Source organism: Myotis nattereri, assembly GCF_964212035.1.
Source record: "Myotis nattereri genome assembly, chromosome: 16".
NCBI lineage: Eukaryota > Metazoa > Chordata > Mammalia > Chiroptera > Vespertilionidae > Myotis > Myotis nattereri.
In genome coordinates, this window is record NC_138091.1 from 54318238 (window position 1) to 54387437 (window position 69200).

The 69200-nt window shown below is 58.5% G+C and overlaps 1 protein-coding gene across 4 annotated transcripts; it reads left to right on the top strand.

Annotated features, from left to right (window-relative positions):
* Window positions 1-6289: 6289 nt before the first annotated feature.
* On the top strand, window positions 6290-47097 carry SEC14L1 (SEC14 like lipid binding 1). Of its 4 annotated transcripts, none has more exons than XM_081109199.1 (18): window positions 6290-6468; window positions 7615-7714; window positions 8775-8867; window positions 23242-23391; window positions 23504-23635; window positions 24401-24529; window positions 25577-25811; window positions 26940-27049; window positions 27614-27803; window positions 29361-29449; window positions 30322-30392; window positions 31095-31266; window positions 31568-31702; window positions 33563-33697; window positions 35354-35605; window positions 37379-37557; window positions 37798-37899; window positions 46921-47097. In XM_081109199.1, exons 3-18 carry the CDS (start codon window positions 8805-8807, stop codon window positions 47003-47005), a joined length of 2229 nt encoding a protein of 742 aa, XP_080965325.1. In that variant the 5' UTR covers window positions 6290-6468; window positions 7615-7714; window positions 8775-8804; the 3' UTR covers window positions 47006-47097. The 4 variants fall into 4 exon arrangements, 3 of the variants coding, with proteins under 3 accessions (XP_080965325.1, XP_080965326.1, XP_080965327.1); XM_081109200.1 differs by lacking the exon at window positions 46921-47097 and adding an exon at window positions 39461-39932; XM_081109201.1 differs by lacking the exon at window positions 46921-47097 and adding an exon at window positions 39461-39932 and having other exon boundaries at window positions 6375-6468; window positions 23537-23635.
* Window positions 47098-69200: the final 22103 nt, after the last annotated feature.

A 69200-nucleotide genomic window follows, 5' to 3' on the forward strand; every position in this document is an offset into this window, starting at 1 on the left:
CCATGAACAGATAACGTGGAGATGAAAAGAAAACCATTCTGACAAAGGAAAGCTGGGGGGGAGATTTAAAGTCGCCTCGGGCGGCTGGCCTGGGAGATTCACACACACTACTGCACACTCACACACACTACTGCGCACTCACACTCACACACACACTACTGCACTCACACACTACTGCACACTCACACACACTACTGCGCACTCACACTCACACACACACTACTGCACTCACACACTACTGCACACTCACACACACTACTGCACTCACACACTACTGCACACTCACACACACTACTGCACTCACACACTACTGCACACTCACACACACTACTGCACACTCAACACACACTACTGCACACTCACACACACACTCACACACACTACTGCACACACACTCACATACCGCACACACACACACTACTGCACTCACACACACTACTGCACACGCACTCACAGACTACTGCACACTCACACACACTACTGCACACTCACACACAATACTGCACACTCACACACACCACTACACACACTCACATACTACTGCGCACACACAATACTGCACACTCACACACACCACTACACACACTCACACACAATACTGCACACTCACACTACTGCACTCACACACACTACTGCACACGCACTCACAGACTACTGCACACTCACACACACTACTGCACACTCACACACAATACTGCACACTCACACACTACTGCACACACTCACATACTACTGCACACACACAATACTGCACACTCACACACACCACTACACACACTCACACACAATACTGCACACACACTACTGCACTCACACACACTACTGCACACGCACTCACAGACTACTGCACACTCACACACACTACTACACACACTCACACACTACTACACACACTCACACACTACTACACACACACAATGCTGCACACTCACACTACTGCACTCACACTACTGCACACTTACACACACTACTGTGCACTCACACTCACACACACACTACTGCACACTCACACACACTACTGTGCACTCACACACACACTACTGCACACTTACACACACTACTGTGCACTCACACTCACACACACTACTGCACACTTACACACACTACTGTGCACTCACTCACACACACACTACTGTACACTTACACACACTACTGCAACTCAAACTCACACTTACACTACTACACACTTACACTACTGCGCACACACATACTACTGCACACTCACACACTAATGCACAGTCACACACACTACCGCACACTTACACACACTACTGCACACTCACACACACTACTGTGCACTCACACTCACACACACTACTGCACTCATATACACTACTGCACACTCACACTACTGTACACTCACACACTACTGCACACTTACACACACTACTGCACACACACATACTACTGCACACACACACTACTGCACACACATGCTACTGCACACTCACACACTACTGCACACACACATACTACTGCACAGTCACACACACTACTGCACAGTCACACACACTGCTGCACACTCACACACACTGCTGCACACTTACATTACTGCACTCACACACACTACTGCACACATACACACACTACTGCACTCATACACACTACTGCACTCATACACACTACTGCACTCATACACACTACTGCACACTCACACTACTGCACACTTACACACACTACTGCACACACACATACTACTGCACACTCACACACTACTGCACACTTACACACACTACTGCGCGCGCGCACACTTCTGCACACTTACACACACTACTGCGCGCGCACTGCTGCACTCATGCACACACTATTGCACACTCACACAGACTACTGCACACACACTACTGCACTCACGCACACACTATTGCACACTCACACTACTGCGCGCACACTGCTGCACTCACGCACACACTATTGCACACTCACACACACTACTGCACACACACTACTGCACACTCACACTACTGCACACTCACACACTACTGCACACTCTCACACACTACTGCACACTTACACACACTACTGCACACACACTACTGCACTCACGCACACACTATTGCACACTCACACTATTGCACACTCACACTACTGCGCGCACACTGCTGCACTCACACACACACTATTGCACACTCACACACTACTGCACACTCACACTACTGCACACTCTCACACACTACTGCACACTTACACACACTACTGCGCGCACACTGCTGCACTCACGCACACACTATTGCACACTCTCACACACTACTGCACACTCACACTACTGCACACTCACACTACTGCGCGCACACTGCTGCACTCGCACACGCACACTACTGCACGCTCACACACATGCATATTACTGCACACACACTACTGCACATCACATACACTACTGAAACACACACTACTGCATACACAAACACACACACGCTGCATGCACACACACATGCACACGTATGCTAACACACACACACCAAGGAAGGGGCACCGGTGGGAGGACAATGTTTGTTCCTCCTCCTCTTCCCTCCTCCTTGCTGGCTGGAGGTAGAGGACACATTGGTAACAGCCAAGCAGCCAGACACAGGAGCCTCTGTCCCTGGCGAGGAGGTTGCGGGCTCCCTGCGGCCCCGCAGCCTAACCATCAGGCCTGAGCTCTAAGCCTCCTGTGTCAGCACGCCTTGCTGTTTACCCAGAAACTGCTGGGTCAGGAAGATCAGACTGTAAACCAATAAATAACTTCACTGTTTGCTGCAGGAAATCGTGAAAAATAATGTCTGGCTCATCTTGACAAACAACCCCCTTCTCAGGGTGACAGATCGCTCCCTTGGGCAAACAGCCCGTTTATCAAACAGCTGTTTTTACTCATCAAGACCCAAATATTCAAGGCTGCGTGCACCAGGCCTGCACTGCTGCATCCCCAACGCGGCTGCCCTGAGACCCCAGCCTTGAGAGACCCCACACCCCGAAAGGTCCACTTAACCTGCACCCGCAGTGCTCTCCCGCCTGCAGTGGCCAATCCCCTGAGCTTGGGGTCATTGGCAGGTGTTTCTGCTGGTCTCTTGGGGGAGTTGACATTGATCATGGAGGCACCACCCCAGTCCTGGACTTCATCCCCGCGAGAGGGACATACATCTCCGTCTTGTCAGGACACCTGTACTTTGGGGTTTTGGTCAATGGCGGCCAAAGGTGACCCAGTCCACTGTCCATTCCCCTCCGTGCCGTACCACCCGGTGTGACGCCCTGCGCAGTATGGTGCGCAGGAGTTTCTTGTGGATTTTGGACACCTGTCCGATAAAACTATTTTAGAAACAGACACACCATCACGTATACCTCTAAACAAGTGTTTCTTTCAAATTATCCACCTTGCCACGCTGTTCATGTATCTCAATGATACGGCTATTGCTTGAGACACTTTCAAACCCTCTTTTTGTAATCACATCTTGATTTCCCGTCCTCAGTGGTGACAAACCATCTATTTTTGTGAAAAACGTTTTATTATGGGTAATTTCAAACATATGCAAAAGTGGGCAGCACGATATAACGCACAATTGCCGGGGTCCAACCCCAGCAGGTCCAGGGGTCCCCAAAGGTGTGGACGGAGTCGGCGAAGAAGGAATGACACGGAGGCAGCATTCAGTTGATCAGCAGCCTAGCCAGGATCTCCAGCCAAGTTCTGGTCTGGATCTCCAGCGAAGTTCTGTTTAGGATCTCCAGCCAGGTTCTGTGTCCATGTTCTCTTGCTAGGTTCTCCAGCCAGGTTCTCCAGATTCTCCAGCCAGGTTCTGTAGCCATGTTCCCTCGCTAGGTTCTCCAGCCAGGTTCTGTCCAGGTTCTCCAGCCAAGTTCAGTCACCAGGTTCTAGTCAGGTTCTCTTGCCAATTTCTGTAGTCAGGTTCAGTCCAGGATCTTTTGCCATGTTCTCTCCAGCGAAGTTCTTCTGTCTGTAGGTTCTGTGTAGGTTCTGTCTGTGTAGGTTCTGTCTTCTTTCTGTCTCCTAAGTTCTGTGTCTTGCTGTCTTATTACATCTGTATTTATACCAGTTGATTTTAATCCTGTCAATCTCTATTACAAAGGTTAGGGCGTTTCTTATCTCCATTCCAGGGAGTAAAGATTATGTAGCTTAAGCATGATTGTTCATAGTTAAAGTGATTAATTACCCGCCTGGCACTTAGTTAAGGGATTTTATTCCCTCCCTAACTTCAGGGGAAAATCCCTACCTAGGGAAACAACCTTTCTAGGAGAGGCATCCCCTCCCTGACTTCAGGGAAAAATTCCTACCTGGGGAAACAACCTTTCTCGGAGAGGTGACCTTGGTTAAAACACACAGCGCTAAGGGGAGCAAACATATTAAGAACAGTATGCTATATATGCCAGGTCCCTTGAAACAGCAAGGATGGACCGGCTCCCGGCACACAATGACCAATTTAGGACAAATCTTACTCCTAGGCCCTTACTCCTTTCCTTTTCCATTTGGATTACTTTGAAGCTAACCCTAGAGATCACATTTTTTCACTCAGAAACATTTCAGTTCATCCAAAAGGTAAGGCTTCTTGAAAAAATATTAGCCCACCTAAAATATTAGTAGTAATTCCTTAATATTATATGATCAAATAGCATTTAAAATTTCCTAATGCATAATTTTTGTACTATTTTATTTGTTAAAATCAAGGTAGGAATAAAGTTCACATATTGGTTGATGTCTCGGGTCTGTTTTTCTTTAACATTTTTGATTGAAGTAAATGTAGAAAAAAGACATATGAACCTTAAGTGTATGGCTTAATGAATTTCCCAATCTCTGTTACTCTCCCTTTGGAATTTACTTGGTCAAGAACATGTTTGTCCTGTAGTTTTCCACGGCCCTTCTTGGCTGGTGGCCCATGGTTTCGTTTGGCATGTTCCTTGATCTCTCTTCCCTGTAAATTGCTGGTTACATCCAGAGGCTTATCAGATCAGCTCCACTTTGGGCAAGACCATCGGTAGGTGCTACTGTTGACTCCTAGCAGTGGGCTCATGGTTCCCCGGATGTCTCTTTCTGACAGCATCTTTTAAAAAAATATATTGTATTGATTTTTTACAGAGAGGAAGGGAGAGGGATAGAGAGTTAGAAATATCAATGAGAGAGAAACATCGATCAGCTGCCTCCTGCACACTCCCTACTGGGGATGTACCTGCAACCAAGGTACATGCCCTTGACCGGAATCGAACCTGGGACCCTTCAGTTCACAGGCCGACGCTCTATCCACTGAGCCACACCGGTCAGGGCCTGACAGCATCTTTTGAAGGTGGATGCGATGTTACCAACAGGCCAAAGCCAGGCCAAGCTGGCCGGTGAGCAGTGTGAGTGATCAAGCTGGAAAATGGTGGTTTGAGTTGAAAAGGTGTGATTAAGCCATGACTGACTTTCTTGTGAGGTTGGTGAACTGTCCCCGAAGGAAATTCCAAAACAGTCCCCAAAACATCCTGTGCGGTAGCAGCAGCAAATGTACAGCCACCAGGGTGACTAACGAGAACGGAACAACAGTGACATTGATGGAGAAATTGCACGTTGGTTATAGAACCAGCTTTGCTGTGGGGGCGGGCATCCGCGGTCCCTCTCTAGTCATTCGCTCCTCTCCAGGCCCCCACATGTCACACCATGTACCACACTTGTGCTGTGCAGTGGGAGCCGGGACCGCGCCTCTCCTGCTGAAATGCAGCCCTCAGCTCCCCGCAGGGCAGATCCTGGCTCTCGCCTCCGTCGCACCCCACAGCCCGGACGTGGTGACGGGTGGCTGCTGGGTCCCACCCAGCCCCTCCCCAGCCCTGGCGTTTGCTTCATCGGCGAGAATGTGGGCAGGGCACTGCCGGGGAAGCCTGCCGCTGCTGAGCCGTCCACAAAAAATGAGGAAGCTCGAGGGGACCGCAGCTCCGGCCGGCCGTCTGGGGGCAGGGGCTCGGAGCAGACGGGCGAGCCCGAGGCCCCAGCTTTTTGGAAACAGTGCAGACTTCCCTGTTCCGATTCAGCGGAACTGCTCTCGGCAAGTGCCCGCCACCCGCTTGGCGTTTCGCCCTGCCCCGCCCCTCACCCTGGTCCCGCCCCCATGACGTAAACTGGGCGGAGTCAGCGTCCTTCGGCGAGACCAGCCGAACTGCGGAGCCGACCCCGCTCGGAGCTCCTCCCACGCTCGCCGGCCCGGAGTTGGCGCCTGCGCACTCGGCCCGGCCGCGCTAGTCCCCACCCCCTCCCTAGCAACCGCGGCTACGCCCGCCTCCCCCGCCTCGGCCGCGTCCGCGCACGCGCGCCGCTTCCGGCCGCTCGGCCCCGCCCGCCCCGTCACCCGTAACAACCACTGGAGCCGCGCCACGCCCCGCCCGCTCCCGCCCACCACCCCCGGAACCGGTGGCCGAGCTCCGGCCGCTGGCAGTGGAGCAGCGACGGCGCCGCGGAGCCGCGGGGATGAGCGCCTCCCGCCGCCCCGCGTCCTGGGCCCGGCCCTTCTGACAGAGGTAGGCGCGCGTCGCCGCGGCGGGTCCGAGAGCGCCCCCCGCGCGGCCCCTCCGGGCGGCCGCCTCCGGGCCCGGCCCGTCCTTGCCGGCCCCCACGGCTCCCCTCGGCTCCCCTCGGCCCGGGCCCTCGGCTCCTCTTAGCCCCCCTGTCCCCCTCGGCCCCGAGCCGGCCCTCCTCCCGTCCTTGGCCCGCTACCCCTCGGCCCTCGCCGCCGTTCCCGTACCCGTCGCTGCCTCCCCGCCCCCACCCCGCCAGCCTGCCCACTCGGACACCCCTCCTTGCGGGCAGCGCACCTCCCCGGTCGGCCGGGGCTGGGGGGCCCGCCGGAGCCGCCGCGCTGCACCCCCTGCCCGGTGACCCAGGGCCCGGCCGCCCTGCGAGCCTGCTCGGGACGGACTCCCTGGGTCTGACCCCCTGGGTCTGGCCATTGGCTAATTCTTAGGGACCGATTGTCATGCAATAGAGGCTGCCCGGGCCTGGACGCCCTCGGCCGGGTAACTCCGATTCCCACGGAGGACGTTCCCCTGGACCGAGCATCCGACGCGGGGAACTGGCAGGAGCCTGTGAATTCGCAGGTTCCTCGGCGCGGCCCCTCGGGTCCCGCGGAGCAGTGCGTCCTGAGTGGGGGCACGGCGCCTCCACCGCGCACGCTGCCTTTTCCACGCACCCGCTCACCCCTTTTTACCCCCGACAGTCAGCCTCCTCCTTACCGGGAGGCACCCTGAACTCACTTCCCCTGTTACATTTAAGAAGATGATGGTTTCCCCCTGCTGTGCACCCACTAACTAGAACGGGGTCCCAGCATCGGAGAGAAACGACGCTTCCAGCCGAGCGTGGCTCTGAGTCTCATGATTGTAGAACTGGACGTCTTTCAAGGTTATCTCACCCGAAATCGCCTCTTACCGAGGCGCCCGGGTCGAGAGAGGTCACGTGACTGGCCCGAGGTCGCCCGCCGATCACCCCGAGCAGGTTTCAGGCTGTCGGTCCGGGAGTGCGTGCCCTTTCCCACCGTCACCGCCTCCCGGCGAGGGATGTGAGCGGAGGCCCCGGGAAGCCCGGACCTGCCTGGCGGTAGCGCTGCAGACAGCAGTCCCGCGCAGCCTGTCTTTGTGATTGTGTTGTGTTGTGCTGTTGTTCGCATCTAGACTTCGGGCTCCTGGAGGATAGTCCACGTCTACGCTTGAGGATCCTCTCCCCGCACTCGGCGCACAGCAACGCCCTTCATGATCGTCCTCTGCAGGGCAGGTGGGCTCTTGGGATGTATTTTTCTTTCTCACGTTGAAATGGGGGTGGGAAGGAGTACAGTGTGTTTTCAGAAAAACCCCTGGGGGCGGGGACTGGAGCGTGGATTTCTTGCCGCGGGAAGGAGGCACCAGCATTGAGTTGATTGCTTATCGATATGACAGCTGTTTGAGGCTGGACCCTTCAGAGGAGCCTGTGGCCAGAGTTCTGGGCGGTGCTGCCATTGGAAGACAGGTGTCTGAAATGGTGCTTGTGCGCTTCCAAAGTGGGGGTGGGCCAGTTTCCTTTGAAGCTAGCTTTTTTTTTTTTTTAAAGAATATATTTTTATTGATTTCAGAGAGAGGAAGAGAAGGATAAAAACCCCAGTGATGAAAAACAAAACAAAAACAAAAACAAAAAAACCCCAGTGATGAGAGAGAATCATTGATGGGCTGCCTCCTGCACGCCCCCTACTGGGGATGGAGCCCACAACCCAGGCATGTGCCCTGACCAGGAATCAAAGTGTGACCTCCTGGTTCATGAGTCCATGCCCAACCATTGAGCCACACTGGCCAGGCTGAAGCCAGCTTTTGAGGTGTATTCCATAATTTGAGATAACAGTGGTATTCCCCCCCCCCCAACTTTGTTCCCCACTTTTAAATTTCTCTGTGGCCCTGCACTTAATATCTTAGAATGCCACCATTTTTACTTGGCTTCTAGTAGAAGTTGTCTAGGAGAAAACGATTCAGGAGCTGTTTGTATTGTTATCAGAATAATCAGATAGTAACGTTTCACTGCTGGAAAGGACTCTAACCCAGGGCGGCCCTGGGAAAGGCCCAGCAAGGCGCCTACAGAACGAGGCCTTCGGGCCTCAGGCCAGGGCCGTTCCCCTCGTTCCACTGGGCTTCCCTCCCCCTCGCTCACTGTCCATTGCCTCCCCTGCCCTTGGTGTCACCTTGGATTTCTGTGTGCTTGGAGTTAGGACCTGTTGTGGTTCCTTCCTACCCTTAGAGTGGAGCGTGACGTACAAATCCAGGCTCAGTCTTCCCCCGTCCTGGCTATTTTTCACGTTTGTGTTTTGCAGGTGTGAGAAGGTTGCAGGTCCATTACAGTCATGGTGCAGAAATACCAGTCCCCCGTGAGGGTGTACAAACACCCCTTCGAGCTGATTATGGCTGTGAGTACTGCGCTTGTCCGTTTCCTCTTTGGTTTCTTATGTTTTTTTAAGTGTTTGGATTTGATGATCTATAAACGGATTTGTTGTTTGTCCCCATTGCTCCCTTTGTACTTTGTGTTTTATGCTTATGAACTGTATCTAGATTCTGTGAGATGTTTTTAAACTCGAAGTCTCTGGAAATCAAAATCTGCACGATTGTTTTTCAAACACGCCCCTCAGGGTAACGTCTGAGTCGGTTCTCCCTTTGAAAACACAGAAGTGGGATTCTGACCAAATGCTTCTTCCTCTGGGTTTTGCTCTGTTTTTTGTTTGTTAAAGTGGAACAAGGATTCGGAGAGGGTTTCCCCCTCCGCTGCCCGTTCGGAAGAGCGCTGTGGTCATGGGTGAATTCCTTTACCTGCAACCGAGCACCATACGATGGAGTTGAATCGACATGATTCTGATCCCTCTGCTGAATTAGTGTTTGCCCCTAGTATCAAGTTCATGAGTCACATTAGAATTCCAGCAGTGGGGTTACTAGTCTGTGACCTGCCTGGAGAGTGTGGCTGAAAAGAAGCATTCCGCTAGACGCAAAGCAGCGCAGACATTCCCAGAGCTTTCGGGCCGCTGCAGGTGTTCCCGCCCTCTGTTCAGTGTTGCTGTTAGGTCTAACGCGCACACAGGCAATGCTCTGGCCTGAACATGTGCCCTGAGGACGCTGTGAGCTTGAACCAAGGTCGGGAACCACAGCATACCAGCCCCCTGCTAAGCCCCACTGGGTCTCTCTCAGCCCCCCCCCCGCCCCCGCCCCCCCACTGCAAGCACGCGGCTGGATGTTCTCTTCCTGTTCTGTACACATCGAAAGTCAGGTGTTTAAGCCCCTGCTTCTGTTCTGCGTCCTCGGTGAGGTTTATCCAGACCAACCCAGTTCTGAAAACAAAACAAAAGTTCAAGCCCTCTGAAGGGGATAGTTTCGGGTTAGGGCGTGAGATACCGTTTACTCGGCGTGAGGTGGTCGCTGGCAGGTGTACAGTTGGATCAGTTTTGACAAGAGTGGCCACACCTCTGCCAGGATCAGACCCTTTGCACCGTTCGTTCCCCCAGGAAGTTCCCTTGGGCCCCTCTGCCAGGTGTGAGGCTTTTGTTTGTTTCTCTTCTGGTCTGATTTTAGCTCCCTATTGCCCTTAAGGGCCAGAGCTGTTCAGTGTTTATGGCAACAGCTTATTGAACCGCTTGCCTCCTGCTTGCATGGTCTGTGTGTTGGTTTAGCTTTTGGTTGTAAGAGCAAAGAACCCACCCCGGGAGCTCCAGGAGGAAGAGGAAAGGGGAAGGAGAAGGGGAGGGGAGGGGAGGGGGGGGAGGATTGTTAGGCTGGTGATAGGAATGGTGCGGAAATGCAGGAATTCGAGCTGGGAGGGGGTTCCTGCAGTGCTGGGGCCTCAGCAACCGTCTCCCTGGAACTTCACCCCGTGGTGGGCCTCTGTGCGCGGGAGCCTCTCCCCACCACCAGCTGCCGCTCTGCCCACTCGGCGTGCTCCCTCCCCTGGGTGTCAGCCCACGTGCTGTGTCAGCTGCTCCAACCCTGCGGCCCCCCTGCCGTGCTGTGGCCTTCCTTGCTGCCTTCTTCCAGTTTCTGAGGGGCCATTGCTTGTCATGCTTCCTAGTTGAGATGCTAGTGAGACTTGGCCTGGCCATCTTCCCCTGGACCGGGGCAGGGACAGAGTTCACTGGCTGCTTCTCACATCTTCGGTCCTGCAGGTCACCCTGCATTCTTCTGCAGACACTGTTTCCATTGGCCAGCCCCGTTCCAGCCCTCTGTGCGCTGGTGTAGCCTTCTGAACGCCTTCGCTGCTTCTTCAAGGTCCTCTGTGTCCTACCCTCTCTGTCCAACCTTATTTCTCATATTAAGCAAAGTTTGCAACACAGAACTTTGACGGTCTCTGTGCTGGTTTGCCGGTTTGCCACTCACAATGTCGTCTCCTGCCCTCCCCTCTCTTTTGATACTTCCTTCCTTGTCTTCAGTGTTTGCCTTTCCCCATCTGTCTCTGGGAACCTTTTTTTTCCCTTAATCTTCACCCAGTGATATTTTTTCTATTGATTTTCTAGAGAGAGTGGGAGGGGGGACGTGAGAGACACATCGATGATCAGTTGCCTCCTGCATGTGCTCCTGACTGGAATTGAACCCAAGACCCTTCCGTCTGCAGGCTGATGCTCCAACCACTGAGCAACTGGCCAGGGCAGCCTGGGAATCTTAGTCTTCCTGACCGCCCCCTTCCCTGCACCCTGAGAGGCCTCACGCTTCCCTCGGGCCTCAGTGTAGGCAGCGTTGTCCTTTCACTTGTTAGTGGAGCTTCTTTTTTTTCTCAGAGGTTCCTGGCTTTTTTTCTTACACCTTTATAAATTATGCAAAACCCTGTTGCCAGGTACCATAACAGTAGGTTAAGCAGTGTACTTCTATGGGTTGAATAACCAAAAAGACTCTTTGCCAGTGTACCGTTGATTAAATGGCCGCAAGAAAGCGTGCCTTGTTGCTCTTTTCATTCTCTTGTTTTATTTTTGTTTCATTATCTGGTGCAATTTTGAGTTGCCAACAGGGTATAACATATTTCATCCCCAATGGGACTGGGTCCCTTATTTATAGTTACTTTTTAACCACTTTGCCAGTCCTGATGTGTATGCAGGAAGCACCCAAGGAGTGTATTGGCAGGTCTGATGCGGAGGCTGCTGTGTAGCAGCTGCGGGAGGGCGTGGGGCAGCCTGGCCTGGGGCTGGGAGCCCGCCGTGCCGCTCAGGCAGCCAGTGCTTTGCGCGGAGTCGGTCAGAGGCCCGATGGGGATGTGGGCTGGTGGGGAGGCTCCCACTCAAGTTCACTGAAGAGGAGGTCCTGGTGGCCAATGTATCATTAGTCCTTCTTTCTTGGTTTTTAACCTGTATGAGAGTGAAGCAGACAGCTCTGTATATTTCTCCTGGAATCATTTTACATGTTGTAACAATGCATATGATGCGTTACAATCCCCGAGAGGTACATTGTGATGTTAGGGCTGCTGGCCTTTATTTTTTAGCAAGGTCTTTATGTGTATGTCATTAGCGCGGCATGGAAGGTGGGTGCTGTATGTGTCTTGAGATGTGCTAAGTCCCCCTCCACTCGGAAGCCTGCCCTCTGTACTTCGGAGCTCTCCCGCCGGGCTGGGCGGCAGGGCCCATAATGCCCAGTGAATCTCAGCTCCGGACGCCCGTTCTCACCGCCCATTCTCTCTTGGCTGCTGCCCCAGGCGCTCTAATTGGAAATCTGAACATGCCACTTGCTAGTTTAAAATTCCTAAGTGGCTGCACCTCACCTTCAAGAAGTTCAGGTTCTTGAGCGTGGTCCCCAGAGCCCTTCCCATCTGCCCCCTCCTTTCTCTATTGCTCATGGCGCATGTAGACCCCACGCCCGCTCCACACCTCGCTCTTGGGGTCCGGGCAGTGTCTGAAGGTCACCCGTACACCAGCCTGCGGGATCCCTTTCCCCTCTTGCTCTCCTGTCTGCCTGGCCGCTCAGGTGAACTGGCCGGTTCCCTTCTGGTTGGAGTCCCGCTCTGTGCGCCGCTGCTCCCTGTCACCGCGCTGCTCGCTGTGCCTTGCCCGGGCCGCTGGGCTTTCTGGCTTCCCCTGCGGCCAGGAGTCTTGATGGAGCAAATCCAACCATCTTGCTTTTTATCCTGAGCACATAGGACGCCCTCAGAAATGGATTTGAGTACCGACTAAGGGGTCCTCGGAATGTCCCCATGAAAACTAATTCCCATCCCCTCCCCAGCCCCTGGCGAACACCTCCCTTCTCTGCCTGGCCTCTGAATATGACGTGACTGCTCCCTCTGGGAGTGGCATCATATACAGTATTTGTCCTTGGTGACTTGCTCCCTTCACTCCGCACGGTGCCTTCAGTATGGGGTAGCGCGTGTCAGAATTCCTTCTTAAGGCTGAATAATTTATTTCACGCACAGACTGCATTTGTTTATTCATCCATCAGTGGACACTTGGGTTACTTCCACTTGGGGCCATTATGTTTATTGTACAGTTTTAACCTCTAGGTTTTAACTATAATGTCAACCAAAACTAATTGCGTACCTCTTTAGGTTTTTTATTTGTCTTTTATATTTGATAGATTCCAGATCTAAAAGGCAAGTTCCTGAGGAATTCACTCACTGTACCTTATTCCATGCAGTCTAAAGATATCTTTAATTTACATCTCATGATTGCCATGCTGTTAGTTTCTCAGCAAAGGAAGACCAGTGGCTAAGAGCAGGTAGAGGATGAGCTAGTGGTGACCGCTGGACGCAGAGGGTGGGCCCTGGGGCAGGGGACGGAGAAGCAGACGCTGCAGGGCCTGTGCGGCACAGCTCGTGCGTGAGGCGTGGAATCAATAGGACGTGATGGATGCCTTCCTGATGGGTGACACCAGCGCTGCTCGCAGCCCCCTGACGCGGCAGTTCTATTCTGGCTCACGAAGCCAGATCATATTTCCATCGCTCATCCCGTTCCTGTGTGTGGGCAAACACACGGCAGCTGCGAGGCTGGCAGCTGCGCTGCCCGGACACCACGTGCTCTCCTGAAGTTGCAGTTTATTTTTCACGCTCCGGGAAGGAAGATGCGCTCTTCCCAGCCCTCCGGTCGGCAGAGGAGTGCGAAGCTGCTGTTTGTTGTCACGTAAAGTTTGCTCTTTATTAGACAAAAAATCGTATGGAAAATCAGGGCTTGTTGTGGATCCCGTTGGATCATGAGTCAGTCACGTGATTGCTTTAAAGACACAATTAAGCCCGTGAAAAACGATGAGAAGAGAGCCCTTTCCTAGTACTGCAGATGCTCTTGTTTGCCTGGGGCTTTAAGAAACTGGCCAGTGAAACATTTGACCTTCCAGGCTTATTGACAGAAATAAGATATCTTAAGTATCTACTTAGAGATGTGGGTACTTCTAGTTTTTCCAGCTTGTACCCTTGAATTCTCTGACAAGGATGGGGGAATGCTTTTATTTTGACCATCGAAAAAATACGTAGAGCCCGAGCTGGTTTGGCTCAGTGGATAGAGCATCGGCCTGCGGACTGAAGAGTCCCAGGTTCAATTCCTATCAGGGCACATGGTTGGGTTGCGGGCTCGATCCCCTGTAGGGTGTGTGCAGGAGGCAGCCAATCATTGGTTCACTTTCATCATTGATGTTTCTCTCTCTCTCCCTCTCCCTTCCTCTCTGAAATTAATAAAAACATGTTTAAAAAATACGTAGACACGTGGAGATAGCGGATGCTGTCAGACAGTATGAGGTTTGTGTGTATGTTTATTTTTGGCTCCAAATGATACTACTTTAACGGTTGGAAACAAATGCGAGAAGAGTGGAGGTGGAACTCATATGTAAAAGGTGTGCTGGAGCCAGGTGAGGGCTAAGTTTCTTACACGGGAGCGGACAAAGGTTTAAATAGAGAGAAGTGGGGGGTGGGGAGTCAGCAGCCGCCTCACGGGCCTGCGGGGGGGGGGGGGGGGGCGGGCGGGGAGCAGCTGCGCCGGCCCATCAGTTCCTCTTCACGGTGAGCACCGATGGTGGCCACGAGGCCATCCTTCCCATTGCACGTGCTGCTAGTTTGGTTTGACCGTTGTATGAGTTTTCCCCGACTTTGTACATATTTGAGTAACATTATAATAAAAACAACTGGTGGACTCTGAAGGATCACGGAACCTGTGCTCTTGTGGAAGGGGTTGTACGTCTGCAGGCTGAGTGAGCAGTTTCTCCGAGTTAGAGATTTCGCTTGCTTTGATTAACCCCAGTCAGCCAGGCCCTCCGATCGGGTTTGGTTTGAAACCCAACCGGAGGCCGGGGAAGAGATAAAGGTTCTTGTGTTACTCTCTCCGCTTCTCCTGAGCGGCTGCCTGGCTTGGCTGTTTCAGGGGGCATCCCTCCCTACAGTGAATCCGTAGTGAGAGTCTTAATGCTACTTTAACTGAGTTTTGATGGGGAGGCTGAGGAGAGGGCGTCTGCTCCCAACTTCTGGGTCTTGACAGACATGAGGGTCGGTGCAGCATCCCTACTGCTCTGGCGCCCCCCGTGGGAAAGGGGAGGAAACGCCTTTCTGTGTTCCATTCTCCGTCCGGGTCATGCTGTTTTTCCCATGAAGGAGATTTTAGAGTCCTTTGTCTCCTGTCTTTAACAGGTTAGAACGTTCAAAGCAGCTGAATTTGAGAATGTTAGCCGTGTCCGCAGGAAGAGAGCAGGGCTGGGTGCCGCGGGGAAATGACTGACACAGGTTCTCCTGTAGGGGTCCCACCTCCGGAGGGTGTGCCGGGCTCCCAGCCGGCCCGTGCAGGGGCAGCCGCACCACCTCCGTGGGCCCTGCTCTCACCCAGCGGGAGTCCATGGGAGGCCTGGTGGGGGGGCCCTGGGGACGGGTCCTGCTGAGGAGCCACCGTTTCGGAAACACTTGAACATTTGACGGTCTGAGGAGCACGGCGCGTCCCGGTTCCCGCTCACCCTGGCTGGGCAGCTTCTCCCCCGCTGTCCCGTCAGTCCGCCGGCAGCGCGGGGCAGTGTGAGGGGTGCACCACGATGCTGTGACAGGTGACATGAGCGCCACAAGTTTAGTTCACATCCGTCACCCCACGGAGTTACACTTTTTTTCTTGGGATGATAACGTTTAAGTTAGTCTCGTAGCAACTTGACAGTAAATGTACAGAACAGTATTGTTCGCTAGTCACCTGCTGTCCCTGACATCTCCAGGACCTACTTCCGACTGGCAGCTTGTCTTATCTACTTGACAAATGAGGAGACAGGCTTCAGGTGCTGGCCAGGGACCGGCCCGCCTGGCTGCCTCACCTGCTCTCGGTGCAGACTGCCCGGGTCCCACAGCTCGGAGCTGCCATGGGTCTGCACAGCCCGCCCGCGGTGGCCGCTCTCCTCCAGACAAACCGGCTTGCCAGGCAGCCAGCAGCGCCCAGCCCGGCTTCCCTAGCTCTGGAGGCCCGCTGCAGTCCTTCTCTACCCTCCCCGTGGCCTCCCGCCTCCCTGGCCTCTGGTCTCTGACCTGGTGCCCTGCGGGGAGTAGACTTCCCCCAGACTCCATCCTTGGCCCACGGAGTGGGTGGTGGCGGCCCTGGCATTCAAGTCGAGGCCTGTTGATGCGCAGGCTCTCCCGCAGCGCTGCTCTGCCAGCGTCTGGCTGTGTCTTAGCCTAAGTGACAGGGCTCCAGGGCGGGGAGGGGGGACGCTAGGGAACACGGGGCACTGGAGGGCTGGGAGCACGAGGGAAGTCAGAGGAGCTCTGCGGGGACTGGCAGGGTGTGCGGGTGACTCTGGTGAGAGAAGTGAGAGAAGGAGAGGGCTTTGTCCTGGGAACAGTAGCCGTGCCCCCAGGCCTGTGGGAACCAGGCTGGTGTTTGCATTCATTCAGACCAGCCGGAGCTGAGCGGTTGGTTTCCTGCGTGAGCTCTTGCCCTTCCGAGTGTATTGTGTTTCCTCGTCCTGTGGAAAACGTGAATACCGTGAGCATCTAGCTGTAACCCGAGCCCTTCCCAGGACGCCCGCCCGCTCAGGAGCGCGCTCCCAGCCCTCCCAGCCCTCCCAGCCCGGCATCGGCAGGTCACGGCTGCTCCAGTGCCAGCAGTTACATAACGCGCAGGCCATGCGGGCCCTGTATTTCCTTCCTGTTACAAGGGAGATAGTTTACTCTTAACGCCTGAATTGAAATAGGGTCATTTCTATCTTTACCTTCTTTTTCTTTTCCTTATAGAAGGAAAGAGACCTATATGATATTATTTACAACTACTTCCTTTTTTTAAAAGTTGCTAATAATAAACAAAATAGCTGGTTTCCAACAACGCCTCATCGTTTGTTTTTAGGGCCATCGGGAATACACTTAACATTTTAGTCTGGTGAACACATGCATTTTGGGGTGCATTTTCAAAGTAGAGTAAAAAAGATGAAATGAGAAACGTTCCTTTCTAAAGCTGTTCGCGTGAGAAAGGTTCCCGTTCTGTGTTTCTGCGTCGCCGCCTTGCTTCCTGCTGTGAGTTGGCAGTGTCTCTGCCCAGCACTTGCCCCTTTTCACTCTGAGACGTTCATGTGCAACATGGAACAGTAGCAACTTTGTTTTTAATCCTCACCTGAGGATGTTTTTTCCATTGATTTTCAGAGAGAGTGGGAGGGAGGGAGAAGGGGAGGGAAAGGAAGAGGAAGAGGGAGAGTGAGAGGAAGAGGGGGAGAGAGAAAGAAACATCGATATGAGAGAGACACATCGATTGGTTGCCCCCGCATGTACCCCAACCAGGGCCAGGAATCAAACCTGCAACCCAAGTATGTGCCCTTGACCAGAATCAGTGCGTGGGCTGGTGTTCTAACCACTGGTCCACATTAGCCATGGCCACCCCACAATTCTTCCTGTCTTGTACTTTTCCTAGGCACCCCAAACAGACCTCTGCCCCCAGGCAACCATGGACTTGCTGTTAGATACATTAGTTTCTCCTGGGATTTCACAGAAATAGAAGCATATGCTTCTTCCTTTGCCTCGTCTCTTTGATTCACCATATTATCTTGGATTCATTCATGTGTGCATGAATAAATAGTTCATTACATTGTATTGCTAACGAGTGTTCTGTTGGTGGGACATACCATGATTTGTTTATTAATATATATTGCAGCAGAAAACATTGCCATTTTTAAAAAGGTGATACTTTTTTATTTCGTAGTACTTTTCTAAGATTTTGGATTTGTTAGAATCGAGTAAAGCCTATAATTTATTTTTAAATCTGTATTAATATGTGTAAACTAGAAAATAGATACTTTTCAGGCTGTCAGAAAAAAAAGGAAAGAAAAGCAGTTACTAAAGTTACATTCCAGAGAAACTATATGCCACCAAATTCAATAAACTAAAAGAAATGTAAAAAAAAAAAAAGTGATATTCCAGGCAGAGAACAAACCTAGATCCGTGCATCTTGGAACCAAGACGGGGGAGGGATAAGTAGGTGAAGTTGGGGGAGACTTGAGGAGGAAGGGAGTTGGGGGGGGGCTTCCAGAGGCAGAGTGGGGGCCTGTGGCCTGACGGTTCCACTGCCTCTGGAAGGTTTCCCGAGAGCCTTCCCTCGGGGAGCTGTCCTTGGGGACGGAACACGTGCTTACCCGCGAGTTCGCTGTGGGGGCGCGGGGAGCTCAGAGCCCGCTTGCTTTTTTACAGATTTACTTTGCCAGAAGCTTCTAACCGGGTGCAGCCTTCTATTCTGTGTACAGACAAAAGGCTTTAAACAGCAGAGCCTGTGGATGAAACAGACTTGAAACTCCTGCCGTGTAATTAGTTTATCCGTGAGGATCAGCGACTCTGGGTTTTAGAAGAATTTATCTTAAGGCGTGTTCAGGACATCTGCCCCCACAGCCAGGCCCCCGACATTCTTCTAAGGACACGAGTTAGGACGAAGGTGTGTGGTTGTTGGGTCAGAATGTTGGTTACAGAATCAAGTTATTCCTTGTGAGTCAGTCGAGAATATCAGAGCACCTTTTTGAACTTGAAGTGTGGCCAGTGACGCTAGGGAACAGAATTTTAATGGCTCCTTTGAACTAAATTTAAATAGCTGCTGGTTTAGACGCAGGAGCCATCTGCTTACTGAGTGGAAGAGTGGGCGCTCTCCTCCCTGCTTGCAGTCAGGTTCTCGTCCCCTCCTCCCCACTTCTTTTTGGGGTACATGTCCACGGTCAAATTTGTGTCTAAGAGGTGGATTGGTGGGGTCCCTGCTGTATAATGGAGAACAATTTAGTTAAATACAAATATATTAAGTGACAATCTGTAGGCTGTATGGCTCTTTCTGTTTCACATAAGGGTTTTTGTGCCTCACAGTTTTGACTGGTTGGCATCTGAAATAACTGCATTTTTGTGAGAAAATAATTCAGAGAAACCTGCTGTGGTTAATCCGTTCAATCAGGAGAGGACTCACTGTGACCTGCGGCCTGGTTTTGGGCTCGGGTATAACAGTGGCCCTGCCATTTGGAATGGTTGGGGGATATTCAGGCTAGTCATGAAGTTCAAGTGTCAGTGCCGTGAAGATGGTGCTAGCGGGCCCGGCTTTCTCCCTGGCTCACTGGGTTTCTGAGGCTGCCCTGTCCTAGGAAGGCAGACTTGAGTGTTGTGACCGGGCCCATCTGGCCACAAAGCTGAAATGCTCACCGCCTGGCCCTTCGCTTACAGAAGAAGGTCAGCCACCTCTCGCGTTTTTTAAGGCCTTTATGCAGAAATGGGAAGTTTACTGGAACGCCGGCCCCTCTGCTTCGGGAGGAAGTGTGCCAGCAGAGGGGGAGGGAGGGGACTGGGGGCACTTGTGGGGAGTTGGAATAATGCACCTGTAGGCAGAGGGGTTTCTGATTTCAGGCGTACAGTTCAGAGCACTGCGTTCCGAGGCGCCAGAGCACCAAGGAGCTGGAGGAAACACGGTGACGCTCGGCATTTTCTGGACACCGGCAGCTCCCAGTTCCGTCGCCTTTGCACGAATGCGTCGGTGTGTGCCTTGGGGGGGTGGTGTCCTGTGTTTGTGAAGCTGGGCTTGAGGATCAGTGGGCACAGGGAACGGGACAGCAGCAATGCCCAGGCTCTGGCCCTGGCGCACCCTGGAAAAGTGACCGAGGTGCTGACGTCTGGAAACCTGGCGTGGCAGCACGCGGCAGTGCTCAGGACACTGTCCTCTCGACAGTCACCAGAGTCACCAGCGATTATCTTCAAGGCAGAAGCAGCCCGAGAGCATGGCCCCCACGCGGGTCTGAGAGGTCACTCCTGAGACCTTTCCCAAACGTGGCGCAGTTGGACCGCGTGGGCCTGGGCTTGCTCCTCTGAAGGAAACTTAGGGAACTCGCCGCAGCCTCTGACATGGCGCTGCCAGGCCTGCAGGGGTCTGGCCTGGAAACCGAAGGCTTAGTTGCTCCTGGTCTCACGCTCGTGTGAAAGTGCCGGTCTGACTGGGCTGTCAGTGAGTATTTGGAGGAATAAGGCTGATCATGACTCGCTGGATTTTAATTTTTCCTTTAAAGGGCTCAAATTTATACAGATGTTAATTTTTATAAATAGCTCATGAACACGTTTGTTCAAAAACAGCATGGATTGGGACCTCAGTTGAGGAGTGGACTGCATAGAGGTTTCTCTGGGGGGAGGGGGGATCGAGCCCACAGAGCACTGAATGGTGGGGACATGAGCGCCAGGGCCTGGTCCCTGGGTGGCTGCCACTCTGACATCTAGAATGAGCCTCGGGGCGCACAGGCTCTGTGTCCGCAGCGGACCCAGGTGCCCGAAGCTGTTCATGGAGCGGCTGCAGCTCCAGCCAGCATCCCGGCAAACGCCAGCATCCCGGCAAACGCCAGCATCCCGGCAAACGCGCCCGTGGACGGCCTGGGCGGCTTCTTTGGAGCTCTGCCCTGCTTTGCTACCGTTCGGTTTTGCCCAGGTTCCTCCACCAGGACGGCCCCTCCTCCCGGGGCTGCTTCTCCGCCGCGGCCGCTCCGCAGGCCCTGGGAGGACGCCCTTCCTCAGTGGGGCCTTCGGCGCCAGCACCGAGGGATCGCCCCAGGTCCTGAGCATGTTCTCGTCAGTGTATTCTAGAAGGTTCCGCCTCCTCGGTCTTCTCCCTTGTCCTCTGCAGAGAAAGCTGTTTACGTCTTGCCTCTGGACAGCCCATTCCTGTGCCTTCCACTTTTGCCTTCTCTAGTGCAGGGGTCCTCAAACTTTTTAAGCAGGGGGCCAGTTCACTGTCCCTCAGACCGTTGGAGGGCCGGACGATAGTTTAAAAAAAACTATGAAGAAATTCCTATGCACACTGCACATATCTTATTTTGAAGTAAAAAACCAAAACGGGAACAAATACAATATTTGTATTTGCATGTGGCCCGCGGGCCGTAGTTTGAGGACCCCTGCTCTAGAGCCCAGCACAGTGTCTGCATATGGCGCGCCCACTGCATCCATCTGTAATTTTTTAAAATACATTTTTATTGATTTCAGAGAGGAAGGGAGAGGGAGGGAAGGAGGGAGGAAGAGAGAGAGAGAGAGAAAGAGAGAGAGGGAGGGAGGAACATCAACGATGAGAGAGAATCATTGATTGGCTGCCTCCTAAATCCCTCCTACTGGAGATCGAGCCTCAACCCGGGCATGTGCCCTTGACCGAAATCAAACCCGGGACCCTTCAGTCCACAGGCAGACACTCTGTCCGCTGACCCAAACCGGCCAGGGCTCAGTCTGTAATTTTGATCTTGAATGAATTACAGAATTTTAGCTCTGAGGGACTTTGGTCAATTTACCACATTTGCTTGATATATTTATTGTTTTGGGATTTTTTTTTGAGCCACTGGCAACTTCTAAGAGAGACTTAAGGCATAGTTCGTGTTTTCGTGTATGGATTTTCCAGAGCAAAACCAGAATTGCTTATAAGTGAGTCGACAGCCAGGCCTGGTGCCATAGCTGTCCAGGTGGGTATATGGAAAGCAGCCGGCTTCGCTGGTTGGTTAGATTGGATGTGAACATAGTTCAATTTAAAGGAAGGTTCTTTAAATGGAATTTCTTTTAAATGGGTTTTCCTGGCAGGATGCAATATTAAGTTCATTAGTTCTCAAGTTAAAATATCTTCGCTAAAATATGGTTTTCTTTCGCACAGTACAAGCTTTTAATGTCAAAACTGCATTCAGAGGTTGACGAAAAAGCTGAAGGCACTGTTGCCAAGCTCCCAAATTGCAGGTTCAGAATCCCTTTTGAAAGATGAAGAGTGGGCGAAGAAGGTGGGAGGAAGCCGAGTTACCCAGAAGGCAGCTCTCCTCTGGGGGCCGGTGGCGGAGGCCCTCGTCTTGTTTCGTTACTGGAACACTTGCTGCGTCGCACAGAGACGGAGCAAATGGCTACAAGAGTCATCGCTCTCACAAAAGTCACGTTTCCTTTTCAGAGGAGACGTCGCAGGCCATTTCTCCCTCTGCCAGCTCACTGCTGGGAGAGCTCATTGTGTTTGGCCTTGTCTTGATTTCATAAATGTGAGTGTGACGAGGAAATGACCTGGTGACATCGCAGATAGTTGGTGGGGAAGGAGCACTTGGAAACGAGGGCCCCTCTTCTGAGCGGGGCTAGGAGGCGCCTCCTGGGGGCTCTCAGTGCGGAGGGAGAGTGGGAGGCTGCGGGGTGGGCTCTGCGGCCCAGGCAGGGTTTGAAGATAGGGGAGCTTCTCCTAGAAACCTGTGCGCTTTCGTTCCGTCGCCTGCACGGGTGGCGCCGAGTGAACTAGTCCGGTACCTGTGTGCATTTCCCACGAGTTTGGATGAATTATATATAGCAAATCTTTCTTTCTTTAATTAAATAGTTTGTTCCGAGATAATTGTAGGTTCACAGTGCACGAGCATTGTTCACAAGCAGGGATACAGAGAGGCCCCCGCTCCCCCCCCTGCCCCCCTCCCCCCCCTCCCACCGCCCTCAGTGGAAGCATCTGGAGAAGCCCAGCACATCTTCACAACCAGGGCATTGGCGTAGGTGCCATCAAGATGCAGAGCCTTCCCACGTGCACCCCGCCGCCCTGTTACAGTCACACCCGCCGCCCTCCTCTCTCCCGCCTTCACCCTGGCAGCCACCAGCATGTTCTCTGTTGCTATAATTTTATCACTTCAAGAATGTTACAAAAATGTTTAAATCTGTGATCCATTTTGCCCTAGTCTGTTTGGCTCAGTGGATAGAGCGTTGGCCTAAGGACCAAAGGCTCCTGGGTTTGATTCCGGTCAAGGGCACATACCTTGATTGCAGGCCCCTCCCTGGCCCGGGCCCTTTTATCGATGTTTCTCTCTGTCTTTCCCTCTCTCTTCCACACACACACACACACACGCACAGAAATCTGTGATCCATTTTGAGTTAATTTTTATAGTTTTGGGGGGTTTTGGCGGAGGCCTGTTTTTTGCCTCTGGGTGTGCCGTTTTGCCAGTGATTTGTTGAAAGGCTAGTCTTCCTCCGTTGGATTGCTGTGCACCTTTGTCAAAAGTCATTCGGGCCTGTTCGTGTGGGTTAGTTTATGGCTGTCCGCTCTGTCCACTGAGCTGCATGTCTGTCTCTCTACCAGTCTCAGACAGTGAGCCTGAGTACCGGGCCCAGCCATTCCTCCCAACTCACTCCTTTTCAAAAGTGTTCCGTTCTTTTGCCTTTTCGTGTACATTTTAAGATAATTAAGTGGGGAGCCACAAATAACCTAGCTGGGATTTGGATGGGATCCTGTGAAATTTCTGTGTCCACGTGGGGAGAATTGGCCTCTACCGTGTCAAGCCTTCCAGGCCCTGAAGAGCAAACACAGAAAGTTCCCCCCTCTCAGTGGGAGCTGGAGAGGTGAAGACGCGGACGCTGTGATGTCCGTGACCACCCCATCACCCCTCTTTCTCCACATGTCTCCCCAGGCCTACGAAAGGAGGTTCCCCACGTGCCCGCTGATCCCGATGTTTGTGGACAGTGACACTGTGAATGAATTCAGGAGTGAGGACGGGGCCATTCACATCATAGAAAGACGCTGCAAACTGGACATAGACGCACCCCGGCTGCTGAAAAAGGTGACCGCGGGCCGAGGAGGCGCCCCGAACCTAAGCGAATCACGCACACCACCGCCGCCGCTGCTGCGACTGGGCGGTACTAATGCGTCCTTCTCTCTGTTCTCTTTTAAAGATTGCGGGAGTTGACTATGTTTATTTCGTCCAGAAAAACTCACTGAATTCCCGGGAGCGCACTTTGCACATTGAGGCCCATAATGAGACGTTTGCTAACCGGGTCATCATTAAGGAGCACTGCTGCTACACCGTGAGTACCCGGCTGTCCTCTCCGCCGGGCTGTCCCCTCCGCCGGGCTGTCCCCTCCGCCGGGCTGTGCTCTCTCAGGCTGCCCGCCTCCCGCGGCGGGGGCGGCAGGAGCAGGCGCGGTTACTCAGAGTGCAGGTGGCAAGTGCTGCTGGTCCGTGTGTGGATTTGCTTTACGTGCCTGCTTTGCTGGCCCACTCTGACTTCAGATGTCTGTTGAAGGTCACGACACTGGGACCTCCGAGAGTGGCGCCGAGTGCATTGATTGCCCTAAGCTTCACGCTGACCACCGTTTCCAGAACTTTTCCTCCCAGATCGCTAGAATAACCTCCTGGGTCTCCCGCGTCTCCCCACCCTCCTATAGAAGCAGCCCTGAGTCCCAAGCCACCCGCGGACCGTGTGTCAGATCACGTCACGCGGTCCCAGACCCCAGCAGGGACTCGGCTTTGCGCTCAGAGGTCGTACCTCTGCTGCCTGCCTGCCTCGTGCACAGTCCCGCTCCGTCTGCTGTCTGCTAGACGGGCCTCACAGGCCTCCTCCTCCAGCCTTTGCTGACCGCCCTCCCTGATGAAGCCAGCCCTGAATATTTTAGAAATAGTGCTTTGGTCTCCGTGATTTTGACCCTCTCCGTAATTTTTCCATCTGCTGCTTTCATGATAATCACATGATGAGTAAAATAGGGTTTTGCTTACGCTGACTAGTTGATTGAGGGGCAGACATGATATTCTCAGTTATCAGTTAGTTAATGCAGTTCTTTCTCAATCTGAAGGTTCACCCTGAAAATGAAGATTGGACCTGTTTCGAACAGTCTGCAAGCTTAGATATTAAATCTTTCTTTGGTTTTGAAAGTACAGTGGAGAAAATTGCAATGAAACAATATACCAGCAACATTAAAAAAGTGAGTCTGTCTTGGAGCTTTATGGAAAAGGGTGGGCAGGCATCCCTGGGATGATTGGTGCTGGCGGGCTTTCTGCGAGGCTGGGAATGGGGTAGTCAGGGGTCCCAGCCATTTCTCTCGGGGACTGCTCTGACCTTCCCCGGCCTTGGATCCTTGGGAGTAGGAGGCGTAGGTTGGGGTGCACAGAATGCTGGTTGCCAATGAGGTGAGGAGGAGCATGTGGCCAGGGGCCATGCGTTCTTGGCTGGGACTTGTTGGGAAGGTGAGAGTTGGGGTGAGGCAGGAGCAGCTCACTTGCAGCAGCAGCCCTGGTGCCCGCCAGGATCTGCGGCCCGAAGTGCTGCAGCCGGAAGAGGCACCTCCCAGGTGTGCTCAGGGGTCCACCTTGGGTCGTTGGCTCATCTGCATGGAAGAACTTTCCTTCTCTTCTTTCTTTTTTTTTTAGATATAATTTTTTAAAAACATATTGTTACTGATTTCAGAGAGGAAGGGAGAGGGAGGAAGAGAGAGATAGAAACATCAACGATGAGAGAGAATCATTGATCGGCTGCCTCCTGCATGCCCCCTACTGGGGATCGAGCCTGCAACCTGGGCAGGTGCAGTTGACCGGAATCGAACCTGGGACCCTTCAGTCCAGAGGCTGATGCTCTATCCCCTGAGCCAAACTGGCTAGGGCTCCTTCTCGTTCTTTTGCTGCTGTTTCTTATTGTGGAAGTTTGGTTTTGAACTCACCAATATGGGGTTCTGAATGCTTTTGAAGCCTTGTTTTATTTTGGAAAGAATTTGGATTGAGACACAAAGCATGTATTGAGTACAAGTGTGGTAAAGCAGTGCTTCTAATTAGTCATAAAGATTCTGTCTCTTTAGATATCACTTCCTAGACCTTTGGAGAAGAGGAAGTAAAATGTGAAAAACAAAATTCAGAGGCATTTGACTTCCCCATCCATTCTGCAGCAGTTCAGCTTTGTCAGTGTTACAAAGGCCTGTGAGGGGCGAGCGATTTCCATGTCGAATTCGTGCTCACCTGACACCGGTTTTGTTTTAAAGGGAAAGGAAATCATTGAGTACTACCTTCACCAGTTGGAGGAGGAGGGCATCACCTTCGTGCCCCGCTGGACTCCGCCGCCCCTGGCGCCCTCTGCGGAGACGGCCGCGTCGTGCAGGAAGCGAGCCGCGTCGCTGGCCTCCGTGGCCCCAGAGGCTGCGCAGAAGGAAGGGCTGAGCAGCGAGGCCCTCAGCAGCCCCAGCGGGGCCTCTGAGCCCGCCGCGGGGACCCCCGACGGTGGGTCGCTTCCTCTCCGGTGACTCTGCCTCTAGTTCCCGTAGGACATTAGACGTCATGTAGGAGGAGACGCAGCTCTCGCAGGCCCCCTTCCTCCAGCTTGCGCAGCACTTCATCGAGGTGTCTCTGAGTGAAGACACGCAGTCTGTCTTCAGTGGGCGGAAGGGTCACGTCAAGTTATGACACCAGAAATGTCTTCCACTTACTGTAGCTGATCGCATCTTCAGTGAACGCAGGGTGGCACCTTACGGCTTTAGCACAACTCTGCGTCGTCGCTTTGCGCTCACTGTGCCGGGCCCTGTCCCAAGCTCTCTGTGAACCCCTTTCACATGGGCTGTGGGGCGGGAGTGCTCCGCGGGCCACCGAGGCGCGGAGGCACCTGCGGAGAGTCACACAGCTGTCCGTGGCTGTCTCCGAGGCTGGTCAGCTGGGCTGTGCGTGTGCACACACTCACACACACACACACACCTTTCTCATTTCTCAGAGTGAAGTCCATTGTAAAATAAGAAAATACAAGAAAATTCTACCACTCGGGAGCCTTGTGAAACTGTTGATATTTACCTTTCTCTGCGCCTTTCTCTGCGCTGAACTAGGCCGTTTGCTGCTTTCAGCAGGTGGCAGGCGTTTCCCCGGTTGGGGCTACGTCCTGTTTTGCACCTTGTGAATTTTTCTTCGCTGTGCTTAATTTTCTACCTCATTTTTGCAGTTTATGCTACCTTAGCATGAAAGAGATTTCTTGTCTTCTTGAACACAGCTCTGTTTAAAACAGGTTTAGATCTATTTGTTGCATTTCATAGTTGTAGATCATGTAAGTTCTCTTTATATAACTTTCAATGAAAAGTCATTAAATACCTGTAATAGCCATTATTCTGCCATGAATATTGAGATTTTGCAAATCGAGGGGACGTGCTGGTAACTAGGGAACAGAATAGATCCATCTAGTCACCTGGGGCTGGGTCAGGGATTAGGTTTTAAAGGCTGCCCTCCAGGTGTCCTGGGGTGGCCCGGTTCCCTCTGGAGTCCCTGAGTCCCGAGACTGGACCACACATGGCTTCACGGAGCAGGGCCCTGTGGTACCGGGGTTCCGGGGTGCCTGTTGTAACGGATGGCATGTGACTTCCGTTGCAGACAAGCTGGACGCAGACTACATTAAGAGGTACCTGGGCGACCTGACCCCGCTGCAGGAGAGCTGCCTGATCCGGCTGCGCCAGTGGCTCCAGGAGACCCACAAGGGCAAAGTGAGCATTGGTCGCGCGTGCTGGGGGGAACCGCGGGCCTGGTCTCGCCCACCATTGCTCAGTCACTGTCCTGCCCACCACGGCTGGGGCTGCCCGTCCAGCCTAAAGTCACGCCTCGGGGTCCAGTGGCACCAGTCCCCTGGCAGGCTGCGTGCCCTTTCCCGGGTGTCACAGAGAGTGGTCTCGCTAGAAAACAGTGACCCGACTACAAGGTTTGGAAGGAGTTCACAGGGTTCAGAGGTGAGAAACGTTTGAGCTTTGGTTTTGAAGTTTTTGGTAGGATTTTGGCCTCATAAGGAATCAGGTTTTATAATGAGCCTCAGACTAAGGGGTCCGGAGCGAGCAGAGGCGCGTTTGTGTGTCTAGTCGCCCTGGCATCACTTAGTGAAGGGAACCCAGGGCCCTTCAGTCCGTGGGCCGATGCTCTATCCACTGAGCCACACCGGCCAGCGCCAGCCCACTCGTGATACGAAGTGAGCGTTTGAGAGTCTTGCCCTTGGTAACTTGTGTTTTTCCGTAGCAGATTGCAGCATCGCTTGCTTACAGCACCTCTTCTCTCAACAGATCCCCAAAGATGAGCACATTCTCCGGTTCTTACGCGCCCGGGACTTCAACATTGACAAAGCCAGAGAGATCATGTGCCAGTCGCTGACCTGGCGCAAGCAGCACCAGGTGGACTACATCCTCGACACCTGGAACCCGCCCCAGGTCCTGCAGGACTACTACGCGGGAGGCTGGCACCACCACGACAAAGGTAGCGAGGACGGGCACGCAGGACGTGCTGGGGGGAGACCTCCTTCCACAGAGCAAAGTGGGCCCTGCGGGCCTCCTCCTGCCCCGCCCGCCGCCTGGACACATTGATGCCCATGTCATCACAGCAGCTTCGCGCTCCTAAGCCACCGGGAAAGGCCCGGAGTCTGAGGAAGGGCCGGGCCCTTTGCTTCCTCCTGAGGCCTCACGGCGCCCTGGGCAGTCACTTCCGTTCCTCTCTGGATTGCGTGGAGTTTTGGGACGTGAAGCCAGAGGCGGAGGGCGGCTGTGAGGAGCACAGTGCTGGTGGGGGCGCGCCTGTGAGGGTGCACAGCCAGGTTCCACCCCCGGGCAGGGGAGGGCGGCAGCTCTGGCTGGGGGAGGAGCAAAAGCTAGCCGAGGACAGTGGCCCCCTAAACGCGGCGTGAGTGGGAGCCCCTCATGGGCGGCTTTACCTGTCACGCCTGTGGGAGAGCTGCGTTGTCACAGGCACGCTCCCTGTTCCCCGACGCGGCGCCGCCCCATGCCGCCCGGAACTCCCCGCCCCCAGGCCGGTGCCTCTCACCCGAGCAGCTCGGGCGGCTCCCTTCCCTGACTTCCCTTTCCTGCCTCTCAGGCTAAGTGTTGCTTTACTCATGTTACTGGAGTTTATATCTATTCCATTTGTGACCCTCAAAGATGGGAAGGTTTGGTAGAAGACACTGACAAGTGTATCTCATTAGTCCCGGGAGGGGTTTTTATAAATCTTCCTTCAACAAGACTGGGGAGCACAAGGCCCTCTGCTGAAGTAGATGCAGCGGATCTAGACCACATCTCCCAGGAGGTGCCGTTCCGGGTGGTGGTACAGGGAACAGTGGCCCCGGGTCGGGTGACAGCGCTGACCCTCCTGGACAGCAGGAGGCATCTTGGTGTCTTCTCAGCAGCAGCGCCACCTTGTCCTCTCCGCTGCTGTCCTGCGGCCCCAAGCAGAGGGGCTGGGACTGCTGGGGACACTGGCCATCAAGGCCATTTCCGTCTGGGTAGCTGGCTCCTGTGACCCAGTGCGTGAGTCTCCCAGGCTCCATGCGTGAGGCCTCCCGCTGTGAAGAAGCAGAGCCAGCGTGTGCTGGTCGTTAGGGGTTTACGATTCCACAAAGTGCTCCGTTACCCCCGTTCTCAGGGCGGGAAGGGAGGGAGCCGGCTCTCCCAGACCCTGACGTTGCGTTGTCGGTAGCCTGTGAAGGAAGAAGCACAGGGCTGCTCACAGGAAAGCTGTCTGAGGGGGGTGCCCTGCCGCTGAGGGCGGAGCTCTGCTCAGTCCTGTTTGTGACGTGAGCCGAGCGGGTGCCCAGGGGGCGCCCCTCGTCCGCGCAGACCTGTCACCACCACCAGCTGAGCTGCTCTGTCGGCGGCTTTTGTTTCCCTTTTACCATCTTTTGGGAAGAGATTGGGGGGCTCCTGTACACACGGAAGCTGCTTCTCAGGGGGACAGGGCTTGAAGCTCATCCCGAGTCCGAGGACGCGTTGCCCATCGGCCTCGCACACCCAGTGCCGCGTGTAATCACCTGCCTTCCTCCTGCAGACGGGCGGCCCCTCTACGTGCTCAGGCTGGGACAGATGGACACCAAAGGCCTGGTGAGGGCCCTCGGGGAGGAGGCCCTGCTCAGATACGTAAGTGCTCGGCCGGCGCCCGGCCACAGCGGGATTGGGATGTTACAGTCGTCCTGTGACAGCAAGCATGTGTCGCTTTTGTCATCAGGAAGGAAAAGCCGTTAGTGTATGTGAAAATGCCAGAGGCGGGCACAGAAGTTATAAAAACGTTTCTCACGGGGAAGCATTGACCAAAAGGTCACCATAAGCACTCGGATGGCCACGGGCCTGAGTCCGCGTCCTCTCTGACCTTCACCCCCTGACCCTCCTTCCGAGATTCTGCCACTCCCGACGCTTCACAATGGTCCTCCCACTGGCACCGCCTCGGTCCGGGCTCCTGCATCTTTCACCTGAACAGACCTCGGCCTGCCGCTGCCGCCTCCCAGTGGGCATTTAGGAGGAGAGGGATACGATCCGTCAATCCAAAAAACAAAACTTTAAAGGGCACATCCACATCCAGTGATCCTAAACATCCACTGTTGGCATTTTATTGTGGACTCAGCCCGCCTGTGTGTGCTTATACGAGCGTGCAAGCACATCCACACGCGCACACACACACACACACAAAAAGATAGACCGTAAAGACGTGATGGGCCGCTTGTACGGGGGTAGGTTTGTTATCCAAACAGCGTTCCCTCTGGCCGTGCTCCCTGTCAGCCTGACCCCGCCCTTTCCCTGGGCTGGTAGGTGTGGTGTCGGCCCCCACTCGGCAGCCACTTACCCCCACAGCAGGCACGCCCTCCTGGGACCCCACTCGGGGTTCTGTCCCCCGCCACAGAGGACCGCGCTCACCTCTCCAGAGGGAGACTGTCGGGGATAAGCTGTGTGCGCGCAGAAAGCCTGGCAGTAGCGTCGCCTCCTAGACTGACAGTTTTCGTGTCTCTTGTGCGTAGGTCCTCTCCATCAACGAGGAAGGGCTGAGACGCTGTGAGGAAAACACCAAAGTCTTCGGCCGGCCCATCAGGTAGGCGTGCGGCTTTGTGCTCCTTCCCGCTGATGGAGCCTCTGACCTAAATGTTCCCGGTTGATTCTCAGAACCAAGTCTAAATAGTGTTCTGCAGGTTGACAGTGAGCATGTAGGTGGCCGTCAGAGGGCGGTGCTGGATTGGGTATTTCTAACCCCTGGGCGTTGCCGTCCTCATCTCAGGGGCGTGGCCAGGCTGGCTAGTCTACATGGTCCTTGAGAGCCCAGGGTTGCAGGTTAGGGTTAGTCTGGGTTTTTTAAAAAAATTTTTTTTGGAGGGGTGGGGGGCAAGCTTCAAAAAGATTGCTCCTCAATCTTACTGCTAGTTCCGGTGAACTGTTACCTACATGCAGGATTGAGAGGCTGACCGGGTGCAGGCAGCGTTCCCGCCGCCGCCCCAGTGCAGACCAGCCCAGGGTCATCGCAGCTGGTGCCCTACTTGCTGGTCGCTGAACACGTTAGGCCGAGGGTCAGGCATTGGCCGTGAGCCACCGGTGCTCGGGAGTGCAGGGCTGGTGGCCCACACTGACCCGTGTGCCTTTACAAGCAGGTGCAAGTCTAGTTCACAGCACTGTCATTCTGAAAACGGGCATTTTTTGGAAATGGATAGAAATGACTGCGTTATAGTATCAAGAATACAGAACAATAGCTGTGGGATCCCATGGCCGATGTGCGTCTGGAATAACGTGTCTGTGCCCGCAGCTCGTGGACCTGCCTGGTGGACCTGGAGGGGCTGAACATGCGCCACCTGTGGAGGCCCGGCGTCAAGGCCCTGCTGCGCATCATCGAGGTGGTGGAGGCCAACTACCCCGAGACGCTGGGCCGCCTGCTCATCCTGCGGGCCCCCCGCGTGTTTCCTGTGCTCTGGACGCTGGTGGGTGGATGCTGCTCCGGCAGCTGCTACATCTGCGAGGCACACACCACGCAGTCATATTCACGCGTCTGTGACTCCCAAGTCCTGGCGAGTTAGAAAAACCAAGTTGTCGTGAAAGACATAACATTTCTCAAATTGTTTAGGGGAAGAAAGGGTTCCTGAGTGTCCCAATGCCATGCAAACGGACTTTACCAAGTGTATCAGACTCACACTCCCTTCCCCCACTCATGGTGTCACCTTGTCACTCAGCCTCTGAAAGCCAGACGGCCCAGCAGAGGTGACTGCGCTTTCCCTCTGACAGGTCAGCCCGTTCATCGACGACAACACCAGGAGGAAGTTCCTCATCTACGCCGGGAATGACTACCAGGGCCCCGGGGGCCTGCTGGACTACATCGACAAGGAGGTCATCCCCGACTTCCTGGGCGGGGAGTGCATGGTACGTGCGCGGCAGGTCCTGCCCATTCGGCTGCTCACAGGGAGGGGGCGTGGTCTGCACACGTGGTTTTCAGAGTCTTAGTCTGGATTGTTGGGTTTTGGTTCTGTTCTTTTTGGCTGGCATCTCTCTGATATACCGTTTAGGTAATCTTTGGTAACGTGCACATTTCCTCCTCGTTACACTAATGGGAGCTTGCTGTAGAGGCTAATCTGATTGCATCTTACTTATTCCCTCCGCTTCGTGTGAGTCAGATGTTCGTTCATTTTGTTCATTAGATTCCCCATATGAGTGAAATCATGACGTGCTTGTCTTTCTGAATCAGGTTTCTTAGCTGTTTTGGAGGAGCTGTGTGTTTTCTTAAAACACTATTAACAAAATCAACGTTATTTTAAAAAAGATTTCCCCATTGATAATAAATCAGGATGACATTTTAAAGAGGACAAGTCAAGGGAATTCCCACTCTTTCATGTAATTTCGCATTTTTAATGCATTGAGTTGCTCCTCCCCTTCTGTGCCCTGCGCTGTGAGGAGGGAATCGGGATGTGATTCCCTGAGGACCCTGCAGCCGCTGGGGCTCCCTGCCTGCGTGAGGGGGGAGGGCGCCGCAGCTGCAGAGGCCCAGGGACCAGGAGAGGGCGTGGCTTCGGGAGTCAGGCTCTTAGTAGAGAAAAGCTCTCATCCTTCCTCGTGGAGAAAGGTGTCTTCAAGGTGGGTACACCTGGCCTTGATACATGTGTTTTGCTAATGAGTTGGGGTCTAGGAAAATCTTTCTGGATGGTGAGAGGAATTTATGCAGCATTCACATTCCGCTCCGAGTTCCTCAGTCCTGCCGTAGGGAGTGGCAGGTGTACCACGGTGCCGTGCAGGGGCATGTCAGTTACAGGGCCCGGACTTCCCCGGGGCCCGTGACCTCGCCCTGAGGTCAGGTTCGCAGAAGCCCACCAGCGACCCGTGTTCCGTGAGAGGACCGTCAGGCGGTCGCTCCAATGAGGAGCTCGTGGGAGCAGAAGGCGACTCACGGCCGGTGGGGCCTCGTGTCACCTGACCACCGTGCTGCGTTCAGATGGGAGGTCCTCGAAGCTGATGGAGGCCGCCAACTGGCCTTCGAGCTTCCTCTCTGCTCTCTGCGCTTCTGTCCAGGCTGCTGTGGAAGAGGCGGCACTCACCTCGTTCTGCTGCACAAGAGGGTTTAACCGTCTCTAACGAGTCACATCTCTAACGAGACATCATGGCTATGGCAGGTGTCCGTCATGCTTGTTCCTGTGGTCGCCTCCCGGCACTGATTACACAGGAAGCACGTGTGGTGTGAAGCCACGGTATCGAGGTGAATTAGGAAGCTTGCGAAATGCACAACTTCCATTCAGGACAGCCTCTTGCAGGCAAATCCCGAAGAAGCGCCCTCTCCCGGGAAGCTGTCCGCCGTGAGTGTTTGGCAGAGTTGGTTACGGCTAGTCGGCTAGTCATTTGACTTGCGGTAGACGTGGAGCTTTCGTCATTGGTCACGGGTCTTGACCGTATTTACATGAATAAAAGCAGTGCCTGTAGCTGCTGAGAGGAAACCCCTTTTCGTGACGTCACGCTTTCCCTTTAGGTGCAGTGTAAACACTTGTCACCTCACACACACCCGCCGTAGTGAGTCCAGAGCCTCAGACACATTGGTGTGAATTCAGTGGTGAATCAGCTTCCACTCGTTCTCCTTTACTGAAAGCAGGAGGGTCCGTCAGGAGGGCGCGAGTCCGTGGTCAGGGGCTGCGGCTCACGCACCGCCAGCTCCGCTTCCCCGCAGCTCCAGCTCCGAGGCGGTGCCAGGCGGCGGGCGGTACCGCCTGATGGTCGGGTCAGACGCTGTTTGCTTTGCAGTGTGAAGTGCCGGAGGGCGGGCTGGTCCCCAAGTCCCTGTACCGGACCGCGGAGGAGCTGGAGAACGAAGACCTCAAGCTCTGGACCGAGACCATCTACCAGTCCGCCAGCGTCTTCAAAGGAGCCCCGCACGAGGTGCGCCCCCCCGCCGGGGGGTCTGGGTCCTCCCCAGGCGCAGGTGGGAGAGGGGAGCGGGTGCTCTCGGGGCTTGGTCTCCAGACGGTGGCGGAGCAGGCGCCGCAGCATCGAGGGAGCCGCGCGGTGGGTCCCCTCCCGCCCGCTGGCCGCACGGAGGTGGACTCCCGGGGTTAGTCTGCCTAGGATTACAGGTTCATTTCCTGTGTTTCATTGGCTGAGTTTGGTTATTTATACTTTAAAAGGAATTTCCCCATTTTTGTTAGCCTAGTGGAGTGAGGAGGAATTTCCCCTCTTGCGTCGCGTTGTGGTACAGAAGCGGCCTGTCTCTCACACGCACTGTCCTGCGACGCCGTGGGTGTGCGGCCCTCACAGCCAGTCTCCCTCCCTGAGCCCGGCGCGAGGCTGCTGGCTCGGCCGCTTCACTTCCGCTTTGGATCTGCAGCCACGCACACACCAAGGACAGCGCTGTGCCTGAAATGAGGCTGATTAAGTGCCCACTGTGAAGGCCGGAGAGGGGCCCGTCAGCTGAGAGCTTCGCCCTGGGAGCCACTGGGGGATGGGGGGGCAAGTCGTTAGGGCCACCGCTGCTCTTAGACATGACCCTCGTGCTTTATGGATCTGCTCTCTAAGGAACTTCCAAAGCGGTGCTTTGGCAGCGAGAAGGGGCAGTGGTGCAATTGAAGACAGCAAAGTGCTAAGACGCCACGCAGAGGGCGCATGTGGGGGCGCAGGGGAGGGGCCGCGGGGGAGGGGCTCGGGCCTGGCTTCTGCTGGGGCTTCCAGTGAACACATACCTTCCCGCAGCTGCAGCTGCTTCTGATTCTGATTCTCACGTCCCTCCCACGGTAATCTCCTGAAACTAACTTTCTTTTTTTAAGTTTTTGTTTTAAATATATTTTTATTGACTTCAGAGAGTAAGAGAGAGGGAGAGAGAGATAGAAACATCAATGATGAGAGAGAATCATTGATCGGCTGCCTCCTGCACGCCCCTCACTGGGGTTCAAGCCCGCAACCTGGGCATGTGCCCTTGACCGGAATTGAACCTGGGACCCTTCAGTCCGCAGGCCAACGCTCTATCCACCGAGCCAAACCGGCTAGGGCTGGAAGTGTAACTTTGATCATTCCCTGCTGGGAAGCTCTCTGTGGCGCCACATAAAATGCAGATTTTAGATCGGCCTCAACCCCCGGCTCGTCCCACCCCATGCCACGTGGCTCCCTCCTCCCGCCCCGCGGCTGCCGCTGTCCCTATGTGAGCAGAGGGGCCGCCTGGCAGAGCTGCCTCCTCCATGTGCTCTGTGTTCAGCTCCCACCTGCCCTGGGCCTTCCCTGACTCCCAGCCAGAGCAGTCATGGACCCCTGGGCCCCGCCTTGAGTACATCCACTTTGTACTGCTGAGTTTTCTCAGCCGGGACCCAGTATTTCCGAGCGCTGTCTAAAGATCGTGTACTGGGAAGTCCTGGCTGTAGGGTGGCTAACCAAGTGCCCAGCTCAGGGCCCCAGCCACGGAGCAGCACCAGGGGCTGAGGGGGAAGGCGGAGGGGGAACCGATGGCTGATTGGAGCTCCTCCCAGCACACAGCTGGCAGAGCGCCCGGGAGCCCCACAGTGGGCACGGGCCTCGCTGCCTCGGGGTGACGCCTGTCCCCTCCTCCAGATCCTCGTTCAGATCGTGGATGCCTCTTCGGTGATCACGTGGGATTTTGATGTGTGCAAAGGGGACATTGTGTTCAACATCTACCACTCCAAGCGGTCACCACAGCCGCCCAAGAAGGACTCCCTGGGGGCGCACAGCATCACGTCTCCCGGGGGGAACAACGTGCAGCTGATCGACCGGGCCTGGCAGCTGGGCCGGGACTACAGCATGGTGGAGTCGCCGCTGATCTGCAGAGAAGGGGAGAGTGTGCAGGTAAAACGTCGGCAACTCCCTCGGTGGTGTGTCCTGAGGAGGAGGCTGTCGCCGCGCCCCCGCCCCGCATGCCGGTGCTGTCTGTCTGTGGGCACAGGTGTGTCCGGCCCAGTCCCATCAGAATGCCTTAGAGCAGAGGACTCGGGCCTGGTTTTGCTCAGAGTCCAGGCCTTACCTCTAAAGGGCACGAGTGGCTTTGGCAGTGTATTCACAGGTGACCTGGGAGGAGGGAAGGCACTGTGCACAGCTGGGGTTCAGGGCCTCCACCCCCGTGTCCTGGCTGCGTTCCATGTGCTGCTGTCACCCTGAAGGAAGGGGAGAAACGAGTGCTGTGGGGCTAAGTGTCTTACTGGGCTTTCTAGTTTAAAACTAGTGGCCCGGAGCTTGGATTCATGCACATTGAAAGGAAATTAATTAGAAGAAATATTTTAATATTGCTGTTTGCCCTTTATTATTTTTTTTAATTTTTTTTTTAATTTATTGCTTAAAGTATTTCAAAGGGTATCACATATGTGTCCATTTTATCCCCCCGCCCTAGACAGCCCCCTAGCTGCCCTTTCTTTATAATAGAAGTGTCAGCGATGAAAGAAAATTAGTAAAATGTATCTATACACATAAAAGGCTACGTGACCAATAGTTGTGCCAATAGTTGGTCTTCAGATATATTCCTTCAACACTGCCGGCTTCTTTCGGCTTCAGAATGTCAACAGAAACAACCAAATTCATGATCAACAATGACAGATCAAAACACACGCGTGCTATTGGCGCCAGCAAGAGCTTTATATGTATCGTGCATGCGCAAGTCAACATTTATTTTTAAATTGCCAGTGCACATCGTATGTGCCAGTCGACAGTTAGATGGTCGGATGGACGGATGGACGGATGGACGGTCAGTCACTTAGCCTTTTATATATGTAGGTGCCCCGTCATTTCCTCGGTGAGACTCGGCGGCTGCTTTGAGTGCCTGCTCAAAAGGTGTTCTCGGTGCTTCGGGCTCTCAGAGCAGATGCGTGGTTTTGCTGCCATTTGTTTTAGGGATGAGCCTGTCAGGGTCCTGGTGTCTTAGAAGCAGAGTACAAGGAAGTAGCTGCTTCAGTTAAAAAATCATGGGCATTTTAAGCTACATCACAGTCCATTTCCAGAATGAACGGAGGAGGTCATTTTCACAGATTGACTTTTGGTTTGGGATGGACTTCCTGTTAACACGGAACACATTAGATCAGGGGTCCTCAAACTGCGGCCCGTGGGCCACATGCAAATACAAATATTGTATTTGTTCCCGTTTTGTTTTTTTACTTCAAAATAAGATATGTGCAGTGTGCATAGGAATTTGTTCATAGTTTTTTTTTTAACTATAGTCCGGCCCTCCAACGGTCTGAGGGAGTGAACTGGCCCCCTGTTTAAAAAGTTTGAGGACCCCTGCATTAGATCATGGAAGCGTGTCCGAGAGCATTGCCTGGTCCACACGACCTTCTTTGACCCCCTCAAGGCCGAGCGAAGGGCCCTCTTGAACGCTTATGTCCCGGCCTTCCTCCCCCTGAGGCTGTGGCAGGTCCTGGGGGCAAACTCAGTGTCACCCTCGGGGCCTTCCCAGCCCCTGGCAGAGGCCTGGCTGGCAGCAGCCCTGGTAATGACCCCGAGCAGCAGGTCCTTCCCATCCTGGTGGTCAGTGACCCCGCTGAATCCGGGTGGACGGGGCACTCCCAGGCTCTGGCAGACCCCTGCTGGCGGGGCCTGGAGGGGAGCCCTCAGCAGCTGCCCGCCTCGTTCCAGGGCTCCCACGTGACCCGGTGGCCAGGCTTCTACATCCTGCAGTGGAAGTTCCACAGCATGCCCGCGTGCGCCGCCACCAACCTGCCCCGCGTGGACGACGTGCTGGCCTCCCTGCAGGTCTCCTCCCACAAGTGTAAAGTGATGTACTACACCGAAGTGATCGGCTCCGAGGACTTCAGGTACGGCCCCTGGGCAGGGAGCCCAGGGCAGCGGCTCTGTGCAGGCGGAGGTGGCTTCCGGGCCGTTGACCATCGTCAGTTCACGAGGTTGTCTTGTGTGCAGGGCAGCGGGGAACCTCATCCTGGGGACCCTGGCGGGAGGAGGGGGCTGCTGAGTGGGAGGCGTGGAGAGCAGGGGGGCACAGGGAGGGTAGCGGGCGGCTCGGGCCTCACGCCTCACCCTCGCTGTGCTCTTTGCAGAGGCTCCATGACCAGCCTGGAGTCCAGCCACAGTGGGTTCTCCCAGCTGAGCGCCGCCACCACCTCCTCCAGCCAGTCCCACTCCAGCTCCATGGCTTCCAGGTAGTGCCGCGCCGCCTCTCCTCGGACAGCCCAGCGCTCCACCAGCGGCCAGTGCTGAGCCTCTCGCCCCACCCTAGGTAGCAGGTAGCTCTCGAGATGGTAAACGTAGTCACTGATCCCGACTCTGGACAGGTAGCTTCACTCTAAATCACCAATAGCCATAGGTTTGTATGCAGCGCGCACAGGATCACCCGAGCGCAAGGGCTATCGCGCAGGAGCGCAGTTTATATGCCAGTTAAGAGGTAGACTTTGCCTCCAATGTTGATGCAAAAAATGTCTGGACCACCTCCACACTGTCCACACATCCCTCCCCACCCTCCTGCGCGGAGCGGCTGCGACTCGTCCCCCCACCGCAGCCCTCACCTCCCTGTTGTCACCGGCCTGTCACGGACTGAGCAGCAGCCTGCGGCCTCCTTAGAACAGACACCGCTTAAGCTGGAAGGACTGAGAGCCACATGGATCCACGGCTCTCCAGTGGGTGCTGGGTCCGGGCTCCTGTGACGCCAGGCTCCCGCCATCATTAAACACGATCGTCTCTCTCCTTTCTCACCTTGCTGGCACTCAGAGCAGGGCTTCCTGTGCGGGCACTGGGCTGCGGGCACACTCCCTCTCCTGGCGCCTTGCCCGTCCTGCCCGCACATGGGGTCTGAGCTCATTCCCGGCGTAGCTCGCCGGCCCCCACTCGAGCCTCAGAGCAGCAGCGCCCGGCTATCCCTGGTCACCGGGGGACTCTGAGCAGTCGGTCACTTTGCCATTTTGAAACTGCCCACTGTTCACTTTTGCCAACCGGCGCGCTCATGGTGTGGCGGCTCCCGGGTACGGGGGGCTGTGGGAGCCCTGGTCTCTGTGGAAGGCAGTGGCTCGTGTGGGCATGGCGGTGGGGCGGGCGGGCCGGGCAAGGAGGACCTAGTCCGGTGTCAGGCTTCTCCCGGAAGCAAAGCAGCTGTGAGCTTGGCTTGTCTTCCAAGTTTTCTTTTTATTCCCATTTACAACGATGGGTCTGTCTTGCATGGGCCCCCGTTTTCCGCTTTTTACGGGGAAGCAGTTATTTTGGAATCTGTCTGGACGACACGGTCGCCTCACGATGGAGACGAGCTGTGGTGGGCACGGCCGGGGCGCTGCTGGAGCTGAGCGCCGCTGTGTGACGGCGCACGTCCTGGCTGCGTGGGTTTCAGTCTGCTCCGGAGGCGGGCGTCCGTGGGGATGGGGAGCTTCGTGGCACGTGCGCGGCCCCAGGGGGTGCCGGGAGGATGGGGCAGTGCGCAGCCCTCCGGCCTGGTCAGTGAGGCGCTTGGCCCACCCGCACACTGACGCGGTGCTGGGCTCCCGTGACCGTGGCCCCCCTGGAACATGGCTGTGCATCCCTCCAGAGAGGGAAGCTCCTCCTAGAAAGCACAGCAGGGTCAGTGCTGCTGCCAGTCGGCGCCTCCTGCTTCCAATCATAAGGACCTGAAGGTGGTCCCTTCTCTCTCTCCCCTCCCTCCCTCTCTCTCTACCTCCCTCTCTCTCTTTCCCTCTCTCTCTCCCTCCCTCCCTCTCTCCCTACCCCCCTCCATCTCAGATGGCGACTTTGCTGACAGCTGCCAAGAAAACACTCCAGCCACCAGTGCACATCAGCCCAGGGATGTGTAGAGCTGTCTGACTCTCAGCCCCCCGCCCCCCCAGTCTGAGGCTGTGTGCTTTTTAAGTTGGTCGGGAGGCGGCGCTGGTTCACCCAGGGAGTTGAATGCGTCTGTGGGGCCGGGGCACGGACAGCCCGCACTCCTGTGCGCCCGGCGCTCCTTGGGCAGGGTCTCGCCCAGCTCCCTGACGCGGTCCCATCGCCCGTGCCCTGCGCTCCCAGCGCTGCCGTCCCCCTGCCTTCCCCAGCACTAACCACTTGGTTCCACTTTCCTCCCTGAATGCATTATTTGCATATCAACTTCTGTAAATGTTTTGTAAACCTATTACCTCACTCTTGGTAATACAATACTGATAGTCTTTACAAGATTTTTTATTGTTATCGATAATAAATGTGAGCTGTTTAAAGAAAAGTGTCTTTCTCTTACTGTGACGTCTCCTGGAAGAGCCTGTGCTTCTTAAGGGGCTGGAGGCGGAGGAGGCGACACTGGAGCGAGGCTGCCTGTGCCAGGCTTCGCCAGCTCGCAGTGCCCGCGGGCCAAAGGCTGCAGTTTTCCTTCAGCGCACGGCGCGGCCTGACACGGATGTGGCCCGAGGCCCAAGGCGATGTTTCTTTAGCAGAACAGTGGTTCCCCAGGCAGGTGGCTGCAGGTGGAGCCGATGGGCAGGGGGCCTGCAGGGTGGCGGGTTCACGTGGGCAGAGCAGCTCCTGCCTCCCCTGCTGCCAGGACCTCCAGGTGCGGGATGTGTTCTCGAGCAGGAAGCAGGCTGCACTGTCCGCGTGCATGTGTGTGGGGAGGCTTAGGCGTGGTCAGACACACCCCAAGTTCTGAGTTTGACTGTAACAAGCAGGGACGGGAATGTAATCCCAGAGTTAGCAGCTCCGCGCACAGTGTGCAGATCGGAGGGAAGTGGGTGCCAATGAGCGGGACGCTGGTTCTGTCGGGCCTGTTCTGCCTCCCTGCGATGGCACCGGGCAGCGGCAGGGCTTGTCTCCCTCCCGGCACGTCCCGAGCCCCAGCCAGCGTGTGTCCGGCCCCTGGAGGGCTGTTGTCCAGGACGCCGGGCTGGGTGTCCGCAGGCCCAGACGCAGGCGCCCCACTGCGCTGACTCCCCGCTCCAGGCCTCAGCTCTGCCCTTGACTCGTGGCGTGACCTCGGGGAAGCAGTCGGCCCCTTTAAATCTCAAGAGGTTATGCTCTGGTGGCAGGAGCTGGCGTGCATGGCGTGTCGGCACCGAGCCTGGAACACGCGTGGCAAGTGTCCTATACACGTTAGCCACCGGGATGAGGCAGGCAGTGACCGCGACTCAAGGCTGAGTCAGGCCCTTCCGATCGCACGCTCGGGGTTCAGCCCTTCCTGCGAGGCGGTCCGGCTGAGCATCCGCCAGGCCCCGAGCTGCTTCGCTTCGTCCTGCAGGCGCAGCCCGGCCGGCGTGGCCATCGCTGTCTGCTGTGCTTCCATCGCTCCACCTTCACGGCCGTGGCGGAGGACAGAACCCCACACCCGGTGCTCAGCCAGGCCGTGCATCCGAGTCCACTGGTCCTGCGGGTGGTCCTGGACAGGCCCCGGATGGGCACGGGGCCCAGAGCCGGGTGCAGCCACACCGCCCGGGGGCCAGCTCAGGTGGGCTCCCCAGGCCAGGGGCTCCGGCCACCGTGAGGGTGGTGGTGGAGAGACCAGCTAAAGCACCAAGAACAGTAACAGCCCGCACTCCGGCTGAATCTGTTGCTGAGCTCCACTGAGCCATTAAAAGATCAATGAGCCCAGCCCTGTGGTCCAGCACCCCTGCCTTGGGACTTCACAAGGCCCTGCCTTGGGCGCTTCCCCAGGACCCAAGCCAGACCTCGGTCCCCAGCGCATCCGAGCCTCCGGTAGGACTTCAGCAGAGGAGCCGCCCTGAGCCACGGGGCCAGCACGCGCCCACGGGGCTTCTGCCTGTGAGCCGGGCCGGCGTGGCACCGCCCTCCGTGCCCCTGTGGACGAGGACTGCTGCTCACCAGCCCGGCGGCCTTTCTCAGGCCACAGGTTGTCAGACGGTCCTGGGGGGCCCCCACACCTCGCCCTGTGTAACCTCCTGGGAGGGTAGACACGCCTTCCACAGAACTTGTGCTGGGAGCGTCTGCGGGGTTCACGCTGCGCCCCAGAAAGTCCCGCGGCCTCAAACGACGGCTTCTTCCTGGGAAATGGAGTGAGTCCTCCAGGCTCGCATGGGAGGGTGCGTCCAGGTGGCGGGCGGGACGCAGGCTGGTCTGCAGGGCCTAGGACGCGAAGAACGCCTTGAACGGGGCCAGAAGCCCCCACAGTGAGCGATGCAGGGCTCAGAGGTCTGGGGAGCGGGGCGCTGTTGGCCAAGGGGGGGCCTCCCACAGTCCAGAATCCTCTGGGCGGCTCCAAGACCTGGGCCCCGCTCTGGCCGTCCAGGTCCCCGGTGGATCTGTGGATCCTGGACGAGGAGAAAGTGACTCCTGGGGTCTCCAGGGCTTGTGCTGAGAGCCCCCGGCCCCCGGCACCACGGAACTTCCAGGCAGCCCCCCACGGAAGGGCCCAGCTCACTCTGGTGGTAGCTGCCCACGTCCTCCCTGGGCTCTGCGCTCGGTCCTTAGTAAAAGTTAAAGCCGTGTTATGAACGTCAAACGCATGGAAAAGCAGGAGCAGCGTCGGGAGGGCCGCGGACCATCATCTTAACCAGCGTGAGCGTGTGCCATGCCGGCTTCATCTGGTTTCCCCTAACTTTAAAGTACGTTCCAGCTTCGTGGCATTCGTGTGCCGTGTTCGGTGCTGCAGCTCCAGCGCCCAGAGGACCGTGGGGCAGTGGGAGCGGGCGAGCGGAGGAGGGCGGACCGTGGGTGTGGGGCCCTGCGGCACCAGGAAGGCTGGCTGTGGGCCTGCGGGACTGCTGGGTGCTCTGGTCTGGGGGTGTGGCAGCAGGTGGCTTTGGTGACACAGGATAATTGTGCTCTGGTCCCCTTGCCGCACCCCCCCCCCCCCAGTCCTGCTTGTCACTCTTCCTGCTTCTCCGGAATGGGGACACGCACCCAACATCCATTCCGACGGGCGACAGTGCCACCTGCTGGAGCACCCTGGGGTTTCCGCGGCTTTTTCTGGGGTGACGGGCAACTCCCGGCGGAGGAGCAGACTTTGCTGGCCTCTCTGAGTGCCTCGAGCGTCGCATGTGTGAGAACTCGTGTCCCGCCGTCACGCGTGGTGTAGAAAACACGAGAGGAGACCCGGCTGTCGTGTGACCTCACAGCTCTGCCCGGGCAGCGTGGGAACTCCTCCTCGGGGACACCAGGGGGCGCTGGCGAGGCAGGCGACCAGGGAGATGGGAGCAGGAGGAAAGGGAGACCCAGCCACCTGTGCTTTTCCGTCTTAATCCTTTTCCTTCTGTAAACATAGACACGGCTTCCCAGCCCAGCTCTGTGCTGGAGGGAGGGGGGCGGAGGGGGCGGGGGCACAGCCGGCTCAGACCCTCCGTGCGGAGCCTCAGGTCCTGGGTCCAGAGCTCAGCCCAGGAGAGCTCAGCCGGCCTGGGCCTGGGGCCTGGGAGGGTTCAGAGGCAGCGTCTGTGGTGGGCGGGCTTTCTCTCAGCTGGCACCTGGCCAGGCGCGGGCGCTGCTCCCTGTCACGAGGAGCTGAGGCTTGAGGGGCCTCAAGGGGCAGTTGCCCGGCACCCACCAGGCCTGTCCAGTGCCCCGACCCTCTCTTCCCTGCTGGAGCCTGTGGCTCCCCCACACCCCGCTTTAGCTGGGGCCTGTCCGTGTCTCCCCCCACCCCCTCTTTAGCTGGGGCCTGTCCGTGGCTCCCCCCACACCCCCCTTTAAGCTGGGGCCTGTCCGTGTCTCCCCCCACCCCCCCTTTAAGCTGGGGCCTGTCTGTGGCTCCCCCCACCCCCCCTTTAGCTGGGGCCTGTCTGTGGCTCCCCCACACCCCCCTTTAAGCTGGGGCCTGTCCGTGTCTCCCCCCACACCCCCCTTTAGCTGAGGCCTGTCTGTGTCTCCCCCCACACCCCCCTTTAGCTGGGGCCTGTCTGTGTCTCCCCCCACACCCCCTTTAGCTGGGGCCTGTCTGTGGCTCCCCCCACACCCCCCTTTAGCTGGGGCCTGTCTGTGGCTCCCCCCACACCCCCCTTTAGCTGGGGCCTGTGGCTCCCCCACACCCCCCTTTAGCTGAAGCCTGTGGCTCCCCCACACCCCCCTTTAGCTGGGGCCTGTCTGTGTCTCCCCCACACCCCCCTTTAGCTGGGGCCTGTCCGTGGCTCCCCCACACCCCCCTTTAGATGGGGCCTGTCTGTGGCTCCTGGAAGGCGTGACCTGGGTTGCCCTAAGCAGAGGCCCTGTCCCCACCCCCAGACCTCCGGCCTTGCTGCCAGCTCTGCCCAGCTCTCCTGCCCCCAACACGTCCACCAGGGGCCACTCCTCTGACCGGCGCCCACCGTGCGTGGAAGCCTGTAATTTCCTAGGGCTGAGTCACTGCCGGCGGCTAGAGCGGGTCCGCTGCCGTGGGCCCCGGCGGCCTGGAAGGGAGCTGCGGGCTGCACCCTGCAGTTAGCAGCCCAGGGACCTGCTCCCGGGAGCCTTGCCCACGAATCCTTAAAACAGAGTCCACACCGGAGTAACCACTGTGCCGCCCCCGCCCCCGCCCATGGCAGGCTGCGCTGGGCCCCACACCCTTTCCCAGAGCTGACTCCTCTCCTGGAGTCTTTACATCCGCGATTGCACCCTCTTCACGTGTGTGACCCCCCCAGCGACACAGCGCTGCGTGGGGCTTGCTGTCCCGGCCCTCCTGCCGTCCCCTCTGCCGCCTGATGTCCCGGCCCTCCTGCTGTCCCGGCCCTCCTGCCATCCCCTCTGCCGCCTGATGTCCCGGCCCTCCTGCCGTCCCGGCCCTCCTGCTGTCCCGGCCCTCCTGCCGTCCCCTCTGCCGCCTGATGTCCCGGCCCTCCTGCCGTCCCTCTGCCGCCTGATGCCATGTTTCCCAGCTGCCGCGCCGGCCGACGCGGGTTTCCCCGTCCCCTTCTCTCTGTTGGTTCCGAAGCCGCAGGGTGCAGCCTGGGCAGGCGTTGACCTACAGATCCGTAACCAGACCTTGTCGTCACCAGTTGGAAGCCCGTCAGGATGCCACCCGCCTTCCACGGAACATAACGCCCCCCAGGCTGTCGCTGTGTTAGAATTCCGGTCTCTCTCCGTCACACACGAGGCTAGCTGTTGGCGCAGCCAGTGGTAAGGAGCCAGCCGCGTTTCTGTGGGCACCCTTGTTCCCAAGCCCGCCCTCCCCTCCCGGGCTGGCTTTCTCCGTGCGGTGTGCACCCTTTCGGGGTGAGCCTTTCGGGGATGGCTTGTCGGGGGCCACTCTTTCCGGGACTCTGCGCGGCCCAGACGCCGGCACCGCGTGCGCACCCCGCCCCCCCCCCGGGACCGTTCAGCTGGCTGCGCAGTTCTCGGGGGACAGTCGTGTTCCTGTGGCCCTAGCGGCTCCTGCCCCAGACCAGTCTGCTCTGTGGGCGATCGGTCGTCTCGTCTGGGACAGCTGCTCAGCTTTTCTCTCCTCCCTCCGGTGTCGCACCGCGTCGCTATGAGGTGAGTCAAACCTCGGTTCTCGGACGGATCCGTCGCGAACAATTCGCTGTTCAGCCCGATGGCCCTTTCATTTGTATCTGCTTCACGTGCTCATCTCTGGCCCCTTTCTCGGCCTCTCTCCCAGCTCCCGGGCTGTTTTCCGTGTGTCCGGCCGGGTGTATTGTCTGTGGCGCTGCGACGTTCAGGAAGCACACCTTTCTGTCCCGGGATTTCTCATCGAGTCGTTCTCACGACCACCTGTTTTTGCTTCGTCTAAGCCAGTTTTGCTTTCCTAGGTTTCTATGGTCTTCGATGACCCTAAGCGTTTTATCTGAGAATGATTTCCGTTTCCTGTGGAGTGATTCACCTCTCCATGGTGGCTTTCTCTTGGTCGTCCTTATTAGCTTTAGCCTTGCTCACGTTTGGGGGAGCAGGTTGGTGGGTTCGTCTCTTCAATCTCATCTTCCTCTCCCTCCCACCTCACTTCCAGCCGCCCCCACTGGGCCCCGGGGTGGCTCCACTCCAGGAAAACGAAGTCATTTGTGTGGCTCAGAGCACCCATCTCCTGGGGGAACAATGGGGGTGTTGGGGTCCCTTTCATTGAGTCCCTGGGGGGGGGGTCAAGGCCCGGAAGTTGTAGCTGTTTCCCCCACTCGCCCAGGGGCACAGCTGGGAGCCCCGCGGCCCCTTTGCAGAGCGTGGCTCCGGCTCCTGCCTCGTTCCTCTTTTTATTGTTTATTTGTCTTTGCTACATGGGATGCCTTGAAAAATGAACTTTAAAGGGCCATCTATTTTTTAAACTCTAAATATTTCCTTTTATTGTAAGTCCATTAAAAACAGAACGCCAGTGTAAACGTTCAGTTTCCTGGAATGTAATGGGTTTGGAGGTTAATCTTAAAAAATAAAACCTCATCAAACCGGCCCCCGTGTCCGCTCCGAGGAACGTTCTCCCACCGCGGTGGGCTCTGCCAGCTGCTCGCAGGCCACGAACCATAAGTCGCTGTTCCCCCTGCAGAGCCGGAGCAGCGGCGTTTCCTTGCGGATACAGTGTCCGCCTCTCTCTGCTGACGCCTCCCTGCCTGCTGAACCTAGCTGCTCATTGTTGGTAAACTATTTTATTGATGTCTGGCATCGACACCGAAAAGTGCACGGGTTAGAACATCCCCGCGTGGACACACGGATCTCGGAGAACCCCGCGGCCTGGGGAGGCCATTGTCTCCGGTCCCCGGGGGAGAAAACGGGAGATTGGACAGGCTCAGTGCTTCCTCCCAGGCCCCCAGCCAGGAAGAGCCTTAAAGGGAGGCCAGGCCAGGTCTGAGAGGGTGGGGGGCAGGCGATGGGGGGGAGCCTGGGAAGGTGGGAGGTGCCAGCTGGGAGCAGAGAACCGAGTGGCTGAGCCAGAGACACTGAGGGGAGATGGACCCAGGAGGGTGTGGAGCAGCCGGGCACGTGTCCTTTAAACTATGTCTTTTTGACAAAATGAAAACATAACCACCCCATCTTATAATCTCCAGTTAAACTCGGCCGACGTGGCTCAGTGGTTGAGCGTGGACCTATGAACCAGGAGGTCACTGGTTCAATTCCCGGTCAGGGCACAGGCCTGGGTTGCAGGCTTGATCCCCAGTAGGGGGCGTGCAGGAGGCAGCCGGTCAGTGATTCTCTCTCATTGTCGATATTTCTATCTCCCCCTCTCCCTTCCTCTCTGAAATCAGTTTAAAAAATAATAAAATAAAATATGCCAACTTGACCTCCAAAGCAGGCATGCATGGGCCAGAATAGTACTGGCCGTGGCGCCGTCCCTGCGCACATGTGTAAACACGGCACGTGTGTCTATTCTTTTTCAGATTGCGAAAGCAGCACGTGTTTATTGTGGGGAGACAGAGAGATACAATAAAGAAAGTAGGTCGCCCCGGCCGGCCGCCGCGCTGACATCTGGTGGAGCACGTTCCCAGAGTTTATGTTTTTCCTGCGTTAGATGTTTTATGTGCCTGTTTTCTACACAAATAAAACCTTTAGTACAGAAAGCCTTTGTAGTCTCTCTTCTATTGATTTTTAAAAAAATATATTTCATTGATTTTTTACAGAGAGGAAGGGAGAGGGATAGAGAGTTAGAAACATCGATCAGCTGCCTCCTGCACACCCCCCACTGGGGATGTGCCCGCAGCCAAGGCACATGCCCTTGACCGGAATCAAACCTGGGACCCTTCAGTCCGCAGGCCGATGCTCTATCCACTGAGCCAAACCGGTTAGGGCTGTAGTCTCTCTTTTAGAAATACTTGGTGGAGGTGAAGTTCACATTCGAATGTGAGCTATTGGGTGGCACTTGGTGCCTTCAGGGCGCTGGGACCCGCCTGTCCCCACGGTGCCTGGCGCTTCGCTGCGCTCCTCGCTCTGCACATGCTTCTCCCAAATGAGAGCTGTTACTGTTGGGCTCTCGAGCCACGGCTGAGTCCCAGCTCACTTTACGGGTCCTGGTCTTGCCCTTCGGCTGCGGCGAGCATCCTTTTACCTTTCCTCCTGGTGTCGGCCTGTTTCCTTATGGCAGGGCCCCGGCAACCACGCCCACCCACAGCTCCCACCCCCGCTCCCAGCTGGCTCAGGGAGCTGTATCTGCAGGGAGACCTCCCACACCCAACCATGCAGGCCCTGCCCGCCTGGGCCTCCCCGTGGGTGCCTCAGAGCCTCCCCAGCACCAGCTGGCCCTGGTGTGTGGCCCAAACCCACCAGGTGGGTCCTCAGGCTTTCTTCTCTCTGCCATCCTGCTGTGCCCCCTCCCCAACCCCCAGACATCCTGCCACCTCCCGCCCGCCCGCCCCGCCTCCCAGGCAGCCCACCCCAGGTCCAGGGGACTTATCTCCAGGAATTCCTCGCACTCTGTCCCTTCCTCCCATCTCCCCATCAGCTCTCGCAGAGGCACTGCTCCAGGCTCCCACCTGGGCTCTGCAGTCGATCTACAGCCGCATTTTCAGGATGCGGATCCGGTGTGTCAGCCCCGCCCTCCCTCAGGCCTTCCCTGGCTTCCCATTCCTTTTAGGATAAAGATCTGAGGCCTTGACGTGCCTGCAGGCCTGGCTCCTCCACCCTCTCTCCAGCGGCTGGGGCTCCGGCCTCCTGGGTCCTCCAGCTCCCGGTGTGCATCTGTTCTCCACCTCACGGCCTTTGCACAAGCTGCTATCTGTCGGAATCTCTCTCCCCTCCGTTTGCCCTGACTAATCCCTGTTCCTTTCTGGATCTCAGCCCAATCACCCTCTGCGGGAAGGGGAGCCCTCCCTGGGCCCCGACCACCTTTGATTGCCCTGGGATGATCGCTTGGTTGCTGTTTTCCTACCAGCTAGGGAAGCTTTGGCGGGCAGGGACCCTATTGGCTAATCAAGAAATGTGTTGACTCAGCCGACGAAAAAACACTGTAGTTACTGGGAGGAAGCCCATGGGCCCTTTAAGCTCTTGCCATATACTGCCAGCGCGCTTTCCGGAAAGGTGGGCGCAGTAACGCTCTTGCATATGAGGGTGTCGGCGTAGCCACGCCCCCAACGTCAGTTCCATGTGTTGTGGCCGAAGCACGATGAGCCAGCTCTGAGGGAGGGAAGGTGAACCTTTATTTCGCAGATCTGCCTGTCCAGGGGGTTCCGGATCCAAAGCCTGCACTGAGCTCGTGGGGGACTCTGACCTCTGTATCTCCTCCTGTGGCGGCCCCTGGGGCCCCGCAGCTCCCCCCAAGTCAGCTGTGGGGGGCCCTGGGGTTAGGCTCTGCAGCTCCGCCCAAGTCAGAGTGGGGAAGGAAGACTACAGTTTCGACCAGATACTGAACTAGGTTGCAAGCCCTCCCTCCCCCCCATTTTCCTTTTCGCATACACTCAGTCAGGCCTCGGCCATCTAACCGGTCCAGAGGACAGTCAGCGGCAGAGCCACTGGGCCCCGCAGGGAGAGCGGGGCTGAGCATGCAGGTGGCCAGGGCCCTCTCGGGTCCGAGGACAGGAGCCATTGCTTGGTTGGCCTGTCAAAGCCAAGCCTGACCACTCGGGCCTGGAAGCCTGGGGGTAAAGGACTGGCAAGAAGTTGACAGAAGAAAGAGAGAGAAAAGGTGAGTAGAGCCTTAGCTGGTTTGACTCAGTGGATAGGGCATCAGCCTATGGATTGAAGAGTCCTGGGTTCGAGTCCAGTCAAGGTCACATGCTCAGGTTGAGGGCTCCATCTCCAGTGCAGGGCGTGCAGGAGGCAGCCGATCAGTGATTCTCTCTCATCATTGATGTTTCTCTCTCTCTCCCTTCCTCTCTGAAATCAATAAAAAATATATTTTTAAAAATATATCTTATTGATTTTTTACAGAGAGGAAGGGAGAGAGAGAGAGTCAGAAACATCGATGAGAGAGAAACATCGATCAGCTGCCTCCTGCACATCTCCTACTGGGTATGTGCCCACAACCCAGGTACATGCCGTTGACCGGAATCGAACCTGGGACCTTTCCGTCCACAGGTCAACGCTCTATCCACTGAGCCAAACCGGTTTCGGCAATAAAAATATATTTTAAAAAATAATAAAATAAACCACTCAGTGTGCAGTGATTTGTTACGCAGCAGTAGATACCGAACGCACTCCCCCCCGTGTGGAGGTCTCAGGGTGGCCAGACTCCCAGTTCAAGGATCACAGCCAAACAGGCCCTCTCAGATCCAAGGGGAGGGGACCCGGGAGGTGTGAATGGCAGGACCACACTGCGACGAGCAGGAGGTTGGGAGAGAGCCTCGCAGCCATTTCTGGAAACTGTTCAGACACCGCCCGCCCGCCGGCCACAACGCGCATCCCTCCCACGTGCAACGTGCCCGCCCGACCCTGGGGACCCTAGGACCCCTCCCTCGTGGTCTGGGGCTCAGATCCGAGGTGCAGGACGTGGTCATGGAGGGCGAGTCCTGTGCAGAGGGGCTCTGGGGGCAGAGTCCAGTCCTGGCCGGGCTCTCCGTGCCCGCTGACCCTGGCTGCTGAGTCATCCTTCCTTTCGCAGGAGAAGTCGGAGCTCGGCCCAGCAGCGTGCCCAGCCCGCTTCCTCCCTTCAGAGGGTCAGAGTGCAGCCGCCTCCTTTCGTTCTCGTCTGTCCTCGTCCCATTTAGCCCGCGAAACTGAATCCTTGGAAAACGTGGGGGCTGCCTATTAATTTAAAATCTTCCCCATGAGATAAAACCATACCCAGAAGCCTTTAAAAAGAAGAACAGACTTTTAAATACACACACACACACACATATTGATTTCAGAGAGGAAGGGAGAGGGGGAGAGAGAAACATCAATGATGAGAGGGAATCATGGATCGGCTGCCTCCTGCACGCCCCACAACCCGGGCACGTGCCCCGACGGGGAATTGAACCATGACCTCCTGGTTCGCAGATCGATGCTCAACCACTGAGCCACGCCCGCCCGGCTGCACAGACATTTTTCTGAGCGGTTTCAGTTTACAGAAATAGTAACTGGAGAGTTCAGAGTTCCCATATGCACCCCCAGCCCCTGTTCCCGGTCTCATTACCATGAGGCATCTTTGTTACAACTGATGAGCCAATATTAATATATGATTATTGCCCCGAGTCTGTCGCGCACATTAGGGTTCACTCTTGGGGATGCACATTCTATCTGACGAATGTCTAATGGCGTGTGCCCACCATTACAGTGTCAGACAGGGTGGCTTCGCTGCCTAAGACCTCTGAGCTCCACCGGCCCCTGCCTCCTCCTCCCCCAGCTCCTGGCCTCTCTGCTTACCGTCTCGTTTTGCCTTCTGGACGAAAAGGGGCCACATGCTCCCCCGACAAGCTCAGGGGAGGCCCAGTAACCCCACGGGCGGGCGGGTCCTGACGCAAAGCGGGTCATCATGGGTGGTCACGTCCAGGCCGGTAGCTTCCTGGACAAAGGCCAGCCTTTGCCGTTGGAGCTGTCTGGTCTTCGGGCTCCGAGATAACATACCTGTAAATGTCGGCCGATCTTCACTCCCAGACCCCGGAAGGCACACCCTCGGCACCAGGGCCAGAGCGGAGCCGCGTCGGGATCTCTTCCCTCAGACCATCTCCGGGCGCCGAGTGTTCGCGGTAACGGCCCTGGACCCACTGAGGGGCCGACTCCAGGTCCCTCTCCTCGCCCATGGGTGAGCACCAGGCACCTCCGACACGAGCCAACAACGTGCCCATTCGCCGGATTCTTGGAAGGTGGTTGGGTGTGGGACCCGCAGGCATTAGCGTTAGGGTCGAATCATCATGCCACCGGCCAGAACCAGACACAGCTAAGCCTCTGGTGCGAGTGGCAATTGTGTAGGGGGATGTGTGTGTGTGTGTGTGTGTGCACACACACGCATAGTGTGCGTGAGGTGTGTGTGTGTGTGCATAGTGTGCCTGTGGGGTGTGTATGTGTGCATAGTGCGCATGGGGTGTGTGTAGAGGTGTGTGTGTGCGCGCATAGTGTGCGTGAGGTGTGGGTGTGTGTGCATAGTATGTGTGGGGGGTGTGTGTGTGCATAGTGTGCCTGTGGGGGGTGTGTGTGTGTGTGCATAGTGTGCCTGTGGGGTGTGTGTGTGTGCATAGTGTGCATGGGGTGTGTGTAGGGGTGTGTGTGTAGGTGTGTGTAGGTGTGTGTGTGTGTAGGGGTGTGTGTGTGGGTGTGTGTGTAGGGGTGTGTGTAGGTGTGTGTGTGTGTAGGGGTGTGTGTGTAGCGGTGTGTGTGTGTGTGTGTGTGTGTGTGTGTGTAGGGGTGTGTGTGGCTATCCCAGAATCCAAGCACAGCCGTTCACAGTTCGGCTCCCCTCCCCAGGCCTGTGGCTGCTCCCTGCCGCCCCTGCCCTCCCTCAGCCTCTGACTGATGCCCAGATAAGGGTCGGAGGTGCTCCAGGTGGAGTCTGCGTCCACTCAGCTCCCACCAGGGGGGACGGTCACGGGCGGCTGCTCCTTTGCAGGGCTGTGGCCGGACAGATTTCTCCACAAGGGGGTGGGGGACCCAGACCAGCTGGGCCACATGTGCCCGTTCCCACCGCACAAGTCCCCACGCCCTGGAGCGGGACGGGGAGGAGAGGTTTGGTGCCATGTGCGGTGGAGGGCAGGGCAGGGGCGCTGTGCTCAGCGGGTGTGTGCCCACGGAGTCGGGCCTCGCTGGCAAACCCAGGAGTGCGCACGCGTGTGTCTCCCTTGGCACATTCCCTGACGCCCGCCTCCCGGGCGCGGCCCCGCCTCCACCCTTGGCTCCCTGGCATCACCTCAGTAAAACTAGACAAAACCCAGCGCTGTCGCCTCCGTACCCACAAAGCATTTACTAGGGAAACTGTCTATTGGGCACAAAAATAGCGCCCTGCTGCCGCGTCCGCCCGGGATGCGCACACCGACCCCGCGCTGCCCGCGTCGGAAGCACGCGAGTCCGTGTCTGCGCTTCCATGGCTCTTCCCGCGCACGGCACCCGGCGCAGAGCGGACGCTCCGCGGGGCCCACGCACCCACTTTCCAGGCGAGGCCCCGAGGCCCGGCTCAGCGGAGGAGTCCGAGCCGCTGCCCTTCGGTTGCCGGACGGTACCCCGCCGGCCGCCCCGGTCCGACCCGGGCTGTGCCCTGCAGGCCCCCCGCCCGGACGCCGAAGGGGAAGCGGCAGCGGCGCCCGGGATGGATGTGGCCCGGCCGCCCCCACCCCCACCCGCGCCCCCCGTTCCGACGACCTCCGAAGGGGACGCGCAGGGCTGCGCGGGGGCGGGCAGCGGGCCGCCAGGTGCGGCGGGCGGGGCGGCCGGGAAGGGGCGGGGTCGGGGCGGGTCGGGGCCGCCCCCTCCCCTCCCTCCCCTCCCCTCCCCCGCGCCCAGCCTCCCGCCGCCGGGGATCAGCGAGCCGGGAGCCCGCCGGGCCTGGCGCACACTCTGCGGGCCGCGCGCGGAGCACCATGAAGAAGGTCTCAGGTGGGCGCCGCCGGGCGGGGAGGGGCGGGCCCGGGACCGGCCCTTCTCACCTGAGCCCGGCGGTCGGCGGTCGGTCGGTCGCGGTGGGCGAGGTGTCCCGGGCGCCCAGCGAGCCCCGAACTCCCGGGGCGGCCTGGGCGCGAGGCCAAGTGACGCAGCGCCCCGTCGGGAGGGGGCCCGGCATGGCCGCCCTCGCGGAGTTAGCGCCCCCGTTCGCCCCAGTGCGGGGTGGGGAGGCCGCGCGCCCGAGCCCTCTGGCCATGGCCCGGGTCACCCCCCAGCCCCCCGCTGTCAGCCACTGCCCGCGTGGGGGCCGCTGGGCTGGCCGTCCTGCACCGCGCGCGCGTGTGTGTGTGTGTACAGTGTGCGGGTGTGCGGGTATGTGTTGTGTATGTGTGTAGGGGTGTGTGTGTGTGGAGGGGTGTGTGTGTGTGGAGGGGTGTGTGTGTGTGGAGGGGTGTGTGTGTGCGGAGGGGGCGGCTGAGTGGAGGGGTGTGTGTGTAGGGGTGTGTGTTGTGTATGTGTGTAGGGGTGTGTGTATGTGTGTGGAGGGGTGTGTGTATGTAGGGGTGTGTGTGTGCGGAGGGGGCGGCTGAGTGGAGGACTCTGGCGCAGCCTCCTCCGGAGGTCTGGGCGCTGCATGCTTTTCTTCGGGTAAATTCTGCCCCAAATGGGACCAGGCCCCACTTGGGTCGCAGGTCTGAGTCCCGCAGGCGAGGAGGCCTCCCGGCTCTCAGTGCGCCCAGGACCCTCCCCCGGGGCGGGGAGGGGGCTCTCTGGAGTGTCCTCCCAGGGACGCGCAGCTCCAGGGCAGGTGCAGGTACCTGGTGTCCATTCTCCTCACCTGAGGGCATTCCCCGCGTTGATTCCCAGGTGCCGGGAGGGAGACTGGGTTGGAGCCGTCCCTCCTGGCTGGGAGCCTGCAGCTGAGGTGCCTGCCACCAGGTACTGCCCTTGACCGGGAGTCGAACCCGAGACCCTTCGGTCCGAGGGCCGCTGCTCTAACCCCCGAGCCAAACCCGCCAGGGCTCTCTTCGTCTTTTCTGTGTGGTTTTCCTCTGAGGAGCCGGTGGGATCCTTTGTCCACGCAGCCCCCAAATAAACACATCTCCCTGCTCACCCTGCAGGCCCTGCTCCTCCCTCCTGCCAGGGACCAGGAATCAACTTCCATTGATAAGAGGTCTCTGAGCAGGTTCCTCAGGGCACCCCCTAAAACACCTTCTGGATCAGTGGCTTCGCATTTCAACCTTCGCCCCGCGTCGCAAACAGCATGGCCCTCAGACAGCCCCGGACACAGCTCCGTCCCAGGCTCGGGGCGCTGGTGTGTGTGTGGGGGGCTCCAGGTGGCAGGTGCTGGGGTTTGGCGCTCTCCTCCCCAGCATGCTCTGGACACGAGATGGTTGTGGGCATCGCTGCCAGGACGGCCCCTTCCCTGGGCAGGCGCTTTGCTCCTGCCTGTGGCTCCCTGCGCTTCACCTCCTGCTGGACAGTGGGGGCCATCGGGGACCCCCAGGTCATAGGTCCTTGGCCTTTTCCTGGGGGGACCTTTGAGATGCCAGAGGGCCTGGGAAGCGGCTTGCTGTTCCTCTCCTCCCTCCCCCAGGTGGGTGGAAGTGGAGTTGATGGGGTGAGTAGGGACTCGCTCTTGAACGGCAGCCTCCCAGCTCCTGTGTTTACCAACGGGGCGGGGCCTGGAGGATGAGGGGGGAGGGCTTGGAGCACGTCCAGTGGGCCCCCCTCCTGGCAGGGGGCCAAGGGCGCAGGGCAGGCTGGTGCGGGCTGGCTGGGTGGGCGGGTGGCCTCCCGGCCTCAGTCTGAGCTTCTCCAGTTCTCTTGGTGGCCCCGTCCGATTCAGGGCACCTTGTAGACGTCAGATCGACCCCCACAGAGCGTCGCCGCGGGAAAGAAAGGGAGGCAGCGAGCGGTTAAAATGCCGCCTGGGGAATCCGAGGGCCTCTGCTTGCACCTGGACTGGGTGGGGTTACTGCGCTGGACCTGTTTACGGGCTCGAGACTAAATGGCATAATTACAATGTCCTCATGGAGCTGGGCTGAGCACGCATGAGTCTCCGAAAAGAGGAAAGTTTTAAAAATATGTGCTTTTTGGGGGGGGGGATCCCCAGTGCCTTGGGCCTATATACACTCACTGAACGCGCACCGTGGTGGGCAGGTGCTGCCAGGGCTGACCGTGGCCCTCGCCTGCTGGGAACTTGCACCCTCCCATAGAGGCAGGACACAGGGGAGGCGCGGCTCTCACACCCCTCCCCCCTGAGCTCGGGCCCAGTGCTGCAGAATGCCCTAGAACAGCGGTTCTCAACCTGTGGGGCGTGACCCCTTTGGGGGTCGAACGACCCTTTCACAGGGGTCGCCTAAGACCATCGGAAGACACATATATAATTACATACTGTCTTTGTGATTAATCGCTATGCTTCAATTATGTTCAATTTGTAACAATGAATATACTTCTGCATATCAGATATTTACATGACGATTCATAACAGTAGCAAAATTACAGTAAAGAAGTAGCCACGAAAATAATGTTATGGTTGGCGGTCACCACAACATGAGGAACCGTATTAAAGGGCCGCGGCATTAGGAAGGTTGAGAACCGCTGCCCTAGAAGGAGGAGCCTGGGCCTGATGGGAGGTTTGGAGGCAGGCGAGATGGAACTGGGCCGTGAGGAGTGAGACATGTTGAGCAGGTGGAGAATAAAAAGGGACTTTACAGGGGGACAAAGCAAAGGCCCAGCCCTGGCCGGTTTGGCTCAGTGGATAGAGCGTTGGCCCTCGGACTGAAGGGTCCTGGGTTCAATTCCGGTCAAGGGCATGGACCTGGGTTGCAGGTTCCCCGGTGCTGGTCGGGGTCCGTGGAGGGGCCAACCAAACGATGTGTCTCTCTCACATGGATGTTTCTCTCCGTTTCTCCCTCTCCCTTCCACTCTCTCTAAAAATCAGTGGAAAAACATCCTTGGGTGAAAATTAACACAAAAGCAAACCACAGAAAACCCCAGGAAGGCCCAGACGGGCTGGAGGCCCGCAGGTGGGTGCTGGGGGAGGCTCTCGCCGGAGCGCCATTGGAGCTGGCTTTTCCTGGACGCACCTTACCTGTCGTTCCCCCGGGGCCCCGCGGACAATGGCCGGCAACAGCGCGGCCCACGCCGTGTGGGCTCCTGGGATCGGGTCCCAGGCGCGCACCTCCTGGCTGTGGGGCAAGGCACTTATCTCGGGCGTCTCATTTGTTGCTAATTTGCTGTGAAGATTAAATGAGTTCATACACAAAAGGCTGAGAAAGGCCTCTGCCGCCGGAAGGAGAGGAGGCCTGTGGTGCCGCCTTGGCCAGGGCTCCGGGGCTGCTGGCACCCTCCCCGCACCCCCACCCGTGCTGGTTTGGGGGCCAGGAGGGGAGCCCTTCGCTGTGGGAGCGGGCTGCAGGCTGAACCCCTCCGGTTGTCGGGTGTCTCGCTGCACGTGCTGGGTCCCACACACCTTGCCCTTCAGTGCCCTGACTCCCCGGGGACCCTCCGTGGCATGGGGGGCACTTACCCGAGGCTGGAGCCACAGAAATGGGACTCGGGGGATTGGTCCGCGTGTGCATGTGTGTTATTGGTTTCAGAGAGGAAGGGAGAGGGAGAGAGAGAGAATCATCAATGATGAGAGAGAATCATGGACCGGCTGCCTCTTGCATGCCCCCCACTGGGGATGGAGCCCACAACCCGGGCCTGTGCCCTGACCAGGAATTGAACCGTGACCTCCTGGTTCATAGGTTGACGCTCAACCACTGAGCCACGCCGGCCGGGCTATTCTGAGATGTTTGTGGCTCTCAGGAGATTCCTGGCTACCTAAGGTTACAGAGCTCTGTGCGTGGTGACAGCTCCCCACACCCGCCTGCACCGCCCCCCCTGCCCCCCGCCCCCCCGCCAGGGCAGGGCTGGAGGCTGCACTGGGGAGGGTGACATCCCTGCTCCCTCCGCCCCCACCCGGCGCTTCAGGAGCTGACTCAGGGGAAGGAAGAGGAACTTCCCAGGGAGCTGCGCCCCCCACCCCCCGCCACCCGGGGAGCGAGGGCGGGTTTCTTCCTCTTCTTTGCCCTCTGCCCCCACCCAGTCCCTCCTCGTTGCCTCTGGTGCTCTCATGTCCGTCGGACTCATGCCCAGCGTCATGGACCTTGTGGACCCCAAGGCCCCCCAATCCCTGGAGAGCTGGCTGAGCCTGCTTCCTGGGGCCAGCCTCCCCTTAGCCAGGTGCAGAGCGGGAGGCACCCCCAGACCACGGTCACCTGCCCCACAGCCTCTCCGCAGCCTGCCCAGCACCTGGCCTCGCACCTGAGTGTGAGCAGCCCACCCGCGTGGGTTCAGGCTGGGCCAGGTGTACGGGGGAGTCCACGTGCGGGTGTCAGCAGAGGGCACCTCACCCGAGGCCCCGGGGACCCCAACAGCAGCAGGGAGCCCTCCCTTCTCCACCGACGGTCCCCTCCTCCCAGACTCCCGGCCTCCCAGGCTGTTTGTCCGTGGGCAGCCTGGCGTGGGCTCTGCAGTTTGCTTAAGATGGACTTGATACGGAGGGTTCAGCACCCCAGAGGCTCAGGGCCCAGCCGGGGAGCCAGGAGCCAGAGCGGTTGCTGGGAGGGCCTGCTGGTGGCCGTGGGGGAGGGGAGGCTGCGGAGAGCCCGGCGGAGGGCTGTGAGCCTGTGGGCGCCGACACGCTGGGCTCCTGTGCCTCTGCTTGTTGGGGCAGCGGCCTGGGAGCACCCAGGCTGAGCGTTGCCAGGGGGTTTAGGGGCATCCGTGGCCACAAGTGGTGAGGGGAGGCCCCCGGGACCACCAGGGAGCCCACAGGTCACAGCCGCCACCAGGCCAGGACGGTCTCCTGCAGAGGCCAGCGTCCCCCGGGCAGCTGCCGAGGTCAGCTGGTCCAGAAGTGAGACTGGGGGGGCGTCTGCCCGGGGCCACAGGTCCCTGAGGAGGGAGGGGGGCCACAGTCAGGCCTGGGTCCCTGAGGAGGGAGGGGGGCCACAGTCAGGCCTGGGGCCCTGGGGAGGGGACGGGGGCCACAGTCAGGCCTGGGGCCCTGGGGAGGGAGGGGGGCCACAGTCAAGCCTGGGGCCCTGGGGAGGGAGGGGGGCCACAGTCAGGCCTGGGGCCCTGGGGAGGGAGGGGGGCCACAGTCAGGCCTGGGGCCCTGGGGACGGAGGGGGGCCACAGTCAGGCCTGGGGTCCTGGGGAGGGAGGGGGGCCACAGTCAGGCCTGGGGTCCTGGGGAGGGAGGGGGGCCACAGTCAGGCCTGGGGCCCTGGGGAGGGAGGGGGGCCACAGTCAGGCCTGGGGTCCTGGGGAGGGAGGGGGGCCACAGTCAGGCCTGGGGCCCTGGGGAGGGAGGGGGGCCACAGTCAGGCCTGGGGTCCTGGGGAGGGAGGGGGGCCACAGTCAGGCCTGGGGTCCTGGGGAGGGAGGGGGGCCACAGTCAGGCCTGGGGTCCTGGGGAGGGAGGGGGGCCACAGTCAGGCCTGGGGCCCTGGGGACGGAGGGGGGCCACAGTCAGGCCTGGGGTCCTGGGGAGGGAGGGGGGCCACAGTCAGGCCTGGGGTCCTGGGGAGGGAGGGGGGCCACAGTCAGGCCTGGGGCCCTGGGGAGGGAGGGGGGCCACAGTCAGGCCTGGGGTCCTGGGGAGGGAGGGGGGCCACAGTCAGGCCTGGGGCCCTGGGGAGGGAGGGGGGCCACAGTCAGGCCTGGGGTCCTGGGGAGGGAGGGGGGCCACAGTCAGGCCTGGGGTCCTGGGGAGGGAGGGGGGCCACAGTCAGGCCTGGGGTCCTGGGGAGGGAGGGGGGCCACAGTCAGGCCTGGGGCCCTGGGGACGGAGGGGGGCCACAGTCAGGCCTGGGGTCCTGGGGAGGGAGGGGGGCCACAGTCAGGCCTGGGGTCCTGGGGAGGGAGGGGGGCCACAGTCAGGCCTGGGGCCCTGGGGATGGAGGGGGGCCACAGTCAGGCCTGGGGTCCTGGGGAGGGAGGGGGGCCACAGTCAGTCCGGGGCCCTGGGGAGGGAGGGGGGCCACAGTCAGGCCAGGGTCCTGGGCCCACAGACTTCACTGCAGCCCTGCTGAGTGGGTGCCGGCTCCGGCCTGAGTCCACTCCCGGGGGGCTCGGTCGTCATGCAGAGGCGTCTGCGGGACCGTGAGTCAGGCTCGGGTCGCTCAGCACCGAGCAGCTCTGCACAGCGCGGAGGGCGGCCTGGCGGGGCCCAGGGGCCCAGGCTGAGCGAGGCCGCTCCCAGCCCCGTTTCCGGCCTCATCTCCGGCCGGCCGGTCTCTCTCAGTCCCGGGTGAGGGGCACCAGCCGATCCGATGCCGCGCGGGGCGGCTCCCGGGAGCTTTGCTCTCGGTGGCCTCTCGGAAGCTGCGAACAACTGAGCTTTGTTCGGGCGAATCTGACCTGGTTCTCCGAGCGAGAGAGCGAGCGGGGCTGCGGTGGCCCGAGCCTGCAGATGAGACCGGGCAGCGGCCGCGTAAGGTGATCCCCGGCCCAGCCTACCGCCCTCCCGGCAGGAATGCCAGTCCCCGGGCCTCCTTGTCGGGGAGAGGAACCCTGAGCGGCCACTCCGGTGCCAAGTGGGCCCAGCTTCCCAGGGGCCCCTCGCAGCACTGGGGGGCGGGGGTGGGGGAGGGGGCGAGGGGGGCTGGAAAGGCCTCAGTCTCCCCCCAACCACGGGGGAATATCGTCCCCGCCTCCCGGTCTGGGCTGCAGAGGGGGGCCAGCTAGGAGCCTTCTTTCCTGAGGGACGGTGGGGGAGGGTGGCATTGCCCTCTTTCTGGGCCCTGGAGAGGCCTTGCTCCCCCCCACCCCACCCCCCAGCAGTTCAGGGTGTGCAGTGAGGCCTAGGCTGTGGCTGGGACCTTCTGCCCCTCAAGGCTGCACCTGGGAAATGGGGGGCCGCCATGGCAGCCGTGCCTGGGCCCCTCGTCCCGGCCAGGCCAGGCATGTCGGGGCAGCGGCTGGGATGCGGGCAGCGGTGACTGTGCCGTCGGAGAGGCTCGCAGGGAGCGGTTTCCAGGAAGGGCGGGCAGCGGGGCGGGCGGACGCCTCAGGCTTGTCCTTCAGAGGCATCTGACCCGCATCCCCGTCAGCCCGGCCTCCTGTTCCCACCAGATCCCAGCGGGAGAATGACTCGCCTGAAACCCAAACCCCAGCCGCTTGGAAGTGGGTTAAATCCCAGCCCTGTTATCTTCCCACCGACCCGTTGAGGGCTGGGCTGGTCCACCTGGAGGGACTGGGGCGGGGGGGGGGGGGTTGCAAAACTCAGTCCTAAACGCTTGACGTTAGCTCCGTTGCCACAGGGTCAAGCGTGTGTCAAGGGTGAGGGGTTGGGGTGTGTGCAGAGGTGGCCCATGGCGGACGCCGTGGGGGCACCAGGCATGGCATAGCCAGCGCCAGCATCTGGGACAAGGGGGGGCATTTCTTGTCAGCGCCGGCATCACCAGCACGCTGCCTCCGGTGCTGGGAGTGAGTCAGCTGGGGGCTGACGCTCAAGCGGCCATTCCTCAGCCTCACTTTATTCTCTAAAGCAGCGGTTCTCAACCCTCCTAACGCCGCGACCCTTTAATACCGTTCCTCACGTTGTGGTGACCCCCAATTTCATTGTTTCAAATTGAACATAGTTAAAGCATAGTGATTCATCACAAAAACAATAGGTAATTATGTATGTGTTTTCCGATGGTCTTAGGCAGGGGTCCTCAAACTACGGCCCGCGGGCCACATGCAAATACAAATATTGTATTTGTTCCCGTTTTGTTTTTTTACTTTAAAATAAGATATGTGTCCTAACCGGTTTGGCTCAGTGGGTAGAGTGCCGGCCTGCGGACTGAAGGGTCCCAGGTTCGATTCCGGTCAAGGGCATGTACCTTGGTTGCAGGCACATCCCCAGTAGGGAGTGTGCAGGAGGCAGCTGATCGATGTTTCTAACTCTCTATCCCTCTCCCTTCCTCTCTGTAAAAAAGCAATTAAAAAAAAAATAAGATATGTGCAGTGTGCATAGGAATTTGTTCGTAGTTTTTTTTAAACTATAGTCTGGCCCTCCCACGGTCTGAGGGACAGTGAACTGGCACCCTGTTTAAAAAGTTTGAGGACCCCTGGTAGGCGACCCCTGTGGAAGGGTCGTTCGACCCCCGAAGGGGTCGCGACCCCCAGGTTGAGAACCGCTGCTCTAAAGGGAAGCTCTGAAACACCCTGTGCCTCTGCTCCTCCTGTTTTGCTTTTGTTTTTTGTTGTGCACGTTGCCCATGACTTATTGCCCAACAATGTGAACAGGAAGTGAACGGGAGAGTTCTCCAAGCCGCTCGGTCACAGCTGCGCTGCCTGTGCTCCCGCAGGACGTGTCTCCACACGCACCTTCCGTCGGATTATCAGAGGTCCACAGCGTGTTTTCAGAGCTGCGGTCCCCATAGCAACCTCTTTATTTTTTGTTAATCCTCACCGGAGGATATTTTTTTCCCCGATTGATTTTTTTAAAATATATTTTTATTGATTTCAGAAAGAAAGGGAGAGGGAGAGAGAGATAGAACCATCAGTGATGAGAGTGAATTGTCAATCGGCTGCCTCCTGTACGCCCCCTACTGGGGATCGAGCCTAAAACCCGGGCATGTGCCCTTGACCGGAATCAAACCTGGGACCCTTCAGTCCCCAGGCCGACTCTCTCTGTTCGCTGAGCCAAACCAGCTAGGGCACCCCTATTGATTTTTTTAAAATATTTTTTTTATTGATTTCAGAAAGAAAGGGAGAGGGAGAGAGAGAGAGGAGCATCAATGATGAGAGAGAATCACTGATCGGCTGCCCCCCACTGGGGATGGAGCCTGCAACCTGGGCATGTGCCCTTGACCGGGAATCGAACTGTGACTTCCTGGCTCACGGGTTGATGCTCAGCCCCTGAGTTACACCGGCCGGGCCCACTGATTTTCAGAGAATGGAAGGGAGGAGAGGGAGAAACACTGATGCGAGAGACACATCGATCGGTTGCCTCCCACAGGCGCCCCCACCGGTGCTGGGGATCAAACCTGCCGCCCTGGCACATGCCCTTGACGGGGAAGGAACCTGAGAGCCTTCGGTGCAGGCGGCGCCTGGAAACCGTTTTTAATCCGGCTCCTTTCACTTGAAATCGGTCTCACGCGTCGACTCCGGGCTTATAACTTGCACGGCTCTTCAGAGTGGCTGTCCCTTAATTCACTTACCCGTCCTCTCACCAGCTCACCGTGGCGCTCTGCCTGCGGCCGTGGCCGGGGACCCCGAGTCGGGGCTGCTGGGTGGCGGGCGGTCCAGTAGCCGCGCTCTGGGCGGTGGGACGGGGGCTGCTTGGACCCGGGGGTTCCTCCAGGCCATTCATTTGTAAAACATGGCCCGCGATGCTCCCTGTCCCAGCATTCCTGCGATCGCCCCAAACCAGACACGAGTTCTGCTGCCGCGTCGTGAAGAGGTTGAATGAACAGGAAATGCCACCTGCCCTAATTACCCACCTGCTCATCGCCAGCCTGCAGGCTGGTCCCTCTCCCTGGCCGGCGTGCAGAGCCTGGAGCCCGGGAGGAAGTCTCGCTCCCAGAGTCACCTGATGGGACCAGAGCAAAGTGGGCCGGCTGGGCAGGAGCCGCAGCCTCAGGACAGACCCGAACCCTCTCCAGGCAGAGGGGGAAGGCCGGGCCTGGCTCTCCCTGCTTCCCCCTGCGGCTCCTGCGAAGCCTCCCATTGGCCCCTGAGCCGGCAGACCTGGCACTGCAGAGTCAGTTCTCCTGCCAGTCATAGGCGAGCCCGGGACGGCGCAGATGGAGGGATGAGCTCGGCTTAAAAGTACCCCTTGTTTATCTGAATGCAGATTTAACTGTCACATTTTATACGGGTGGGACCCAGCGTCCAGGTGCCCGGCTGGTGACGAGGGGAGTCTCCAGGGGTCCGGGCTGAGCACAGGTGTCACGTGATGGACTTGGCCAGCTGGGGGGAGCCCTCCACGTGCAGGAGCCGCTGGCACCTTCCCCCTGTGGGCGGGGACCCGTGGGCGGGCTCCTTGCAGGGCCGAGAGCGGCCAGGTGCTGTCGGTGGCCCTTGTGTCCCGGCTCCTGGAACGGAGGTCGATGCTCAGTGTTTTCATGAGCCTGCGTTTTGTAGGTGAGGAAACGGAGGCTCAGAAAGACCCAGAACTCACCCCAAGAGCCAGAAGCGCTGGCGGTGGATTTGCCTCCTGATCGTTAATCCACACACGGCTCTGGCCCAGGACCTGGCGCTGCCCCAGCCTCCCCCAGCTTCCGGCCCTGCAGCTGGACCCCAACCCTGACCCTGACCCTGACCCCGGCCACAACAGGAGCATCTGTCCGCCTCCCCAGTGCACACCCCGCAGGCCCCCAGTGCACCCCGCAGGCCCCCAGTGTGCACCCCGCAGGTCCCCAGTGCACACCCCGCAGGCCCCCAGTGCACCCCGCAGGCCCCCAGTGCGCACCCCGCAGGCCCCCAGTGCACCCCGCAGGCCCCTAGTGCGCACCCCGCAGGCCCCCAGTGCGCACCCCGCAGGCCCCCAGTGCACCCCGCAGGCCCCCAGTGCGCACCCCGCAGGCCCCCACTGCGCACCCCGCAGGCCCCCAGTGCGCACCCCGCAGGCCCCCAGTGCGCACCCCGCAGGCCCCCACTGTGCACCCCGCAGGCCCCCAGTGCGCACCCCACAGGGAGCAAAGGCCAAGGGCAGAGCGTAGAGAACAGAAGGAGGCTTATCTCCTTATCGGTTCCTCTGAAGATAAGCCTGGAATTCACTCTTCACTCCCCACCCAGCCCTTGACTTTGATTCAGCCCTCACAGCTCCTGTGCGCAAAGGCTGCTGTGGAGGAGGGGAAGGTGTGTCCTGGGGCCCCTCCTGGGCTCAAAGGGGAAGGGCCGGCAGAGAGAGGTGGGTCCTGAGGGACTCCCAAGGGTTTTAAGGAAAAAGGGAACTGATTTCCTGTAGATAAGCTCCTGTAGACCCGGTGTGTGTGCAGGAGTGTCAGTGCCTCTTCCTCACAGCCTCTTCGGGGACAGAGGGGACTCTGACTATTGGAGGACTGTCCAGCCCCAGTCATTGTGGTGCCGAGCGGTGGGGTGTGTGTGTGTGTGTGTGTGTGTGTGTGTGTGTGTGTGTGAGATCTCCCCTAGGGACGGGCTAGCTCCTGCTCTGTCCTCTCCTCAGGTTAAGGTGTCGGGGCTGTGTGAGCCCCGAGGGGGTGGGGACAGTGCCCGTGGGTGCGGACAGTGGCTCCGTGACCCGTGGGCACAGGCGCAGTGCCTGGCAACACAGTAATAACAGCGCATGAGCTCCAGTGTGTTTAGAGTCTCAGCCTGTTTAGCCATTTCAACCTCGTGATGGATCAGGTTCCATCATCACAACTTGGTTGAAAGGGAAAAAGAAAAGGCCTTCACTCCTCTGTGTCCTTCTCTCTCCTGCCCGGCTCCCCAAATTATATACCCGGGGAGAGCCAGGACACGGGGGCCAGCGCCCGTCTGCTGGGCCTGGGGGGCTGTGCCTGGGGGGGGGGCTGTGCCTGGAGGGCTGTGCCTGGGGGGCTGTGCCTGGGGGGCTGTGCCTCGGGTGGGGCTGTGCCTGGAGGGCTGTGCCTGGGGGGGCTGTGCCCGGTAGAACTGTAGCTGGTGGGGCTGTGCCTGGGGGGCTGTACCCGGTAGAATTGTAGCTGAATCTCACATCGTCTCCTCTCTTTCCAAATGCTTTATTTTAAAATCACATAAAAATAAGTTCTCGGCTGGACCTACTGAGCCCTTGGTGCCTGGGAGACGTTCCAGCTGCCCCTGCACCCCGGGGGCTTGGCCGCAGGCTGCATAACCAGGTCTGGGGATGGGGTCTCTGCGACTCTGGGCCGGGGGTCTCTGGGACATGGCAGCGTGTTAGGGTGCAGGCACCGCGGCCACACCGTTCCCCCCTTCATTCGCGGGGAGCATGCCCTGCGCCTACTCGGTGCCACGTGTTCTGGGCAACTGGGAAAATGAACTAAATAAAATAAAAACTACTGTCCCCCCATCAGGTTTGGGAAGATGGGAGCCCTGCGGGTTCTTGGGGCTCAGATGCCTGGCGGTGGGGCGCGGGGAATAACCCGGACAGATCCTCTTCATTTGCCGTTGCCCAGAGCCAGGGCAGGGCCCGGTGGGTGTCGGACAAGTGGGGCTGGGACGCCCCGCCTCCTCCTGCCTCAGCCTCCTCGGGGCCAGTGCAGCCTCTCCTCCCAGCCCTCGGCGGCCACGGAGCCCGGGCCAGTGGCCGTGGCTGTGAGTGCGCAGTGTCCACCCGCCTCCCTTCAGGGTCAGCGTGGTCTGCTGGTCCCCCCATGGTGGCCCCTACCCGCCTGCCAGGGGCTCTGGGACCTTTAGAAGCGCTGCTGGTCGCCTTCAGGCCCCGCGGGTCTCGGTTCGGGATTGTGTTTGTGGAACGAGTGAATGCAGACATGAAGGAGTGCGTGCAGGCACGAACGAGACGACAGCCTGTCCGGAAGGCTGCCGGGAGGGGCTGTCAGACGGGGGGCTGCAGCCTGCCCCCCCCGAGCAGCTTGCCTTGCTGTTGGCGGGAAAGGCCTTCGCTGGGCACAGCTTGCTGAAGGGGGGCCTGGTTGCCCTGATGACACCCCCAGAGCATGCGACCTGGCAGCCGTGCGGGTGCACGCGGCTTAGCACCTCAGCAGATCTCTTCAAGTCGGGGCTTGCGGGCCATAAGCTTCCCAGGCTGCAGCGCCGGGCGAGGCGTGTGTGTGTGTGTGTGTGTGTGTGTGTGTGTGTGTGTGTGGAGGGCGCCCTGCAGCTCGAGGCCACGGGACTCCGGTTCTGTTCTTGTCCCCCGGGGGGTGGGGGAGAGGTCGGCTCCAACCCAGCCCAGATCCAGCCCCGTGGCCCCTGTGACAGCCCCGTCCCCCGTCCCCAGGAAACCCCGTCCCAAGACAGGTAGACGGGGTCACACCTGGGGCTGCCTGGCGCCCCCTCCTCTCTCCATCCCGCCGACAGTCCCGGCGCCTGGCACGCGTACCCAACTCCAGATTTGGGCGTTTGATGGAGTTGGGTGTATTCCGGCCTCAACTCCTCGTAGCTGTGCGGCCTTGGCCAGTTACTCCACCCCGTGGAGGCCCAGCGCCCTCATCTGCAAAATGGCGAAGGGAGGGTTCGGTGGGAAAATGTGTGTGAAGGCTTTGCCCAGGGCCCGGCCAGCGCCGATGGTGGCGGCTGTCGCTGCAGGTGGCTGCTGGGCCCAGGTGTCACCTGGGAGGACGAGAGCCTCTGGCCTGGCAAGGGACCGCTTTCTGGTTCCGGAGCCCCCGGCAGGGCCGGAGAGAGGAGGTGCCAGTGGTACCACCTCCCGAGGCCTCGCGTGACCTCTGCCCTCTGCCTTTGCCTCTAGGAGCCACGCGGACACCCAGCGGCCGTCTCCGGAGGTTCGGTGACCCGGCTGGCCCAGGTAAGTGGCTGCTCGGCCTCGGCCCCTTCGTCTGGGGCAGCAGTGACCCCTCACAGGCTCAGACGGGCTCTGCCGACCTCGGGGCCCCGCCTGGGCAGGGCAGGGCAGGACGGAGGGGGAGCTGCCTCCCAGCCTCGGTGCCCGAGTGAGTGTGGCAGCCTCTCCCCCGGGCCTCCCGGCCTCCCTGACCCGACCCCAGTGTGACCGTCACCGGAGCCCACCTTGTCCTGCTGCTGCCGCACCCAGCAGCCCGGCCCGGCCTGTGCGCGTACTGGCGGCCCCTCCCCACGGTCACTGGGCCAGAGGGGACGGGACTTGCCCCCCGAGGAGACAGCAAGCTCCTGGAGGCCCCACTGGGTGCCAGACCCCAGGCGGGACCAGCGAGGGGACTGGTGTGTGTGGCAGGCGGGCCGTGTCCTCACGGAGCGGCCGTCCTGGCGGAGGCCATGTCCCACCGGAGCGCACTCCCACCTCCAGGCCCCCCGGCCACAGGCTCTGACGGGGACACTTCGCGCGTCCGTACTGTCCCGTGTGGGAGCCGCCAGCCCCATGTGACTGTTGACGCTGGACGTATCCGTCATTGGCTTTATTTTGTTTATTCCTTCATTTGTGTAGAGTTATTTCACTCATTTATTTTTATTACTTTCCACTGAATGTCTGCATGTGGCCCGTGGCTGTAAAATGTGACAGTCCCTGGCCACCTGGGCCCTGGGATTCCGCGCTCAATTCCGGAGCCTCCCTCTGGGCCAGCGCAGACCCCTCCCCACGTCTGTCCTCCAGAGGCCCACACCTGCCGGGGGGCTGGGCACCCCAGACCCGTGGGGTGGCCGAGGGGCCGCTCTTTGCGGGGCGTGGGGGGAGTGGGAGTGGCGTGAGGTGGCGTGTGATGCGTTGATGACCGCACGGTGTGTGTATGAGGCCCGTGGCTGCAGGATGGGGCCGGGCTGGGAGGGAAGAGTGGCGTCCAGCTGGAGGCCCCCGGGCGGGTGAATGACTCACATCTTGGTTAAGCAAAGTCCCCACCCCCTCAGCCATGCCGGGTCGCTAACCACTAGACGGCCTGGCCGCTGCTGTATCGGGGGGAGGGGGCATTCCTCTGGGGCCCCTCCGTCTCCCCTCCGCTCCCCTACGAGCTGGGGCTGGGGCTGCCTGGGTGTGCCGGGCGGGGGAGGCCAGCGTTTGGCAAGTGATGTCTCAGGAGGCGGGCGCCTTGGGCGGCGGGTGGACAGGCCCCTGGCCAGTGCCCTGGGCGCAGGCCGGCCAGTTCTGTGCCGTCAGCACTTGGCGGCGACCACAGCTCCGCCTGGAAGCCTAAGGCATAATTTCCCAAGCCCAGAGCCGGGATCTGGGTTCGCATGGGGCCGCCTGCTGACACGCGCGATCCTCTCCGGGGCGTGGGAGGCGAGACGCCCTTTGCTACCTTCCCGCCTCGCGTCTCTGCCTCCGCACGGCTAGACCTTGGCCCAGGCCGGGCTCTCTCCTGGGCCCCAGCCTCTCAGCCCCTTCGCTCGACCCCGACCCCGACCCCGACCCGGCAGAGGGGCCGCCTCCCACGCTATGCTTCCTCCGTTATTTCGGTTTCCGCGTCTGCGGGTGGGACAGGCCCGGCGCTGTGTCTGCCCTGAGCACGGTCCCTCCGCTCACACGCACCCTCGGCCGCCTTCCCGCCAGCTCTCTCTTCTCTGTCTTGTCTTCCTTTAACAGAGTCGTTAGACATACGAGAAGGTAAAGAATAAACGAGGCACCTGCGCGCCCTCCCCGCCCGCCCGGCCACCCTGCCACGCCCCTGTTCCCGCGGACGCCCCGTCCACGTGCGATCAGCGCTGGTCGCTGCGGCGTGTCTGGGCAGCGGGCTGCGTGTTGCAGGCGGCAGCGTCGTGCGGGGGGCGGCGTCGTGCGTGGGGCGCCCGCTGCTGCTCTTCGCCGCTTCACGCCGCGCTGGGCGGCCCGGGGTCCGTGGAAGGGGTCCTCCGTGGCCCGCGCCGCTGACAATGCCCTCGCGGGGGCTTCTTCGGGCGGATCGGCTGGGTTACGGGGTCGCCCAGCCTGAGCCCGGCCAAGTGCCCTTCCGGCGAGTCCCACACTCACCACTTCCTGGGCCTGCAGCAGCCACGCTGGGCAGCCGCCTCCCAGACCGCCGTCTCCGGCCACCCTCTGCCCCCGTTCCCAGGCCCCGTCTGCTGCCCGCCTCCCTCCGTGCGCCTGTCCCCGAGCCGCCGCCTCCTGCCCTGGCTTCCGGGCGCTGCTGGGACCTGCTTTTGTGCCGACCGCCCCGAGTTCGTGGTCGCCCAGAAAGCGGCGGCTTCAGAAACAGGTCTTTTACAGACGCGGTGGGTTAAGGAGATGAGGCCGTAGGAGAGGGCCCCCCTGCCAACGGCTGGGGTCCCTATGAGAAGGGGAGAGACACAGACATGTGGGGGCAGGAGGAGCCCGTGATGACAGGGGCCGGAAGGAGCCAGTCGGGAAGCGCCCGAGGCCCCAGAAGCTGGAAGAATCAGGGAGGGTTTTTCCAGAAGCTCTGACTCCCCGGCTTTGGACTCTGCCTCCAGGGCTGTGAGAGACCCATTACTACTGTTGTAAGCCCCTCAGCTATGGGGGTTCCTTACAGCAGCAGCCCCAGGAGGCCAGTGCACCCTCCCACCCGGGCATTGTAGGGGGACATGCACACACAGAAGGATCCCCTAAATGCTGCTTGTCTGGTCCGGCTCCCTCCCCGTCCTTCCTGCCCCCACCCACACACACATGTCCCTTCCTTAGGAAGGTGGCCCTGTTCCAGGCCCT

Bases quoted from the DNA above. Each gene is read 5' to 3' on its own strand.
- SEC14L1 (XM_081109199.1), top strand. From the start codon at position 8,805: ATGGTGCAGAAATACCAGTCCCCCGTGAGGGTGTACAAACACCCCTTC. The intron at 27,804-29,360 runs GTAGCGAGGACG...TTCCTCCTGCAG, and splicing joins CTGGCACCACCACGACAAAG to ACGGGCGGCCCCTCTACGTG. The intron at 37,900-46,920 runs GTAGTGCCGCGC...ATTCTTTTTCAG, and splicing joins TCCAGCTCCATGGCTTCCAG to ATTGCGAAAGCAGCACGTGT.